At 35.5% G+C, this 72089-nt stretch overlaps 2 protein-coding genes across 4 annotated transcripts in view; one reads left to right on the forward strand and one right to left on the reverse strand.

Moving 5' to 3' along the window:
* The first annotated feature begins 5902 nt into the window (after positions 1-5902).
* On the forward strand, positions 5903-40594 carry LOC136039852 (uncharacterized). Of its 2 annotated transcripts, XM_065723786.1 has the most exons (5): positions 6017-6035; positions 13149-13187; positions 22292-22432; positions 22949-24473; positions 40167-40594. In XM_065723786.1, the coding sequence occupies exon 4, from the start codon at positions 22991-22993 to the stop codon at positions 24209-24211; it is 1221 nt and encodes a 406-aa protein (XP_065579858.1). In that variant the 5' UTR covers positions 6017-6035; positions 13149-13187; positions 22292-22432; positions 22949-22990; the 3' UTR covers positions 24212-24473; positions 40167-40594. The 2 variants fall into 2 exon arrangements, with proteins under 2 accessions (XP_065579857.1, XP_065579858.1); XM_065723785.1 differs by lacking the exon at positions 13149-13187 and having other exon boundaries at positions 5903-6035.
* A 5639-nt stretch (positions 40595-46233) lies between these two features.
* LOC136039853 (pentatricopeptide repeat-containing protein 1, mitochondrial-like) overlaps positions 46234-72089 on the reverse strand; it is a 63782-nt gene continuing 37926 nt past the window's right edge. Inside the window, exons 8-11 of one of the 2 annotated variants that reach the window (XR_010620568.1) lie at positions 63291-63465; positions 55836-56070; positions 51881-51965; positions 46234-46371 (exon numbers count right to left, since the gene is read on the reverse strand). Coding sequence is in view for 1 of the 2 variants with exons in the window: in XM_065723787.1 (XP_065579859.1) it covers positions 55894-56070; positions 63291-63465 (352 nt within the window). In the remaining variant the exon portion in view is untranslated. Of the gene's footprint in view, positions 46372-51880; positions 51966-55708; positions 56071-63290; positions 63466-72089 lie in introns of those variants that run through there. The other variant, XM_065723787.1, reaches the window with a different exon arrangement.

The following is a 72089-nucleotide window of genomic DNA, read 5'->3' on the forward strand; positions in this document are numbered from 1 at the left end:
AATTTATTAGATGGTCAATCCATACACATCTTTCTTTCTTCTTGTTTTATTTTAAAGTATTTTCCTGGACCCCTCCCTAACTTCTTCAAACAATGATATCTTTTAAACTCTGAACTATGAAATGAATCTTGTGTTTCTTATTCTCTCAAAAATGACATGGCTGTTTTCATTCATAAAATTAAAACTATAACCAGATATCAGATCCCCGCAGAAAATCCACCTAGTGAAAATACCCCTGAAGATAACACCCCCCAAAAATATCCTCGCGCACAAAATAAGGTTTACCAAATCAAGGAAATTTTATTTGAGCTCAGTTTTTTTTTCTGCAGGGGGGGGGGAGGAATATTGGCTCTTGTGTATTATGCGCCACTCACTCAAGTTTACGCTGTGTAAAACTCGAGAACAAACCAATGTCTTCGTTAGTTTTTCAAACAGTTCGTGGTAACGAACTGCAGTAAGGAGCGACCCGGCTCAATAGTAGCCAAAACCCTAAAAAATTGAATTTTGATACCAATAGCTAAATCAGAAGAATTGCATTTTAATGCTGATTTTAAATATATAAGTTTCATCAAGTTCAGTCTTACCCATCAAAAGTTACGAGCCTGAGAAAATTTGCCTTATTTTACAAAATAGGGGGAAATACCCCCTAAAAGTCATAGAATCTTTATAAAAATCACACAATCAGATTCAGAATATCAGAGAACCCTATTGTAGAAGTTTCAAGCTCCTATTTACAAAAATATGGAATTTTGTATTTTTTGCGTGTTTATTTGTTTGTTTGTTTTTGTTTGTTTTTTTTTCCCAGGGGTGATCGAATCGATCCAGTGGTCATAGAATGTTGCAAGAGGGCTCATTCTAACGGAAATGAAAAGTTCTAGTTCCCTTTTCAAGTGACCAAAAAATTTGGAGGGCACCTAGGCCCCCTCCCACGCTAATTATTTTCCCAAAAGTCAACGGATCAAAATTCTAAGATAGCAATTTTATTCAGCGTAGTCGTAAAACCTTATAAATATGTCTTTGGGGACGACTTACTCCCCCATAGTCCCCGTGGAAGGGGCTACAAGTTACAAACTTTGACCAGTGCTTACCTATAGTAATGGTTATTTAGAAGTGTACAGACGTTTTCAGGGGGATATTTTGGTTGGGGGAGGAGTTGAGAACAGGGAGATATGTTGGGGGAGCTTCCCATCGAGGAATTTGTCGTGGGGGAAGAAAATTTCCATGAAGGCAGCGCAGGATTTACTAGCATTATTAAAAAAAAAAAACAATGAAAAAATAAGTATGAAAAAGTTTTTTTCAACTGGAAGTAAGGAGCAGCATTAAAACTTAAAACGAACAGAAATTATTACGCATATGAGGGGCTCACCTCTTCCTAATACCTCGCTCTTTGGGCTAAAGTATTTTTAGTAATTTCAACTATTTATTCTACGGCTTCTGTGATGCAGGGGTCATTTTTAATGAACTGGGACAAAATTTAAGCTTTAGTGTAAAGAGCGAGGTACTGACGAGGGGGTGAACTCCCTCATATATGTAATAAAAACATGAGAATACAAAAGTTCGTTATGTAAGCTAATTTATAAGTTACGTATATCTTTTACTAATAAAAATATTCGTAAAAAATTAAAATTTCTAGTTGCCTTTTTAAGTAACCAAAAATTCAGAGGGCAACTAGGCTTCCTCCCTCGTTCCTTTTTTTCTCAAAATCATTCGATCAAAACTATGAGAAAGCCATTTAGCCAAAAAAAATAAACATATATGCAAATTTTGCTTTAACTATTCATGTGCGGAGAGCCAAAATCAAAACATGCATTGATTCAAAAATGTTTAGAAATTAAATAAAAAAACAAGTTTTTTTAATTGAAAGTAAGGAGGGACATTAAAACTTAAAACGAACAGAAATTACTTCGTATATGAAAGGGGCTGCTTCCTCATCAACGCACCGCTCTTTACGCTAAGGTTTTTTAATGTTTTAAAAAATAGAGTTGAGAGAAAGAGTCAAACTTTAGCGTAAATAAAAGAAAGCTTTCTTTATAAAACTTGTTACGTATGATTCCCACTAATAAATACTATCTATAAGTAATAAAAAAAAACTTCAAGTTTTTCAGCTGAAAGTAAGGAACAACACCAAACCTTAAAACGAACTAAAATTATTGCGTACATGAAAGGGATTGCCTCCTCCTTAAGACCTTACTGTTTACGCCAAAGTTTTTATTTTATAGAATTTCAGAACAAAGCTTATTGTTCTAATTTAACGGTCATTGTGTTTCAGGAATCATTCTTAAAGAATTAGGACAATAAGTCAAAACTTTAGCGTAAAGAGCATAGTCTTGTGGAAAGGGCAACTCCTTTCATTGACGTGATAATTTCTGTTTGTTTTAAGTTTTGATGTTGCTCCTTAGTTCCAGTTGAAAAACTTATTTTCTTTTATTCAATTTATGATCGTTTTTAAATAATACCGGGAAATTCGGTTCTCTCTTCATGGAAAATTCCGTTACTTGTGCATTATACATCACTCATTAAAGTTTACGATGTCTAAAACTCGAGAACAAGCCGGTTTCTTCGTTAGTTTCTTCGTTACTTTAGAAACAAGTTTAGGCTATATATTTGCACATTCCGGGGAGGGGGGGGGGGGTAAAGTATAGGGGTCTGCATGCAAAATGTGTTAGGTACAATTATTATGCATATTATGAAGTAAGAATTGTTTTCTAACTTCAAACTGTCCAAATACTTTATCCCCCCCCCTTATGCACAAATATATAGCCCAAATTATATATTTCCCTCCCATTCTGTCACTTGTCCTTGTCTTGTCTTGCGCTAAGCAGAAAGAGATTAACAAAAAAAAACCTGTTTGTTATCGAGTTTTACACAGCGTACACTCAAGTGAGTGTCGTTTAATACGCAAGTAACAAAATTCCTTCCCCCTATGGAAAATGGAAAAACAAACTCAAATAAAATTCACAATTCCGGAAAGCCTTATTTTCCACAGGGGAAGGGTATTTACCAGTAGAAAGGGGAGTTTTAGGTGGGGTATTTTCCAGGGGAGGGTATTTTCTGGGGGAGCGGGTAACAACCAGGGGGGGGGGGTTGTTAAACGCCGACCATCTCTCTTCATATAATTAATAATTTCTGTGTGTTTAAGTTTTAATATTGATCCTTACTTTCAGTTAAAAAGGCCTACTTTTTTTTGTTTAATCACTAAAAGGCACAAACAAATCTCAGGAGAAAACACTGATATGCTGCAGATTTTTAATAGCCAAAAATAGCCAGCAGTTGACTTTTCTTTGTCTGGAGGCTGAGCCTCCAGACAAATGTAATTTCAAATTTATATTTTTGTGGTAAGCATTTATCAAACAGTTCGTGGTAACGAACTGTAGTAAGGAGCGACCCGGCTCAATAGTAAACGAAACTCTAAATAACGGAATTTTGATGCTAAAATATACATAAAAAGAATCGAATTTTCATGCTGATTTTAAATATATAAGTTTCATCAAATTTGGTCTTTGTCATCAAAAGTTACGAGCCTGAGAAAATTTGTATTATTTTAGAAAATAGGGGAAAACACCCCCTAAAAGTCACAGAATCTGAACGAAAATCACACCATCGCATTCAGCGTATCAGAGAACCCTATAGCAAAATTTTCAACCTCCTATCTACAAAATGTGGAATTTCGTATTTTTTGCCAGAAGACAAATCACGGGTGCGTGTTTATTTGTTTTTTTGTTTGTTTTTTTTTTCCCAGGCGTCATCGTATAAACCAAGTGGTCCTAGAATGTTGCAAGAGGGCTCATTCTAACGGAAATGAAAAGTTCTAGTGCCCTTTTTAAGTGACCAAAAAATTGGAGGGCACCTACGCTCCCTCCCACGCTCATTTTTTCTCCAAAGTCAACAGATCAAAATTTTGAGATAGCCATTTTGTTCCGCATAGTCAAAAACCATAATAACTATGTCTTTGGGAATGACTTACTCCCCCACAGTCCCTGGGGGAGGGGCTGCAAGTTACAAACTTCGACCAGTGTTCACATATAATAATGGTTATTGGGATGTGTACAGTCGTTTTCAGGGGATTTATTTTTGGTTTTGGGGGCGGGGTTGAGGGGAAAGGGCTATGTGGGAGGATCTTTCCTTGGAGAAATATGTCATGGGGAAGAGAAATTCAATGAAAAGGGCGCAGGATTTTCTAAAATTACTATAAAAAAACAATGAAAAAATAAACATGGAAAAATTCTTTCAATTGAAAGTAAGGAGTACCATTGAAACTTAAAACGAACAGAGATTATTACGCATATGAGGGGTTCTAAAAATACTTTAGCATAAAGAGCGAGGTATTTAGGAGGAGATAAATACCTCGCTCTTTATGCTATAGTATTTTTAATAATTTCAACTATTTATTCTACGGCCTTTCTGATTCATGGGTCATTCTTAAAGAATTGGCACAAAACTTACGATTTAGTGTAAAGAGCGAGGTATTAACGAGGGTACAAACCCCCTCATATACATAATAAAAATTTAAGAATATAAAAGTTTGTTACGTAAGTTATTTCTTAAGTTACGTATATTTTTTACTAATAAAAAAATTCGTTAAAAATTAAAATTTATAGTTGCCTTTTTGTGTAACCGAAAAATTGCATGGCAACTAGGCCTCCTTCCCCATCCCATATTTCTCAAAATCGTCTGATCAGAACTAAGAGAAAGCCATTTAGCCAAAAAAGGAATTAAAATGTAATATTGATTTTAATAATTTATGTGTGGAGAGTCAAAATCAAACATGCATTCATTAAAAAACATTCAGAAATTACATAAAAAAACTAGTTTTTCTAACTGAAAGTAAGGAGCGACATTAAAACTTAAAAAGAACAGAAATTACTCCGTATATGAAATGGGTTGTCCCCTCCGCAATCCTTCGCTCTTTACGCTAAAGTTTGACTCTTTACCACAATTCTGCTTTTTAAAACAATTAAAAACTTTAGCATAAAGAGCGAGGGATTGCAGAGGGGACAACCCATTTCATATACGGAGTAATTTCTGTTCTTTTTAAGTTTTAATGTCGCTCCTTACTTTCAGTTAGAAAAACTAGTTTTTTTATGTAATGTCATAGAAGCTTGTCTTACATTGTTCAATGTTCTGAAAAAATTGTAATTCTTTAATTACAATTTCTGTTATTGAACTTTGGCATAACGAAGAGTAATTAATTTGAGCAAAAAAATGACCGGAAATATCAAAATCGATACCACAAACATAGAAAGTTAAAACGTCGATATTTTGTTTGCTCAAATTATCATCCAACACTTCAAACTTGAAGCGAAACTCATCGTAAAACTCCTCTGATAAGACACTTGGAATAAAACAGTGGTACGCTTTGGCTTCGGTTACGTCAGATAATTGCCTATAGGTAAATAGATTGCCTCTGCATACACCTTGTCAACTTGGTAATTGTGAATGGTCAATAGTAGAATGTGATGTAAATTATGCAAATAAGATGCATAATTTTCCTTGGGTTCTGAGTACAAGTGATTTCTTGTTGGTGGTCTTTCCCCCTTTTTTGAAAATCAGACAGATTTTCTCAGGCTCCTATGTTTGGTCGGTGAAACTAAACTTACATATTTGGAATTAGCATAATAAGCCAAATCCTTTGCTTTATCTCTTAGTATCAAAATTCTTGTTCTTAGAACTTCGTTTACTATTGAGCTGGGAACCTCCTTACTTATAGTTTGTTACCACGAACTGTCTGATTGCATTCAAAACTAAACCCCAAAAAGTCAAGATTTCTCATTTCTTAAAATCTCTAGTTTCATTATCTGATATATACGTATTGGTTATTTTGAATATAATCATGTAATTATCATATTTTTTGATGGCAAACATCTAAAATATAAACTTCAAGCATCATTGTATCCTAATAAAAATATGCTAGTCTTAGAATATTTGGTACACATCTGTTTTACTGGCTGTATTTTATGTAAAAAAATAAAATAAAAATGATTTAGGAACAAACGCGTCACAGACTATGCAACATGGACATTATAACACTTTTATATGTAAGTGTGAATTTGTCTTTCTAATTTGTTTCATGGTTTATCTTTATTTTACCTTTCTGTCTTTCGCTTCAGTAAAAGGGAGGTCTGAGTTGTGCTGGACAAATCTTACTAAATTGGAAAACATTTTTTGGTGGGTAAGGGGTCGTTCAAGAATGAATGCCATCTTTTTAAAAACCCTAATTTTAAAGCTGATTGGAAAGACGGAATATAAGATCCTGTTTTTGTGCATCCAAAGTGATTTAACCATCTGTAGTGGAACGATAAACAATTTAACATTAAGAAAATGGGCCAAAAAGCATTGCGAGGCTTAAGTGATAGTTTTGGGCCTATTCTAGGGGGAAACAGATTTTTTACGTTTTATTTTCCGTGTAAAGGTATATTGGCCCCAAACATTACCGAAATGAGTTTTAATTATTTAATGAAAATTGTTTTTCTTTTTTCTGGACGAATCGATAATAACAAAAGATGATTTTGCCCCCTCATGAACATTAACAAAAACTAACTGAACTATTCCGTTTCAAAAGATAACTTTCTATAGAAAGGCTTTCTAGAGCATAATTTTCCAAAACGAGAGTACAGCATTTTGACATTGTTTCACCATTTCTTATTACTTCTTAAAGGCCCATTTCAATTGAAACCACACCAGGAATCAGGTATGCCCTTATAAATTTTAGTGAATAAAAGTGAAAACTCATTCGTTTATGAAAGTAAAAATCGACATTGAAATTTAAAACGAAAAGAAATTGCTTTGTAAATGAAAACAGCTACCACCCCCTCAACCTCCATCCTTGACTTCATAATATGCCCAATACCTAGCTCAATAAGATTATTCTGCATATGACAGGGGATGCCCATTTCTTCTAACATCTACTTTTTCCACTAAAGTTTTATTTCTACTTTAATCCTTTCAGAATGACTGCTCTAACAAAGGCAATTGGAATGAAATACAAAGTATGTTTCATAACGCCCCAAGAATGTAAAACCTTAATAAAGGGAATTTTTTTCAACACACAGCTTATCATTCAAATATTTAGAAAGCTAATTCGTAGGCCTACATGAAACAGTCACAATTACCCATTAACTACTTTGTTGAAATAATGAGTATTTTTAGTAGAGCACGGTTAAACACTATCGTAAGAGTGTCGGCAAAAGGAGAGAGGGCAGTTCCTTCCGCGTACAGAATATGGTCCGGGAAGTGTGTAAAAAACGGCCCTAACCGGAAAAAATTGCAAGAGAAACCCGACTCAGATTACCCGATTACCCGACTCAGAAAAATGTACTGATTCCAAATATGCAAAGTTTGCTCATCTAGCTTTTTCATAAATGCTTTTTTTCTAGGTTGAGGCTGATTTTGAGGCAGTGAATTTCGTGTTTCCAAATATACAAAAAAATTGACGTCTAGAATAGGGTAATAGATCGCAGTGATTATGAAAATACCTTTTATTTGAGCTTAGAATTAAAACTTATATTTTTTTGAGGTTGAGACTGATTTTAAGGAGTTGAAATTCGTGCTTCCATGTAAAGACCTACAGCAACAAAATTGATGTCCTGAATAGGGTATTAGAACACGGCTATTATAAAAATTACCTTTATTTGATCAAAAACTAAAAATTAGGTTTTTTTGAGACTGAAGTTGATCTTGAGGAAGCAAAATTCGTTTTTCCTTTTAAAGGTGTACAACAACAAATTGATGTATACAATAGGGTACTAGAAGTATATGTACAGTGTTCGTGTCTTATAATCCCGACGTGTTCGACAATTTTCAGAACAAGAGACATGTTATCTGCAGATCCAAAAAATGTTGGGTCATTGAGCAGGTCCTCGTCCTCTCATTGAAAACTAACAGCCGTCTTACAAAGGGAAAAGGCATGAATGAGATGCGGAGGCTGACTTGGTTACTTTCAGCATCAAATTGTAGCACAATTAATTCGTCGATTCAAAATTTCGCTAAGGTCGAATACAAGACAAGCGAACAGCGCAAATAAGTTACAGAGTAGAGGATTCAAAGCAGCGACTATGACACTAGTAGGCTCCTTTGCTTTCGTGTTGAAAATACTCCTTTTGCAGAAGATCCAAGCATACAAAACATTATTGTTATGACTGATGAAAAGGTCAAAATCAACACAACTAGATCTTTCGGACAAGAAATTATGAATAGCATGACAGGGGAAAACCCCAAAACGTACAAATTCAAGAAAAGTTGGTGGCCGTAACGCTTGCTAATTCAACTGCACCAGTTATTAATTGAGAGTCAGTTGCAGCTTACCCAGCATTGACGTTTCAGCGGTTGCTAACAATTGCTGGATAAAGCAACGATAATTTGGAGTCATACTTTAAACATAAATTATGTTTACCACCTCCGTCACTCTTTGAAGCAAACAGACTTACACAGTTAGCTGATAAACCTACCCTCACCGATGCGATATGTCGTCTAGTTGCAGAGCAGTAGCCAAAAACTGAAGACTTAGTCAAAGATTCCAGTGACAAGCATATATTTCTCGATGGTAAGGCACTGATTCATGGAATCTGTTTGGAAAAGCTCTAACTATCATAAAATCTGTCAAAAGTATGTTGACTTCGTTGCACGGAAGTACAGAATACAAAGGACGTCGGTGATTTTCGACGGATAAAACCAGGCACCTTCAATCAAAGTCACATTCAATCAAAGATACATTCGAAATAAAAACAAGTCCTTGGAAATCAAATTTGGTCTCATTCTTATACCTTTTCAAAATGTTAACACGGGTTCTAGACCTCAACTAGATTTCCCCACCAATTTACTCCCTTTTCAATTGAATTCACACGATTTCAATTTAAAATAAAAAAAAAAGAAGTTTTTTTAACTGAAAGTAAGGAGCGACATTAAAACTTAAAACGAACAGAAATTACTACGTATATGAAATGGGCTGTCCCCTCCTCAACGCCTCGCTCTTTACGCTAAAGTTTTTAATTGTTTTAAAAAGTAGAATTATGGCAAGGAGTCAAACTTTAGCATAAAGAGCGAGGGATTGCGGAGGGGACAACCCATTTCATATACGAAGTAATTTCTGTTCGTTTTAAGTTTTAATGTCGCTCCTTACTTTCAGTTAAAAAAGCTAGTTTTTTTTGTTTAATTTTTGAATATTTTTGAATTAATGCATTTTTGATTTTGGCTCTACGCACATAAATTATTAAAATGAAATTTGCATATTAACTTTTTTCTTGGTTAAATGGCTTTCTCTTAGTTTTGATCAGACGATTTTGAGAAATAAAGGATGGGGAAGGAGGCCTAGTTGCCTTCCAATTTTTCGGTTACTTAAAAAGGCAACTAGAACTTTTAATTTTTAACGAACATTTTTATTAGTAAAAAATATACGTAACTTAAGAATTAACTTACGTAACAAACTTTTATATTCTTATAGTTTTATTATGGATATGAGGGGGTTTGTCACCTCGTTAATACCTCGCTCTTTACACAAAATCTTAAGTTTTGTCCCAATTCTTTAAGAATGATCCCTGAACCAGAAAGGCCGTAGAATAAATAGTTAAAATTACTAAAAATACTTTAGCATAAAGAGAAAGGTATTTATCTCCTCCTAAATACCTCGCTCTTTATGCTAAAGTATTTTTAGAACCCCTCATATGCGTAATAGTCTCTGTTCGTTTTAAGTTTTAATGCTACTTCTTACTTTCAATTGAAAAAACTTTTTCATGTTTATTTTTTCATTATTTTTTTTTATAGCTAGAAAACCCCGCGCCCTTTTCATTGAATTTCTCTTCCCCATGACTTATTCCTCCAAGGAAAGATCCTCCCACATAGTCCCCTCCCCTCAACGCCACCCCCAAACCAAAAAATACCCCCTGAAAACGTCTGTACACTTCCCAATAACCATTACTGAATGTAAATGGATGAATATGAAAGTCGTAGAGTAAATTTTAATGAAATTTTGAATAACCCGATAGGAAGAACACCGAATATGAATTTTGATGAAAATTTAGATAATATGATTGATAGTAATTTTGTGGAGGAGTTTGGGCTATGGGATGTTGGGGCTCGGTGGGAGGATGTCCTCCGGGTTGTGCATTTGAATGCTCAAGGGCTGAATTCTTCCCTGGATGATATACAGCTTATATGTAAGAATTCTCGCCCTGGAATTATTGGATTATGTGAAACTTTTTTAAATGAAAAGAACCAGCTGTATATGGATATACCCGGATATAATTCAATATTTCTAAATAGAAAGATAGCAAAAAAGGGGGGGCTAGGATTTTATGTATTGAGTAATCTGGCAGTTGTAAGAAGAGATGATCTGTCTATAAACATTGAACGGGTATTTGAATCTCTGTTCATAGAATTGGCTACTAGCTCCAATGAAAAGATAATAATTGGCGAAATATACAGATCTCCAAGCGGATCAATGAAACAATTTATGGAAATATTAGAGATTGTTCTTGGGAAAGTATTGTCTGAAAAGGCAGAAATAATTTTAATGGGTGATTTTAACGCTGACATGATGGATATGTCATCGAGTCAGGCTTGTGATATACTGGCACTAGTAATCTCGTCTGGGTTAACTCCCTGTATAAATATCCCTACACGAATTTCAAACCAATCTGCAACCTTAATTGACAATGTGTTCTCATCTATACATTCTGTAAAAAATGAAGTGCTACTATCAGATACATCAGATCATTTTCCAGTAGGAGTTTTACTTCCACTCCCCCGGTCTGCCCGCCGAATGGTCCCTGATAATAAACCAAGATTCCGATATACACCAGCAAACATCGAAAAGCTCAAAGATGATTTATTCACCACGTCATGGGAGTTTACAATACCTGAGAGGGTGAGCTTAGAAAATTATAATAAGGCTTTTGATTTTTTTTATGAAACAGTAAAGAAGAAATTTATCCACCATTGCCGAACACCCCAACCAAGTCTTTCTAAGAGATCAACACCCATAGCCCCATGGACTACAGCTGGAATACTAAAGTCAATAAAGAGAAAACAGAACCTTTGGAAAGAGTATAGGAACAGACCAAGTGATGCTAAATTAGAGACTTTTAAACTATACCGGAAAATGCTTAAAACTCTGATTCGAAAAGCTAAAATTACATATTTTTCCCGAAGGTTTGCGGATTGCGGCAAAAATATTAAGAAAACTTGGGATGTAATTAAGGAAGTTACGCAACCATCGGCAAGACCTAGAAAGCTCCCTAAATCACTTAGTGTTCAGAATCAGCTTTTCTTGGATGAAGACCAAGTACGACATCAGATGACTAAATTTTTTGCTGAGGTTGGGAAAACAACGGCGTTAGGTGTGGTTCCTTCTTCAAGTTCTAGAACTTGGAAGCAGTTCCTCGGTCCTTCCTGTGTAAAGTCAATGGTTCTTGAGTCAGTTACGGAGCAGGAACTGATAACAATAATTTCGTCATTGAAAAATTCTTCATCTGGATTCGACCAAATTCCGGCAAAATTAATCAAACAGATTCTTCCCTCAATTATTACACCACTGTGCCACTTAGTTAACCAGTCATTCAAGCTCGGAATATTCCCTCAGCGTCTCAAGTTGGCACGAGTGATAGCACTATTTAAAGGAGGTGACCAGGAGGACCCGGAGAACTATAGGCCTATATCTCTTCTGTCCGTCTTTTCTAAAATATTTGAAAAGGCTATGCTAAAGCGTTTGCTGAGTTTCCTAGACGCGAAGAAGTTTTTTCATCGGCACCAATTTGGTTTTCGGGAGAAGTGCTCAACAGAACACGCATGTAATATGCTTCTTCATTTTGTACGACAGTCTTTAGACTTCGGCCTTATCCCTGCGGCAATATTCCTTGATGTGAAGAAAGCTTTTGACAGCCTCACACACGATATACTTATTGGTAAGTTGTCGCATCAAGGCGTTCGTGGAGAAGCTCTGTCCTGGTTTTCTTCATTCCTAACTGGACGATCCATTGCAGTTGAAGCTTCTGACGAGCATATTCCAGTCGAATATGGAGTGCCACAAGGCTCAGTTCTTGGGCCATCCCTTTTCCTCATATATGTCAACGACCTCTATCGACTATTTAGCAACCCACGATCTGATTTCTGTTGTCATTTGTGCCAGAAAGGAGATGCTGTGGTTGAAGCCTTGGATACGCCTGGTCAACATGAAGAACTCTTTGCATTTGCCGACGACACCACCCTGGGGGCTGCAGCACCTGATGAATCATCTCTTATCCTCAAGCTACAATTGATGGCAGAAAATATATATCGTTGGTTTGATGCAAATTTGTTAGCTTTGAATGTAAAAAAATCGTTTCTTCTTATATTCTCCCGCATAGGCAAAAGCTGCCCTACAGTGACAGAGCTTAAAACATCTAAGGGATCCATATCCCGCCCAGCTGACCGGTTTATTCGATTCCTTGGGATACTTCTGGATGAAAATCTATCTTTCAAACGGCATACTGAGTCAATGAGATTAAAGGTTTCTCGAGGCCTTGGAATTATTCGAAAGCTGAAGCGAGTCTTTCCTTTCTCTATCCTTCGTCTATTATATTTCTCTCTTATTTACCCTTATTTATGCTACTGCTCGTCAGTGTGGATGTCAACATTTCCATCTGTACTTACACCTTTACATAATCTCCAACTGAAAGCAGCAAAAGTTCTTCAGTCTACCACCCATATTTCTGTTGAACTTATGAAGATTAAAGATATTCATACATTACACCTCTCTTTCATTGCGTTTCAGTATTTCCGTGGAGACCTTCCATCAAGTTTTTCCGGGCTTTTTGAAATTGTTCGAAATGTCAGTCCTTATGAAACTAGAAATAAGGATGATGTGCTAGTGCCATCCACCCCTGCAGTGCGCTCGGACTTTGGTCTGATAGTTGCTGTCGGACGTGCCTGGAATTCCATTCCTGTTGGGATTCGACGGTCCTGTACCATAGGATCCTTCAAGAAACGGTTGAAGAATTTTTTAATCAAAAAAAAATAAATTAAATTATAATATTGATCAGTTATTTATATTGTTTAGTTATCAAGATTTAATTTATTTATTTAATTATTTAGATTGAATTTATTTATTTAGATTTGGGTGGTGTGAGTGTTGGATCCTCGATGTATATATTTTTTTATTTTTATTTATTTTTTGTAAGTAGGTGGTGCGGAGACCGGTTGTACTCGGGTGAGGATTGGTGAGTAGACTCTAAATCTATTTTAAGTGTGAATGTAATTAATAGTTATTTATGTTTTGTTTTGTTGTTTTTTTTCCCAAATAACGGGCCATTGAGCCCTTTGGGATATTTTTTGTTTATAAATGGATGGATATTGGTAATAAAAGGAACTTGAACTTGAAACACTGGACAAAGATTGTAACTTGAAGCACCTCCCCTAGGGACTGTGGGGGAGTAAGTCATCCTCAAAGAAATAGTTATTATGGTTTTTCTATGCGGAACAAAATGGCTATCTCAAAATTTTGATCCGTTGACTTTGGGAAAAAATGAGCATGGGAGGGGCCTAGGTGCCCTGCAATTTTTTGGTCATTTAAAAAGGGCACTAGAACTTTTCATTTCAGTTAGAATGAGCCCTCTTGCGACATTCTAGGACCACTTGGTCGACACGATGACCCTTGGAAAAAAAGCAACAAAAAAACAAATAAACACGCACCCGTGATCTGTCTTCTGGCAAAAAATACGAAATTCCACATTTTTGTAGATAGGAACATAGGTTCTCTGATACGCTGAATACGATGGTGTGATTTTCGTTAAGATTCTATGACTTTTAGGAGGTGTTTCCCCCTATTTTCCAAAATGAGGCAAATTTTCTTAGGGTCGTAACTTTTGAAGACAAAGATTAAATTTGATGAAACTTATATATTTAAAATCAGCATGAAAATTCGATTCTTTTGATGTATCTTTTAACATCAAGATTCCATTTTTTAGAGTTTCGTTTACTATTGAGCCGGGTCGCTTCTTACTACAGTTCGTTACCACGAACTGTTTGATTTCCGAAATTTTTACAATTTCGTATCCTGAGCTTCAAGATCGAAACAGGTTTTGGGAAATAATAATTTTATATGTAACTAAAAAATATAGTTTAATTATATTCTATTCTTCCTATACTACCGATAAAATGCAATAATTTAATACTCAGTGGATAGTTCAATATCAATATCTAAATAATTTATATTATCTCTATTTTTTCTTTCAATAGCCTTTAGAATCACACCTTTATCTAATTAATTTTTTTTTTTTTCAAAGTCGACTGCTTTAGAATCAAAACGCTTAGGTGCAAAAAGATCAACCATTTCGCGTTTAAAATCAATAATAATAACTATTTTTTCCATATTTAGTTGTAACACCTTTCATTCCTGTAATCGCGCATTTCATTCCAATGTCTAAATCTTCTTTCCTAATATTTAGATTATATTTATTTCTATTTTGCTTAAAAGTGTTTCCATTTATTAGTTACTAATTTCATTAAACACATTTTTAAATCGAAAATAAATTTTCTTTTAGTTCCTTCTGGCTTTCTTCCCAATAATCCTTCATTTGGAATTCTGGGAAGAAATCCAAAAACGGGTCAGAAGCTTGTCAAATGAAACACAAAAAGATTATATAAATCTCCCTGCAGGCCAGCGTGGCCGAGTTGGTAAAGCGATTGTCTGATGATCAGTTACGATTCAACAGTTCAACTTTCACTGTTACCTTGTGTAGCAGTTGGTGATGTCAATACAATCCGACCCGAGGGCCCAGATCAATGAGTAAGAAATAGAGGAGCTCCTCTCCAAACAATAAAGCCGTGGGGGGGGGGTTTGGCTCAGAGCCCAGGCTGTTGTGAGATCACCAACTCCAAAAAATGTAAAAATAAAATGGATAACAGCCTGGGGGAGGGTTTTGCAGAAATTTAAAATTTTATGGTTATTTAATTTATAGTTTATGTAATTCTATTAATTTTTCTATTGAAAAACGTAGAGAATTAATTGAAATAGAAAAAAAATAATAAAAATGGAGAATAGCCTGGGGGCTGTTATCTATTTTTTAATTCTATTATAGATAAACTATTTATAATATTTCCTTTATCTACGTTTTGGGTTTTATCAATTAGACTAATTCATAAATTAACGATGAAATAATAAGCAAATAGCATAAATATTTAAATCATTCTTTTGCTTTAGTTAAATTCTCCAAATTAAATACATACTGAATCTTCGAGAAACTGGCGAGAAATTGCTGTCATTTTTTGCTGAGAAGCAAGTTACATAAACCGCAATATTAGTGGGCGGAAAGTAAGAAGAGTTTTATTTATTTCTTGAGCTTTACAAACTTTACGCAATATTTATAACCACTTAATTTCACTTGTTCCATATTTTTTCACGAGGAAAAAACTGTAATGTTTTGCATAATTCATAGTCTCGTTTAATTATTTCTTCATTAATCAATTCACCTGCTTTATACATAGCAAGCAATTCTAAATAGAATGAATAAGGAGTTTTATATTCAGCCTTTATTTCTGCTATTCTTAGATATTTTTCAAGCATTTCAATCAAAACTACCCCAAGAATGGAAGAAGCAAGGAGTAACATAGCACAAGCAGATAAGCTTGAAGCACAAAATATAAATTTGGATACTAAGAAAGCATTACTAACATTTCCATAATATTTAAAACCCCTACGACAAACAAATAATCTCTTTTCTAGTTCTTCTTCCATTTATATTTGAAAATAAACCTTAAATAAAATTATAAGGATCCCTTCCCTTAAATCTTATTCTTATATAATTAACAAACAACTGACCACAATTCACATCGTTTTTATTATTCTAATAGATTTTAGAGTAATAGATTTAGAATAAATTTTATTTATTCTATTTATATTCTCACTTAAATACTGATTCGTAAGAATCTGTTAGTTAACAACTTCACCCTTGAAATCATTTAAAATAATTTTCACATTTTCTAGAGTAATACCATCAATGTCTGATTTTGAAAGACCTAAATTAATTAAGTACTTACCCTGTAAGTCTAGATTACCATTATCATCGAGTAGTCTAATTTTGTTACTTGTATACTTCGATATTTGCTTCCTAAGCTTCCAAACTTGTTCCTTTAGTATACCCAAATTTTATAAAGTCAATTCAAGTTCTTTCTGTATTTAAGAGATTCATCCTTTGTTCTTAAATCAATTAGTACAAATCCATATATGGAGATGCAATTTATTATATAGACATCTTTATTCTTTATGTTTGCTTGCTCAATTTGTTGAGAGATGCAGTTTTGTACAAAAAAACAAACTACAAAAAAATAGCCACCATTTGCCTGAATACACCGACGAAGTCTGTTAGGCCATTCATCGATCGCAAAACGGACGACTTCTTGAGAAAAACTGTCCACAGCTTCTACCAGTGCCTGCTTCAATGAATCCAGAATATGATAATGTCTTGTGCAGCCCATGCTCTCTGAAACTGACAATAGTTTGTAGTCAAGTGGATTAAGGTCTGGGCTGGCTAATGGTCAATGGTCACTACTACTAAATGGGGAATGTCCTATGATGGCGTCGCTTCTTTACATTTCTTTGAAAAGGGTGTTAAAACGGTGGTGAGAAATTGTCACCAGGACATTCAAACCAAGCCATGTTTCAAAATAGACCATGGATAATCCAACAGGACTCTGAACCTGTGCACAAGGCCAAAACCACTCAACAGTGGCTTAAAAATTGCAGTTTTGTTGCAGCTATGGTTACTGTTAGTGAAGTTTTGAGTCTGTCATAAAATTTGCCGACATCTTTGCAATCATAACTATAGATCTCTTATACTTTTTCAAACGCGCTGACAATCCTAAGAGCGAAGTTGGAGACATGAAAGAAAGGAGTGAAGCTACATTTCATCCACTTTTTTACTAAAGTAACTGATCTGTATCAAGATGCTGTAATCAGAGTCAGAGTGCCCAGATGAGTTCTAAATTAAACGTAGAGGGATAATTACTGAAGAAAGCAGGATTATCCTGAAAATTACCACCGACTTTCAGTGTTTATCCCATTTATGGACCACTTTCTGCAGCAGCTGCATCAGATATTCCTTAGTCACAGAAAGTAGCAGGAGTCACTACAATACTTATTTCCTCAACACTGTATTTCCCTCGACGAAGAAAAAATAAATGATATATTGGATATTCTAACTAACTTTTTATAATTAACAGCTATAGGGGAAGCCTGCAAGATGACTTAGCCTTGTGGAGGAGAATGTGGATATAGTCGCGAAATGTAGCACCAAAATATTTCATAACGTGCCTAAAAGAATATGATAAGAATATTTTCCCCACTCTACATCGATTTTTGAAGATTAATGGAAGCCTCCCGTTACTACAACTACATGCGAGCGTTCTTTGTCTACCATTAGAAGCGTGAAATCTTATGTCAGGAATGCCTCAGGTCAGGAACGGCTTAATGGATTAACCTTATTATCCATACGCAGAGATATTCCTGTCGATACAGTAGACGTTTTACATAAACTATCCCACAACAATAAAGGTGGCTCGACTTTATTTTATAATTATACATTTACAGTGTTGTCTCGATAAAGAATGTACCTTACATTCTAAAAATTTTATTTATTCTTTTTAATCTGTACCACCATTCTTCAGCAAATTTATCCATCTCCACCCGAAATTTATCGCTGGGTTCACCCCAGAGTTTGCTCCTTCGTGAATCCCTCGCTCTTTACGCTAAAGTTTGATATTTTTGTGTTAATTCATTAAGAACGAATGCTGAGACGCGAGGGCCGTTGATTTGGAATATCAAGCTTTTTTTAAAACATTAAAATAGTTCAGCGTAGAAAGCAGCCTCTCATTACCTCCTCATTATGCGGAACGGATAGAGCCCATTTCAATCCTTATTTTGGCAGCGGTTTGGTAGACCCTATGACTTGTATACAATTAAACAAAAAAAGGTTTTTTTTTTAATGAAAGTAAGGAGCAACATTAAAACTTAAAACAAACAGAAATTACTCCGTATATGAAAGGGGCTTTTCCTCCTCAACGCCTCGCTCTTTACGCTAAAGTTTGACTCTTTCTCTTAACTCTATATTTAAAACAGTAAGAAACTTTAGCTTAAAGAGCGGGCCGTTGAGGAGGAAAAGCCCCTTTCATATACGGAGTAATTTCTGTTCGTTTTAAGTTTTAATGTTGCTCCTTACTTTAATTTAAAAAAACTTGTTTTTTTATTTAATTTCTGGACGTTTTTGAATTAATGCATGTTTTGATCTTGGCTCTCCGCACGTAAATCATTAAAACGAAATTTGTATATTAATTAATTGCAATTAATCGGTAGATTTTGATAAAAAAGGGGCGAGGGAGGAGGCCTAGTTGCCCTCCAAGTTTTTGACTACTTAAAAAAGAAACTAGACCTTTAAATTTCTTACAAACGTTTTCATTGGTAGAAAATATACGTAACGTACGAATTAACTTCGTATGTTTTTATCAAACAGTTCGTGGTAACGAACTGTAGTAAGGAGCGACCCGGCTCAATAGAAACCAAAACTCTAAAAAATGGAATTTTGATACCAATAGCTACATCAAAAGAATCGCATTTTAATGCTGATTTTAAATATATAAGTTTCATCAAGTTTAGTCTTACGCACCAAAAGTTACGAGCCTAAGAAAATTTGTGTTATTTTAGAAAATAGGGGGAAACACCCCCTAAAATTAATAGAATCTTAACGAAAATTACACCATCAGATTCAGCGTATCAGAAAACCCTACTATAGAAGTTTCAAGCTCCTATCTACAAAAATGTGGAATTTTGTATTTTTTGCTAGAAGGCAGATCACGGATGCGTGTTTATTTGTTTGTTTTTTTTTTTTTTTGTTTTTTTTCCCAGGGGTGATCGTATCGACCCAGTTGTCCTAGAACGTTGCGAGAGGGTTCATTCTAACGGAAATGAAAAGTTCTAGTGCCCTTTTTAAGTGACCGAAAAAATTGGAGGGCACCTAGGCCCCCCCCCACGCTAATTATTTTCCCAAAGTCAACGGATCAAAATTCTGAGATAGCCATTTTATTCAACATATTTGAAAAACCTTATAACTATGTCTTTGGAAACGACTTACTCCTCCACAGTCCCCGCGGGAGGGGCAACAATTTACAAACTTTGACCAGTGCTTACATATAGTAATGGTTATTGGGAAGTGTACAGGTGTTTTCAGGAGGATTTTTTGGTTGGAGGGAGGGGTTGAGAAGAGGAGGATATACTGGGGGAACTTTCCATCGAGGAATTTGTCATGGGGGAAGAAAATTTCCATGATGGGAGCGCAGGATTTACTAGCATTATTAAAAAAAAAAAAACAATGAAAAAATAAATATGAAAAAGCTTATTTTAGCTGGAAGTAAGGAGCAGCATTAAAACTTAAAACGAACATAAATTATTACCCATATGAGGGGCTCACCTCCTCCTAATACCTCGCTCTTTACGCTAAAGTGTTTTTAGCAATGTCAACTATTTATTCTACGGCTTTTCTGATTCAGGGGTCATTCTTAATGAATTGGGACAAAATTTAAGATTTAGTGTAAAGAGAGAGGTACTGACGAGGGGGCGAACCCTCTCATATGTGTAATAAAAACATGAGAATAAAACATTCTTTTCGTAAGCTAGTTTATGAGTTACGTATATCTTTTACTAATAAAAAGATTCGTAAAAAATTAAAAGTTCTAGTTGCCTTTTTAATTAACCAAAAATTGGAGGGCAACTAGGCTTCCTCCCTCGCTCTTTTTTTCTCAAAATCATTCGATCAAAATTATGAGAAAGCCATTTAGCCAAAAAAAAAAAAAAATGCAAATTTCGTTTTAATTATTTCTCTGCAGTGAGCCAAAATCAAAACATGCATTGATTCAAAAACGTTCAGAAATTAAATAAAAAAAACAAGTTTTTTCAACTGAAAGTAAGGAGCGACATTAAAACTTAAAACGAACAGAAATCACTTCGTATATGAAAGGGGCTGCTTCCTCATCAACGCCCCGCTCTTTACGCTAAAGTTTTTTACTGTTTTAAAAAGAAGAGTTGAGAGAAAGAGTCAAACTTTAGCGTAAAGAGCAGGGCGTTGATGAGGAAGCAGCCTCTTTCATATACGAAGTAATTTCTGTTCGTTTTAAGTTTTAATGTCGCTCCTTACTTTCAGTTGAAAAAACTTGTTTTTTTTTTTTTAATTGCGTATATGAGAGGGTTCAACCTTCGTCGCTCTTTAACACTAAAGCTTAGATTTTGTCCCAGTTCCTTAAGAATGACCTCTGAATCACAAAGGCCTTAGAATAAATAGTTGAAATTATTAAAAATACTTTAGCGTAAAGAGTGAGGTATAACGAGGAGGTAAACCCCTCGTATGTGTAATATTTTTTGTTCGTTTTAAGTTTTAATGCTGCTCCTTACTTTCAGTACAAAACACTTTTCATATTTATTTTTTCATTGTTTTTTCAAATAATGCTAGAAAATCCTGCGCCCCTTCATTGAAATTCTCTTCCCCCATGAGAAGTTTCTCCATGGAAATATCCTCCCACGTAACCCCCCTCAACTCTCCCCCCTAAACCAAAAACAATCCCCCTGAAACCGTCTGTATACTTCATAGTAACCATTACTATACATAAACACAGGTTAAAGTTTGCCACTTGCAGCCCCTCCCACGGGGACCTTGGGGGAGTAAGTCATCCCCAAATACATAGTTATTAGGTTTTTTCGACTATGTTGAATTAAATACTATCTCAGAATTTTGATCCGCTGACTTTTGGGAAAAAAGACCGTGGGAGAGGGCCTACGTGCCCCCCATTTTTTTGGTCACCTAAAATGGGCACTAGGACTTTTAATTTCCGTTAGAAAGAGCCCTCTCGCGACATACTAGGAATACTCAGTCGATAAGATCAACCCTGGGAAAAAAACAAAAACAAAAAAATGAACAAAAAAAACAAAAAAACAAATAAACACGCATCCGTGATCTGTCTTCTGGCAAAAAACGCGAAATTCCACATTTTTGTAGATACGAGCTTGAAACTTCTATAATAAGGTTCTCTGATACGCTGAATCTGATGGTGTGATTTTCGTTAAGATTGTATGACTTTTAGAGGGTGTTTCCCCCTATTTTCTAAAATGAGGCAAATTTTCTCAGGCTCGTAACTTTTGATGGGTATAACTGATCTTGATGGAACTTATATATGTAAAATCAGTATTAAAATGCAATTATGTTGATGTAACTATTGGTGTCAAAATTCCATTTTTTAGAGTTTCGGTTACTATTGAGCCGGGTCGCTCTTTATGAACTGTTTGATCATTTGTATACAAATTTACTAACTCATAACATTTTAACATGATGCTGGCACAAGAAGCTTGAGGCCAAAGTTGCGCCTCCAATCATACATTTTGAAATCTTCGCATGACTTTGATTCTATTAGGGTGCAACTTATCGAAGTCCAACAAATGATAAAAAGAAAACACCTTCTCAATGTTTTTTTCTTGATTTGATTGTTTATTCTACGTCTGTTTTAGCATGTTGTCTGCTTATTTGTAACAAAAAATCAGAAATCCTGGTGCACTATTTTTTCTATAACCAATTTGAGAAGTATAGACTTATTGTGCCAAGATTTAATGCAGTTATACTCCTAGGTCTAGCACTTTCAATGATCAATAATCACAAATAGTCCTTTCATAATAATATCTGAATGATCATGAGTCAGAAGAGGTATTGTTTTATCTATTCATTACTTACCTTAAATTGCAGCTTGGAGCAATCTCATTATTTCTTCCTTGTAGGCTCCGTGAAGAATTAAAGACGAGTTGAAGACTCATTGGCTTCCCAATCATATATCTGTGATTCCCAGGAAAAAGGAAATTGACCGCTTAGTTTATGCATAGTAGCCTCATATTTTAATCAAAATCATCATATTTGCAATTAACAAGGCAAAAGAGGGGTAACAAGTCACCAAATGTGACGGGGGGTGGGTGGGTGGGTTGGTGTATAAATAGCAAGACTTAGGCTCTTTCAATCTAATAGAAACAAAGTCCTTGGATGACTCTGATTTTAACAACATGTGACATATAGACTATTTGTGAGATCTGGACTTAACATGTTTTGCTTGTGGATACCAAAGTAACGCAATGAACCTTTAAATTTAACAGAAACTGTTTAGAAACCTTTAAATACCGTTTCAGGTGTTTAAGAGTATTTAACCAGGTCCATATTATTGTGTTGACTGTGACGAGATTATACTCGCAAATATCTGTGGATATACTCTGGTGTTTTTTAGCCTGTTTGTTTCCTATTTTTAGACTTGCATAGTGGTTATCCCAAGACATTGTTTATCTCTACCATTTAGTTATGAGTTGGTGAGGCCCTTATCAGAAAAAGACCATTTCCCATCGCCAATTTCTCTTGAAACATCACATGGAGACAAAAATCCTGTCATAGAGGTAAATTTTGGATTTGTTTTTCTCTTCAAATTTTTCTTGAAGCTATAGTTTTATAAAGAACTTAATACATTCTATTTACGCGAAGAATTCGAAAAAATTGAACTTGTGGAACCTTTTTTGGTGCCCTCTTATCCTTTTTTTTACTCTTTTTTTAGAATAAACTTGTGAATTTGGTCAATTATTGGAACGAATGTCACATTATCCCCCCCAATATTTTTATCATTGGCGCCCTTGTCACATTGAGCCTCCCCCAACATTTTGCTCTAGATCCACCCCTGCTCTCCATTGATCTCAAAACACAATTCTGAACTTGTAATACATCTTGATTTCGACAGTGCTCTTTAGGTCTAAAGTTAAATCCTCTTTTGGGGGAAGGGGAGGTTCTCCCCTCAGATTAGAAAGTCTATACAATTGTAATAGCTCAATGCTGTTCCAAAATTGAACAGCACTGTATTTTAAGTTGTTCTTGTTAACCCCTAAAAAGATTATCCTAGTTTTATTCTTTGCATCTTACAGGGAAGGTATGTTGTGAGAAGACTAACATTGCAGAGACCTAATATGATAGTTGAAAGAATGAAGAAAAGAAAAATGAGGAAATTAATAAAGGATGAGTCTATGAAATTAGAAGGCAAGAAAAATGTTTTTCAGGGGAAAGTAAAGTGTTGGAAAATATTAGGCGAAAATTCACAAAAGAAGCAAAATCTTGTGGCAGTTAGACGAAAGGAACCTTTGTCGAATTCTCCTAACAGGCGCAAAATCCCTAAAGAGTGTACTGACAGTTCCATTACTAGAACACAAGAAATCTCCCCTCTCATATTAAGCAGTGTCGTACATTTACCAATGCCATCTACTGAAATACTTGAAGAAAACGATATCAACTTAAGAGGGTATGATCTTATTTTGGGTGCAAGTTCAGACAATCCATTGATGATATTGAATGAGCAAAATACCAGTAAAACATTTTCCCCAGAAAAAAAGGAAGACCCAACAACAAGTGCTGAAACTAACTTATCAATGGAACGCCACGTTGTTGAAATTTTGGCGGGTACAGAAATTCCATCATTAATTTATAAGGTACCTTTGACCCTACAAGAAGAAGAGGTGCTGTCAGATGGAGTAAATAAAGTGGATAAAAATGAACTAGCTAAAGAAACAGAGGCAAAACAACTTTCCAAAGACCTCGATCCTGTCTCTGATCAAAACTTGACTAGCAAAATGAAAAATTTGAAGGAAAATAATGTTCCTGCCGAGTCTAAAAAAGGCAATCAACAAAATAAGACTCAAGAAAACTCCGATACAAACCAATCATTTGAGGTTTTTTTGAGAATAACGGATTCAGATAGTTTTCGAACTGGTGATAAGGATAAGGACAATGACAAAAAGCTTGAAAAGCCAAGGCAGGAAAATGGTATTGTCAGTGACTCAAAGAAAGATGAAGCAAATTATGCCAGTCAGGTTGAAAATGGAGAAACTAATATGCCTTTCTTAAAAGCACACAACAAGTATGACAAAAGAAAACGTACTAATAAGGCAAATGATCATACTAAAAATGGTATCAAACTTTCACATGACAAGATTACTCAGAACGAAACAAAAATAGAAATTTCCAGAAAAAAATCCAATAATAAAAGTCAAGAACAACCGAAGAAAAAGGTCAAGAGCCAAAGAGACCCTGGCAATACCCCGAACGTATTTGACAATCCACTAGCAGCAATGATGTTTGGTATGGCTCACTTAGCGACTGGTGCGAATAGTAACATGGAGTTTTTTAAGATGTAAAAAGAAAGCTTAGTTGTCATATTGCATGATTAAATTATAAATTTCATAGTGTTAAAAAAAACATACAATTATTTTGAATTAAAAGTAACAGTTTTTTTCTGATTTAAAGTAAATGTTACAGATCTAAGGAGTCTTTGCATTGCTAAAGAAAAAAAAATGCTGGTGAATATTTTAACCCACAATGTGGTCTGAATGTGGATGATAAAATACGAGGAATAATGGATATCATCAGAAGCCAATAAAGATAAAAAAAAAATCAAAGGTAGGTTTACTTTACATAGTAATAGGTGAAAATCCGCTTTATCTATGGTCAGGTCATGTTGGCCACATATTTCTTCTTCAATTGTAAATTAGCTACTGTGTTAGTATAATTTATGTTTCCTTTTCGATATTGTGGGTGGATACCCTGCTTTTCTATTAATTTTAACTGGTAAGCCCATTAGATCCCGTTTCTGGCGAAATCCCCCCCCACCACGAAAAATACCCCTGAAAATACCACCCTGGATATAACCTCCCGCGTAAAAATACACCCTGCGAAAAATACCACCAGAAAATACACCCTCCCCCCCAAAAAAAAAAGCTCGCGGAAAATACCCCCCCCACCTGCGGAAAATACCACCCAGTGGGAAATAAGGCTATCCAAATTTGGGATTTTTTTTATTTTCCATAGGGGAAGAAATTTTGGTAGTTGTGTATTATGCGCCAGTCACTCAAGTTTACACTGTGTAAGACTCGAGAACGAAGGGGTTTCTTCGTTAGTTTCTTTCAGCTTAGCGCGAGACAAGACAAAGACAAGTGACAGAATAGAAGAGAAATATATAATTTGGGCTATATATTTGCACAAAAAGGGGGGGGGGTAAACTGTAGCGGGTCTACCCTAGGTTCACGGCAGACAATTTTCTAGGGGGGCAAACACCAAAATATCAGTGGTGGTTGGATGATAGGGAATATACTTCAGGAAATTTTTTGGTAAGGATAAGTTTATTTTTAAATACTTTAAGAAAATAACATCAAATGAAATGTGCAATTAAATTGCATGCAAAATGAAACAAAATAAAGTAAACTTTAAACGACAGGGATTCCTGGTAAAAGGATCAATTTATTTCATCAGTATTTAATGATTATACACTTAATCTTAAAAAGAATCAAACTCAAACCAAAATTACAGAAAGATTTTCTGCCGTCAACCTAGGGTCACGGCAAAAATTTTCTAGGCGGGGGGCAAACGCCAAAATGACAGGGAATATATTTCAGGAAATTTTTTGGTAGGGATAAGTTTTATTTTTAAATACCTTTAGAAAAAAACCTCAAATGAAAAGTGTTATTAAATTGTACGCAAAATGAGACAAAATACTGTAAACTTTAAACGACAAGGATTCATAGTAAAGGGATCAATTTATGTCATCAATATTTAATTATTATGCATTTAATCTTAAAAAGAATCAAGCTCAAACCAAAATTACAGACAGATTTATTGCTTACGTAGGTATCAGCAGATGTAGACTTGTCTTTATACAATTTTCTATGCCTTAGAATAGTTTACAGAAGGAGTAGAGATACTCAATAATCATCCTGCCTGTACAGAAACCACATTTTGATTTTATGACGGCCATGTAAAACGTACCTATACATAAAAGGACAATTCCCCCCCCCTCTCAAAATTTAATCCCCAATATATTCAGACATTAAAAAAAATAGAATAGCGAAAGAAAAACAAAATTTAAACTTACTACCCAGCTGTCTAAATAACCCTCTTTGTTTTTATTGTCCTATTCAACTAAATAAAATGATCAGGTCGAAAAAAAATTTCGTCATAAGAGAATCTTATCAAATAGTTTGTGATAAAAAGATGGAAGAAAAGGTGAATTGCACCAAAATTCACCAAAACTAAAAATGGAATTCTCATGACAATGGGTAAACTGGCAGTATTGGATTTTTATGCTGATTCTAGATATATAAAATTCTTTCAGTTTATTGTTACCCATTCAAAAGCAAGCGATCTTATTGAAAATTCCTTTATTAGATACATCATATCAGAGAACCCTACCATAGAGGTTTCAAGCTCCAATCTTCAAAGTGTGGAATTTCGCTTTTCATCAGAAAAAACATCGTCAATACAGGTTTATTGTTGTTTTTTTTCAGGGGTGATTGTATCAAACCGAGGGTCCAAAATAATTGAGAGGCAGCTCATTCAAACGTAAATTTAAAGCTCTTTTTTTAAGTGACCATAAAGATAAGGTCAGAAGAAAGTCTTGTTTTCTGCCATTTTAGGGCACCAAAACTACGACTTTATCTCAAAGAGGACAAATTTGCAATCCATTTAAAATTCTGAGGAACTCATTTATTTAAAAGTATAAATAGCTATAATTTAGGCTTCCCAGTTGCAAAAAAGTAATGCCACATGGTGGTAGTACTGGATTCAATTGAGTTGATTCGCTTTATCTGTAATGAAAATATGCTAAGTTTGGTGATTGTAATTGCGTATCAGCTATAATGAGAGGGGGTGAGTAAATGTTTAGCTTAAGGATAGGGTAGATTCCTAAAACGAACATTTTAATGGACAAACTGCTTACTCTTCATGAGGTTTCAGTTGAATGTTGAAAGAGGTAGGACGGGAGTAGGAATGAATTAAATTGTTTCTCGATACAGGTAAAATGTTACATTCCCATATCAAACAGTTTGTGGCAACGAACTGCAGTAAGGAGTGACCCGGCTCAATAGTGACCAAAACTCTAAAAAATGGAATTTTGATACCAATAGTTACATAAAAAGAATTGTATTTTAATGTTGATTTTAAATATATAAGTTTCATTAAGTTTAATCTTTCCCCTCAAAAGTTACGAGCCTGAGAAAATTTGCCTTACTTTAGAAAATAGGGAAACACCCCCTAAAAGTTATTGAATCTTTACGAAAATCACACCATCAGATTCAGCGTATCAGGAAACCCTACTATAGGAGCTTCAAGCTCGTATTTACAAAAATGTGGAATTGGTATTTTTTGCCAGAAGACATATCACGGATGCCTGTTCATTTGCTTTTTTTGTTTTGTTTTTTTTCCCAAGGGTGATCGCATCGATGCAGTGGTCCTAAATTATCATGAGAGGGCTCACTCTAACGGAACTTGAACGTTCTAGTGCCCTTTTTGATTGACCTTAAAAAATGGAGGGCACCAAGGCCCCCTCCCACACACATTTTGTTTAAGTGGAAGGATCTTTCGATGGAGGAATTTATCATGAGGGAAGAGAATTTCCATGAAGGGTCTTCCTTTCCAGGCGCAGGATTTTCTAGCATTATTTTAAAAAAAGAGAAAATAATATTTTTTTTCAACTGAAAGTAATGAGCTGCATTAAAACCAAAAACGAACATAAAATATTGCGTATATAAGGGGGTTCGTCTTCTCCACAATACCTTGCTCTTTACGCTAAAGTGTTTTCGTAACTTCAACTATTTATTCTACGGCCTTTGTGATTCGGAAGTCATTCTTATAGATTTGGGACCAAATTCAAGCTTTAGTGTAAAGAGCGAGGTATTGAAGAGAGGATAAACCACCCTCAAATACGTAAAAAAATACACAAATACAGAAGTTCGTTACGTAGGTTAATTCGTAAGGTACGTATGTTTATTACTAAAAAAAATATTCGTAAAAAAAATCTAGTTGCATTTTTAAGCAACCAAAAATTGGAGGTCAACTAGGCCTCCTCCCACTCCCCCTTTTTTCTTATCTTTTATATCTTATCTTATTTCTTATCTTGTCTTATCATAACTCTACTTTTTAAAACAATTAAAAAATTTAGCGTAAAGACCGAGGTGTTGAGGAGGGGACAGCCCCTTTCATATATGTAGCAATTTCTGTTCGTTTTAATTTTTAATGTTGGTCCTTACATTCAGTTAAAAAAACTTGTTTTTTCTTTATGAAGCTTAGAGACAAACATTTTTCTAATGGCAGTGGAAAAAGTGCGTCAATTGAAGTAAAAATATATAAAAATAAAAAAGTAATTAATTAAAAAAACACACAAAATAATAACCTACTTACAAAAACTAAGATATAAACTTCCAGCATTCAGATTTGTTGAGCAATGCCGAAGCGTTGGACGGATATTTTTTAACAATATCGACAGTTTTGAACTTGGTTATCAAACACAAAAATATTTAATACATTTAGACTCAATATTTTACAAAAAGTAGCGCATTGTCAAAGTAGTTTGTTAAAAGTGAAATATTAAAACAAAAATTAAGAAAATCAATTTTTTTTATTCAATGTTTTTAGTCTAATTTTGAATGCCAAAAACCAATATATTGGACGCCTTTATAATTCATTACTGTATAAAATTAATTGTTTTTCAAAGTGACAACTTGATAAATACAATCACTTCTGAAAAAAAACGTAATAAAAAGAAACAAAAAACAAACATATCCGTTCAGAGGGAAAATACAAAGATTCCCCGCATTACGTTCAGGAGAAATATTTCTGATTAAAATGGCTTCATATATCAGCTTATGGGTACTCTTGCAATGTAAGCAAAAGTTGACGGCATATTTTTACCGAAATTACCCCTTATTAAGTTGTTTTCCTTGTGTTTTCTGTAATTATACGAACTTTCTTCTGTCCTAATAACTGTACTAATTACTAACAAACAAATACATATTTAGGATCACCATAAAAAGCTGATTCTTTGATTTAATGCTATCAATAGTTAGGCTCTTATACTTAACGTTCATTACTATGAAAAATTTATTTTTTTGCTTCGACAAATCAAATAGAAAAAAAGTTTGTGGAAAACTGGAAAGAGGTCAATCAGTCACAAATTAGAACTTATATTTTCCTTATTAAGGGTGAAAATCTAATCATATTTATTAACTACTACTTTATAGTCCTAAATTTCCAGGGGGGCATGCTCCTCCCTGCTGGTGCCCATGGGTCTGCATGCAAAATGTGTTAGGTATAATTATTCTGCTTATTATGAAGTAAGAATTATTTTCTGACTTCAAACTGTCCAAATACCTTACCCCCCCCTTATTTGCAAATATATAGCCCAAATTATACATTTCCCATGTCACTTGTCTTTGGCTTGTCTCGTGGTTAGCCGAAAGAAACTAACAAAGAAATCCGTTTGTTCTCGAGTTTTACATAGCGTAAACTTGAGTGAGCGGCACATAGTACATAAGTACTAAAATTCCTTCCCCCTAAGGAAATAAAAAACAACAAAACTTAAATAAAATTCTGAAATCTGGAAAGCCTTATTTTCTAACGGAGGGGTGTTTTCCTTTGGGGGTATTTTCTGCAGGGGGTATTTTCCACGGGAGGATACTTTCCAGAGGGTAAACGTCGGCCACCAAGGCAAGTAGACAGGAAGGGCAGGTACGAACGAGGAGCTTTATTTTGAGGAAATAATTTTTCTTTTAAATCCCCCTCCTTCTCAATATATTCGTGCCCTTATTCCCATGTCACCTGGATACATTACATTTTATTTGAGTGACATTGCTTTTAAAGATGTCCCATAAGGATTTCATTGGCCTATGAGCACCAATGATAAATATTTATCCTCATTATTTATGTTTCAAAAAATTTCAGATCCGCTAGGCAGTTTTTTTTTAACACAACACAATTACATCATGACGCTAATAGTTGCAAATTAAGGCTGTATCCAGGAAGAGTTACCTGGTTTGACCCTTCACCCCTGAATTTTTTTTCTGACTCGTAAAAACGTATCAAAAATGTGCGTAAGCAAATTTTTGGCACGTTTTTAAAGTTGTTTTGTATACATTCCCCGAAAAAAAACTTGGAAAGGTGCTTGTTACAAATACATATATTATGAGCAATGTTCGCGCGTATGATAGTTTCAATACCCTTCTAGATTTAAGTTTCACTTAAATTTTATGGAAAATACAAATTCAACCTCTATTTTGAGCCAGAAATCACCCTCGAAGGTTTTTTTCTTTTTTTTGACAAGTTAAACCTGGATATTGAAAGATTCTCACTGTAATGATTTTCAGACTTTCTACAATAAAACTGAATGGAAAGTAAAGTTTCCTGGCAGCGTGTTTCTAAGCTACCCTTCAAAAGGAAAATTTTTAATTTTCATGGAAAAAAGGGCTTCACCAAGCTTTCTTTTCAGGAGAGGCAAGATTCATTCTATAGACGTTGAACTGGAGAACCCGTTGTTGATATAATTTTTCTGTTTTAAGCATAGTTTATGCCTTTCTTCAAATTTAAGAATGCCTCTCCTCGAAATAATTCTCAGGCTTGTAAAAAACAAAACAAAAAAAAAAGATAAAGAGAAGAGGAAAAAAAAATCAAGCTGGCATCAAACTAATTATTATTTTTTTCTTACAAAACTACCATCAAAGTAAATGAAAAAAATTGACATTTAAATTTGCAAATCCAGTCGACCTTTAAATTTACACATCACTCTTGTGATTAAATCAGAATGGCTTAATAAGCATTTTTTTGAATTAATAATGAAAGCTTTATTATTTTACATGTTTCTCAATGAACACATGTGACTTTATAATGAGAGCTGATAAGCCAGATATTATACCAATAGTTGACTGGTGTTCAATTAATTAATGTAAAAGGAAATTAACCTCATATTAGTAGATCTAAGGATCAAGATACAGTTATTATTTGTTTTTCTTCAGTGGACGATAAAAGGACTACAGTATTTACAAATAAAAGCTCAGCTGGTAAAAAAAGAAAAGGTAATGCTTCATATACGCTTTAAAGGGATGTTACCAACGTAACCCACCAAATCATTTTGTCCTTAGAACTGTTTTTATAGTATACTAAATGTGTATATTTTCACATTGATTCAATATCCTAGTTAACAAGTGATGATCTTAACAAGTTAACAGTTAACAAGTGAAAAAATACATTTTTTGGTACTTACGCATTATCCTGACCACACTGTGATTCTTGATCTGTTTAAAACCGGTTTCTCTGTATGCACTTGGAGATAATCGGCTTAGTCTGAGTGAGATAAACTACTATGCAGGTATGTTCATCAAATGCTTAATTTATAGAGTTGGTTAGATTAGGTTAGGTATTTAATACAATGCGTTCTACGTGGCCTACTTTCCATAATTCTCTGTTGCAGTTTTCATATTTTTTTTTTTAAAGTGTTATATTTTCATCATATTTTGGTATATTTCATTGTGGTTAACCTATCTTCCCTTCTTGGGAGTCGGGTCGGGATAATTTTTGAGTGTCGGTCGTAATAATACGTAATCGTAATAATACCCATTCTTTATTAGACACTTAAGTTTTACAATATTTCCTCCATCGTCGTGGTTTTTTTTGTAAAGCCCCACGAACATTCTTAGTGAGGCTTGAGATACAGTTTTTGAAGAAAATTTTCAAAAATCACCACTATTCTTGACAGTGTCTAACAGTCAAATTTGTTGTTACATGGTTGGCGCACTCCTGTTTTATTACATCATTTCCATGGACGACACGCTCTATAATGCGTTGATATGCACTTGAAGGCTCATCCCTAAAAAAATCGAGATCCATGCACGGACAAACTAGGTAAAAACCCCCTTACGATCATGTCCTGCCCCATTTCCAAAGAAGAGCCATTCCAGTTCAGGTATCAGGTATCATCTTGAGGTGGAGCCAGGTGTTCATAGTGTGACATGGATACCCATAAGCTGAATTTTAGGGGGGGGATTACCTGGTCTAATTCACACTTCCAATGCTGGATATCGACTCCGATGCATGCATCATACGCCTCCGACGAGAGGACCAGTCGGCTGCAAACCAAGTGTCATACCGCCACCGCCAGCCGTGGTGGCGGCGTTCCGATGACTCTGAATTAATATGAGCCAATTCTTTATTGCGTCAACTGCAATGTTGGAGCTTTTCTCTTTTCGTGTGTTTTAAGATTTCGATTTTCCTGCTTGGAGAAAAAGTGCGGTTTCCAAAACTATACAAACAAGTGCGCGAACAAACAGTTTGCAAGAATGCCTTGTGCTTCTAGGGTGAGTTTTATTCAGCACTTGTTCTTGTAACACATCCATTGTATAGACAATTGTATTTTGAACAGACACCAGATTTAATTTCAGGTAGGAACTTGAGATTTAGGGACCTCTCCATTTCAAGACATCTTGGTATAGGAAAGAATCAATATTTCTTGAGTCCGTGCAATAGGGAAGGGTTTATAAATGCTGAGCTTTTGATTCCATGACATAGCAGCATTGCTTGAAACGGTAAATTCTAATAATTCTCAGGTTCCTAACTGTTAAATTCTGAGTTTAATATCGAAGACAATTAATGTGTTTCCGTATTTATCATAAAACCACTCAGGGTGTAATAACTAGCAGTAGACTAGGAGGTATCTATTTACAGAACCGGGACCTATTTCAGACATCTACAGAAATAAATGGGAAGGAAACTACAAATGCAAGTCTCTCTAATTGCCATCTCAATAGTTATATCTGTTAAACCACCTGAAAAATTAATTTCTCTCTACTAAATATGTCTGAATCTTCTTAATAAGTATTCCATTAGTTTAAACATTTCACCCCTATACAATGGTAACTATTCTAAATCCACAAATAGTTAATAGTAGAGACCTAATTGTAATTGAAAATTTTTAGCTTGATACTAATCCTGGAAAATAGTCTACTGCCCAGTCATGAACAAAGGATCTTAAATTGACGTATCTCAATCATGGACAGATTCAAACACTGACAAGTGTTGTGAAAAAGGGTAACCATATTTAAAAAGGCTTGGCTGCAAGATTGTAGTCAGCCAATACCAACTATCTGAATCAGATCCAAGATTAATAACCAGCTGTCCTTGTTTAGTAAAGACATATTTTAATCAAAACATTTGTCCAACATGACACGCTGTCTTAGTACTGTTTTTTTTTTAACTCAAAATCCTCTTTCATGTAGTAGATAGGATCTGGTTGTTCCAGCCACTTTCATATATTACCTCTCCCACCACTCATGGTCGTCACACTGACCTCAGAGTGGGTTCTACCTCCTCCCGAATGACTCATAGATGACTACTACCAAGTTGCCAACTGCAACCCAAATCGAAACCAAGTTCACATTCCTTTTCACTATTTTACCCAAGAGAACTGTCTAAGTTGTCATCAACGGTCACTGTCTGAACCTTGTCAGTTTTATTCTCGCCCTCATTCCTGTCTTGTCACCAAATCTCTTCACAGACTCCTTTTTTGTTTTTCTTGCTTTTGTTGCTTCAATTTTTCTTTTCCACCTCTTCTTTGCCTTCCTTGTAGCAAAGGCAGCTTCAGTTTTGGCTTTCACTGATGTATCAGTGAGCACTTTTGTTCTGCCCTCCTTTCTTCATTGAAGCATTTTGCTTTCTTGGTGGTGCTGGGATGTGGGTGTACTTGTTCACCCACATTTTGATGGTATAAAAGCTAAGGGGAAAGATTTTCCTACCAACCCAGCTGTGATCTAAATGGTGACAGTTCTTTTCGATGGTGACAGTTACTTGATGAAAAATATTACTAATTTTTATAATTAATTCTGGTAAGAATGCATGGCTGATAGATATTTTAACTATTATGCAAGGGTTCTGAAATCTCACAGCCATTTTGCTTCCAAGAGATTTCTACCTCTCTTGATGGATAACGCAGAACACCAGCATCCACCCAGCGACTCTCGAAGTTTCTAACTCGTGAATAGGCCAAATTCTGATGCACATTAAAGCTGGGATTTGAGAAAGACTCATCAAAGCAAAAATGTGTGGGGTCAACAATGATCACGCCAGCAGCGTGCCGCTGCTGCTATTTTTGCCCCCCCCCAGAAGACCTTTCCTTATCGGCATGTCACCAGGATCTAGCTGTACAATAGAAATCTCAAAGCAGAAATATAAAAAATAAGGCAGCGTCAATTAGCCAGGGGGGCTGGCACCTCCTGCCCCCCAACAGGTGCCCATGTAGTGTGGCAAATGAATTTCTTAAACATGGTGGATCTGAGGTTAGGTATAAGTTACTGAAAATTATGAATACGATTTTTGAAAAAGGGGAAGTACCTAGTGATTTTAGGAAAACCCTAATTAAACCACTGCATAAGAAAGGTGATAAGAGTGAGTATGGTAACTATAGAAGCATTATTGCCTACGGATTGAAATTGCCTATGGATTGTTCTGGGAATCAACTGACTGACCGAGTTTAAACAGTAGGCTGTACGAAAAGCGAGGTTCGATCCCGCTTTCTAGGGCTATAATGAGAGAAAGGTTGAGATGACAACGATACGTTCTGCGGATGATGGAGGACAGTTTGCCAAAGAGTGTGCGTTTTGGCCAACCGTCTGGAGCTAAACGGAAAGCAGGACGTCCACGGTGGGAGTGGGAGGATATCGTAAAGAAAGATTTAAAGGAAACGAGAACTCTTGAGGGGTGCAAAGAGGGATATTCTGAATAGATTAGGATAGAGGAGGAGCATGCGTAGCTGTGTTGGCCTCAGGCAGTGCGTTGCTACTAGTAATGGTAGTAGTAATAGAGCAAACATAGCAGTTTCATCTGACTTTGATTTGGCTTTTTTGCTTATATTTGAGTCGGGAGGGGGCGCTGCAATTAATTTTTCCCTGGGCACCACCGATCCTAAGAACGGCTCTGTTATGGGGAGAGGGAGTTGTGATAAATGCTTTCGATTACATCTCAAGGGATCATCCTAACAAAATAACAGTAGTACTATCAAATTTGTTTTTCCTAAAACCTCGGTCGCTTTTTTAACAATACATTCTCCCTCAGATGGTTGCCAGTGTAATTCTGGGATTTATAAAAACTAAAACAAAGAAACTGTTGCTTCATAATTGTAGTGGGTTTCTTTTAATCAGAGTATCATGTTTCCTTCCATTGTTACCTATATTTTCGAGTATCTTCAAATAATATTTTAATTTGGTAATTATATTGAAACTTCAGCGGAAATTTTTCATGAGGCTAAGAATGTAACACTAAATTTATTGATTTCACTTTTGATGGTTTGACATTACAAACAAAACTTCCATTGATTCTTTGATCAGAAATAAGTAGAAAAAAAAACAATATCTAATAAGTTAGCTTTTCAAATGGGCGTAAATGCAAAATCTATGAGTATATCTATTTTCTCGTAAGCTAACTTTCAAAAGTTTACCCGCATTTGGTAAAAATTCAAAATGAAAGAATATGAAGAAGGTTTTATCGTTTCAATGCTATATTTTCATTACTTTGTGTGGATTGAAAACACATGTTCATAAATAAATTAATGAGATGCATATTAACAGACTGTATTCGGATTTATTAAACAACTTTCAACAAAAAAATCTCAAAATAAATAATTCCTTTTGTTCTATAACTAAAATACATTGAATTGGACATCCAAGATTAAATACTTCTGAATTGTCCTGAGTTTCATTTTATCTTCTTTCCTCTGTTTTCATTTCCCATAATCAAACAGTTCGTGGTAACGAACTGTGGTAAGGAGCGACCCGGCTCAATAGTAACCGAAACTCTAAAAATAGAATTTTGATACCAACAGCTATATCAAAAGAATCAAATTTTAATGCTGATTTTAAATATATAAGTTTCATCAAGATTAGTCTTACCCATCAAAAGTTACGGGCCTGAGAAAATTTGCCTCATTTTAGAAAATAGGGGGAAACACCCCTAAAATTCATACAATCTTAACGAAAATCGCACCATCAGATCCAGCGTACCAGAGAACCCTATTGTAGAAGTTTCAGGCTCCTATCTACAAAAATGTTCGGATTTTTTTTTTGTCAGAATACAGGTCACGGATGCGTGTTTATTCGTTTTTCTGTTTTTTGTTTTTGTTTTTTTTTGTCTTTTGTCTTTTTTTTCCCAGGGGTGATCGTATCGAATCAGTGTTCCTACGGAATGTCGCAAGAGGGCTCATTCTAACGGACATTTAAAGTTCTAGTGCCCTTTTTAAGTGACCAAAAAATTGGAAGGCACCTAGGCCCCCTCCCACGATCGTTTTCCCCCAAAGTCACCAGATGAAAATTCTGAGATAGCCATTTCATTCACCATAGTTGAAAAACTTAATAACTATGTCCTTAGGGACGACTTACTCCTCCACAGTCACCGTGGGAGGGGCTGCAAGTTACAAACTTTGACCTGTGTTTACATATAGTAATGGCTATTGGGAAGTGTACACACGTTTTCAGGGGGATTTTTTTGGTTGGGGGGGGAGAAGTTGATGAGGGGGTTACGTGGGATGATCTTTCCATGGAGGAAAAACAATGAAAAAATAATTATGAAAAGTTTTTCAAATGAAATTAAGGAGCATCATTAAAACTTAAAACGAACAAAAAATAATTACGCATATGAGGGGTTTAACTCCTCGTAATACCTCACTCTTTACGCTAAGGTATTTTTAGTAATTTCACCTATTTATTCTACGGCCTTTCTGATCCAGAGGTCATTCTTAAGGAATTGGGACAAAATTTAAGCTTTAGTGTTAAGAGCGAGGTATTGACGAGGGGTGAAACCCCTCATATACGCAATAAAAACATACGAATATGGAAGTTCGTTACGTAAGTTAATTAGTAAGTTACGTGTATTTTTTGCTAATGAAAACGTTCTTAAGAAATTAAAAGTTTTAGTTTTCTTTTTAAGCAATCAAAAATTGGAGGGCAACTAGGCTTACTCCCTCGCTCCTTTTTTTTCTCAAAATCTTCCGATTAAAACTATGAGAAAGCCATTTAGCCAAAAAAAAAAAAAAATAATATGCAAATTTCGTTTTAATTATTTATGTGCTGAGAGCCAAGATCAAAACTGCATTAATTCGAAAACGTCCAGAAATTAAATAAAAAACAAGTTTTTTTGACTAAAAGTAAGGAGCGACATTAAAACTTAAAACGAACAGAAATTACTTGGTATATGAAAAAGGCTTTTCCTCCTCAACGCCCCGCTCTTTACGCTAAAGTTTTTTACTATTTTAAAAGTAGAGATAAGAGAAAGAGTCAAACTTTAGTGTAGAGAGCGGGGCGTTGAGGAGGAAAAGCGCTTTTCATATACGGAGTAATTTCTGTTCGTTTTAAGTTTTAATGTCGCTCCTTACTTTTAGTAAAAAAATTTTTTTTTTTTTTTATTTAATGAAGTTATAACTTGAAGAGTCCAGTAAATCACAGAGAGGAATACTCCAAACCAGTGTAGTCAAGAACTTTTTGCCTTGTCAGACTGTAAGATAAAACCGTGTAATGTTTCCACCCAAAACCGCCTACTTTAGAGGCATTGCATTCACTTCATACGAGATCCGCCCTTATTTCTTTGAATGAGAAATAACGAATCACAGCCCATCTATCGGTAACAATTTCACATTATTTCCTACAGAATATAAAAAAAAAAAATATGACACGGTGATTAAATAGATCAGAAGATAATGAACAATATAATACAAATATCTTGTCTATTTGGCAGAAATACTAGCTAAGGCTTAGTCGTAAAATTCCATGTTTAAAAGAACATTTTTCTTTCTAAAAAAAAAAAAAAAAAACTGAAGCAAATTTTAAAAATGTAAATTTTCAAAACGTTGAAACTTGAAGACGGTAAGCGGTCTATCTAAAAACGATTAAAAACATGCACGGTAAACGTGAATCTTAACACTTGCCCAAACTAAAAAATGGTCACTGCTTAAGTTGGTCAGTAGGTCCAATAATGATACCTTTGGGAATGTAGTGGCCTACCCATTTTTTACATATTTGATTTATCATTGGAAAAGAGGGGGACGTTTGATCCTGTGACAGAAAAGGCTAAGGGCATTAGGGTAAAACTTCAAGGAATGCTAAGGGGGAGACTACACTAGATCAAAACACATTATGTGCATTGAGTTTATCAAAATGGAATATCTGTAATATTATACGAATGGCTAAGGGTAATAACTTTACACTTTCTGCATCACTATTGCTCCTACTACTCTGGCTACAACTGCAACTACTCGCGCAACCGACTATGATTACTTAGACTACTTGCAAACAGGGGTGTAATTTACTATGGGAAATGAGGGCACCTATCCTCCCAGACCCCGGTTTGACCACCCCCCATCCCCTAGATCATAGTTTGTCTCCTCGCTCCCACCCCAGCTGAAATTTAGTTTCTTCAAACAATCTTGTCAAAACTAACGTAAGTCTGCATAGTTCAAGCATCAAGTGAAACGGGTCAGTTTTCTTTAGTATACATTTACTTTTATAGTAATATAAAGTATCTTTATAGCACTTTTTGTGGCATTCACAATCTAGATTATGAAGTTGAGATCCCGATTGTAAGTGGTACAGATTTTTCACAATCCGTATTATTAGTGGTATGGCAAATTTATAGTCGAAATTGCGATTTTACTTTTTTTTCACGATGACTTGTTTTTGAGTTCGACTCTGTAAAACTCAATATTTTAAATTCTGGTTTTGTGTTCATCCACTCTCGCTTTTTTATGATTCTTTTGTGCCCATGGTCTTTCTAAAGGTGATACCATTGACCCCACTGTAGCTTTACATCCATTTCCCCAGGGTATGTGGGGGGTCATGTTATTCCCAAAGGTATAGTTATGGGACCTTTCAACTACCAAAAGGGCTATCTCAAAATTTTGATCGGACAACTTTGGAAAAAGAAGAAGAATGGAAGCGAGGCTAGCAACCTTTTTGGTAACTTTTTGGAGCACTAGAACTTTTGATTCCCAATCAAATAACCCCTATCCCAATCTTCTAAAATTACTAGCTCGATACGATGACCCCAGGTAAAATTATGTATTTGCACATATAATTTCCATATTATATAATTTTGTATATATCAACTCCATTTTAATTTTTATAACACGATATAAGTTTACCAGGCCTATTGATAACTGGAAACACAGCGACAATCAAATTTATTTCTTCATATTCTTTAGCATTTCGTGGTAAAAATGAAACGTCTCATTGTGAAAATAGTGTTAATAATATGGGTTAGAGATCATTCTCAGTGACGACCAAAATACAAAAAAAAAAAAAATATAAGATCCACATTAAGCCAACAAAACTGTTGGCCTATTTTCGCTAAAAATAATTACTTGTTAAGAGATAAAGAATTAATACAAAATTAAAAGTATGAAAAAAAGCAATAGAACCAATCAATTTGGGTGTATTTATGTATTTATTGGGTAAATTTTGTTTATGTTGAGACTGTTTTCCTATTTTTTTCTTTGAATCAGATAATTAAATAGCACTACAAATTATATGCCTTAAAACCAAATACTCAGACGCAAGGTATGAGCTATCACGGAAAAATAGACCCCAAGCCCGCTTCAGCCTTAAAGAGTAAACGTGGTCATTTCTTGGAAGACCTGGTATATATGTTTTATTGAAAGCCTATGAAATGAATTTAGCAACGTAGCCGTAAATATAAGCGGTACCTTTAAATATTTGATTTAAGTAATACTTGATCTTCTTATCTGAAACATCTTTAAGATACCGGTAATAAAATGCCCCTGGGGCTTTTTACCTAAGAGACAAAGTTGGACATAGTTCAAGGGATAAACGAAGAGATGTAGGAAATAAATTAAAGCTCATGCTGACTTCTTTAGTTTCCTCGCCCAAGTCAAACAAAGATGTTTTTGTAAAGTTTTATCCAGTACACTTACAAAACAAACAAAAATTAACTGGAATGAAATTGAAACCTATACCGAAAAAAAAAAAAAAATACTGTTCCGCAGTTTATACAACATAAAACTAGTTAAAATAAACTGACCCGTAATATTTCCCTACTATTGTAGTTTTCTTAAAAACCGGTACTTTATTGAAAAATAAGCTTGCATTTTAATACAAAAAGATGCAAACAAATTTCAAAAATTTGTATCGCACGTTGAAACATTAAACCTTTAAACCAGACAAAAAATCTGAGCTGAGAATACAAACTTCAATGAAATTTTTTACTTGATAAGTGCTTGGTAAGATATTACTTTTCAAATTTAATGTATTTAAATGATATAAAATTGCTTATATTATTTAGGCTAAAGAACAACTGGATCGATGGACGTCACTGGAGATCCAATAACACCAAAATTGGGGATTTTACCAGAAGCCTTTGAGAAGCCATTGAAAGAAATCAGCGTAATACTAGCCATTATTTTGACATTCTCGTCCATGGCCGTTCTGTCGGGTTACATTATAGCAGCTATAACGAGTCACTTAGCTACTGGAAAAGAGAGAATCCCTAAATTATCTTCTAAAATAATCGAAACGACTGACAAAGTGACAGAGATGCTTGGGAAAGGATACGAAAAGTTTGATCAAGTCTCAGATAGGAAGTGACTATTTATATTTATCCTTGTAATTGTTGCAATCTAACGAATAACGTATTTCTAATGTATTTTTCAGTGATTCTATTGGTTTGGAAGATTTATCAATAAGTACAAGAATAAATACAGAGTAAATAGATCTATATTTGTTTTAAACTTCGTAGTAGTTTCTTCTCGTTTTAGGTTTATTCTTTACTTTTAATGACTAGGGACGGCGCTTTAGTGCTGCCTAAGTAAAGAACCATATCCCTTACTGGATCCTTCATTCCTTTTCCCCATTAATTTGCACGAAGGGGTAGTATTTGTTTTAACCTTCGTAGTAGTTTCTTCTCGTTTTGAGTTTATTATTTACTTTTACTAACATTCATTTCTTACTTCCCAATTACTTTTGTACAAAAGGGATGATATTTCTTTTAAGCTTCGTAGCAATAGTTTCTTCTCGTTTAAGATCTATTCTTTTCTTTTAATGACTAGGGACGACACTTTAGTTCTGCCTAAATAAAGAAAAATGTCCCTTAATGAATCACTCATTTCCTTTTTCCCATTAATTTTTTCCGAAAGGGGTGATATTTGTTTTAAGCTTCGTAGTAGTTTCTTCTCATTTTAGGTTTATTCTTTACTATTAATTAAATAAAAAAAACGAGTTTTTTTAGCTGAAAGTAAGGAGCGACATTAAAACTTAAAACGCACAGAAATTACTTCGTATATGAAAGAGGCTGCTTCCTCATCAACGCCCCGCTCTTTACGCTAAAGTTTGACTCTTTCTCTCAATTCTTCTTTTTAAAACAGTAAAAAACTTTAGCGTAAAGAGCGGGGCGTTGATGAGGAAGCAGCCTCTTTCATATACGAAGTAATTTCTGTGCGTTTTAAGTTTTAATGTCGCTCCTTACTTTCAGCTAAAAAAACTCGTTTTTTTTATTTAATTTCTGAACGTTTTTGAATCAATGCATGTTTTGATTTTGGCTCTTCGCAGAGGAATAATCAAAACGAAATTCTGCATATTTTTTTGGGGGGGGCTAAATGGCTTTCTCATAATTTTGATCGAATGATTTTGAGAAAAAAAGAGCGGGGGCGACGCCTAGTTGCCATCCGATTTTTTGGTTAATTAAAAAGGCAACTAGAACTTTTAATTTTTTACGAATCTTTTTATTGGTAAAAGATTTACGTAACTTATAAATTAGCTTACGTAAAGAACTTTTGTATTCTCATGTTTTTATTACATATATGAGGGGATTCGCCCCATCGTCAGTACCTCGCTCTTTACACTAAAGCTTAAATTTTATCCCAATTCATTAAGAATGACCCCTGAATCACAAAAGCCGTAGAATAAATAGTTGAAATTACTAAAAATACTTTAGCATAAAGAGCTAGGTATCATAAGGAGGTGAGCCCCTTATATGGGTAATAATTTCTGTTTGTTTTAAGTTTTATTGCTGTTCCTTACTTCCAGGTGAAAAAGCTTTTTCACATTTATTTTTTAATTTTTTTTTAAATAATGCTAGTAAATCCTGCTCTCCCTTCATGGAAGTTTTCTTCTCCCATGACAAATTCTCGATACAAAGTTCCCCCAGCATATCCCCCTCTTCTCAACCCCTCCCCCCAACCCAAAAAATCCTCCTGAAAACGCCTGTATACTTCCCAATAACCATTACTATATGTAAGCACAGGTCAAAGTTTGTAACTTGTTGCCCCTCCCACGGGGACTGTGGGGGAGTAAGTCGTCCCCAAAGACATAGTTATAAGGTTTTTCGACTACGCTGAATAAAATGGCTATCTCAGAATTTTGATCCGTTGACTTTGGGAAAATAATTAGCGTGGGAGGGGACCTAGATGCCCTCCAATTTTTTTGGTCACTTAAAAAGGGCACTAGAACTTTTTATTTCCGTTAGAATGAGCCCTCTTGCAACATTCTAGGACAACTGGGTCGATACGATCACCCCTGGGGGAAAAAAAACAAAAAAACAAATAACAAATAAACACGCATCCGTGATCTGCCTTCTGGCAAAAAATGCAAAATTCCACATTTTTGTTGATAGGAGCTCGAAACTTCTACAATAGGGTTCTCTGATACGCTGAATCTGATGGTGTGATTTTCGTTAAGATTCTATGACTTTTAGGGGGTGTTTCCCCCTATTTTCTAAAATAACGCAAATTTTCTCAGGCTCGTAACTTTTGATGGGTAAGACTAAACTTGATGAAACTTATATATTTAAAACCAGCATTAAAATGCAATTCTTTTGATATAGCTATTGGTATCAAAATTCCATTTTTTAGAGTTTTGGTTACTATTGAGCCGGGTCGCTCCTTACTACAGTTCGTTACCACGAACTGTTTGATGACCAAGGAAGTCGCTTTAGTTCTGCCTAAGTAAAGAATCATATCCCTTAATGTATCATTCATTTCTTATTTCCCCGTTCATTTTGTACGAAAGGGGTAGTTATGAAAACTCTGGAGAGGATTCGTTCGGTTCAAAATTTCTAGCGAACTTTTTCAAACAGTTCGTGGTAACGAACTGTAGTAATGAGCGACCCGGCTCAATAGTAACCAAAACTCTAAAAAATTGAATTTTGATATCAATAGCTACTTCAAAAGAATCGCATTTTAATGCTGATTTTAAATATATAAATTTCATCAAGTTTAGTCTTACCCATTAAAACTTACGAGCCTGAGAAAATTTGCCTTATTTAGGAAAATAGGGGGAACACCCCCTAAAAGTCATAGGATGTTAACGAAAATGACACCATCAGATTCAGCGTATCAGAGAACCCTACTGTAGAAGTTTCAAGCTCCTATCTACAAAAATGTGGAATTTTGTATTTTTTCCAGAAGACAAATCACGGGAGCGTGTTTATTTGTTTTTTTTTTTTTTTTTCCCAGGGGTCATCGTATCGACCAAGTGGTCCGTAATGCTAAAGTAAAAATACTTTAGCATAAAGAGCGATGTATTTAGGAGGAGATAAATACCTTGCTCTTTATGCTAAAGTATTTTTTAGTAATTTCAACTATTTATTCTACGGCCTTTCTGATTCAGGGGTCATTCTTAAAGAATTGGGACAAAACTTACGATTTAGGGTAAAGAGCGAGGTATTAACGAGGGTACAAACCCCCTTGTATACATAATAAAAATATAAGGTTATGAAAGTTTGTTACGTAAGTTAATTCTTAAGTTACGTATATTTTTTACTAATAAAAACGTTCGTTAAAAATTAAAAGTTCTAGTTGTCTTTTTAAGTAACCGAAAAATTGAAGGGCAACTAGGCCTCCTTCTCCACCTCTTATTTCTCAAAATCGTCTGATCAAAACTATGAGAAAGCCATTTAGCCAAAAAAAGAATTAATATACAAATTTCATTTTAATAATTTATGTGCGTAGAGCCAAAACCAAGCATGCATTAATTCAAAAACGTTCAGAAATTAAATAAAAAAAAAACTGATTTTTTTTAGCTGAAAGTAAAGAGCGACATTAAAACTTAAAACGAACAGAAATTACTCTGTATATGAAATGGGTTGTCCCCTCCGCAATCCCTCGCTCTTTACGCTAAAGTTTGACTTTTTGCCACAATTCTACTTTTTAAAACAATTAAAAGCTTTAGCGTAAAGAGCGATGGATTGCGGAGGGAACAACCCATTTCATATTCAGAGTAATTTCTGTTCGTTTTAAGTTTTAATGTCGCTCCTTACTTTCAGCTAAAAAAATTAGTTTTTTTTTTATTTAATTAAACGTCAAAAGCGATTGCAAGGGCAAGTAATATCTCACTATTATTATACAATTACCACTACAATCACACTATATTACTTACTATTATACACTGCTATTATAAAACTATTAGATAGTTCACTCAATAACAAAAGTTTGTTGCAAAAAGAAACTTCTTGGGATTTGGAAAAGAAGAATCAAACCCCTAAAATTACAATGAATCGAAATGAAAAGCGTCCGTCGGAATCGCTATTGCCGATAGCCGAGAACTGGACACTTACACGCTCACCTTGACAAACAAGGAATAGCTCTCTTTTTACATGTGTACCACTGATGCTTCTCTCTCTCCCACCCCACTAGCGATGTTTGTAACGAGCGAGAGGTCCCACTATGCTGGGAGAGGGCTCATTTGAACAGAAATCGCAATACTTAATGCCCTCTTTTCAATAAGAGAGATTGTACCAAAGGAAAGTGCCATTTCCTGCTATGCTGTGCCAAAACATCAATTCTGACCAAAAGAGGGCCAGAAGCCAGGGAATGCAAATTCAAAGTTAATCAATCAGTTTGTATTGGTCTAAAATGTTTTGAATTCCCTGTCTTGAAAAACACAGAAAATAGCTTTTTTTGTATGGGTAATAGCAGAGATTCTCTTTTTTTTCAACGAGGCTAGCAGGCTACTGCAACACAGTAGAAAGAAATTAATGACTCATCTAAAAGCTCTTGATCATATCTACTTTCATTTTTTAATTTCTCATGAGAGTAAAGTGCCATGTGGCACTTTTACAGCCACTTCTGGTGTTAGAAGACTAAAAGCATTATATAGGTATCATTATAATCTCTACAGTAAAACACCCTTAACTGGGGCCTCAAAACCCGGTAACCCTCTTGTATGCTCTTTTTCCGAGCTCTCTTGGCAAATGAAAAATAAAAACGAGCTGCCCAGTGAGAAAAAAATCGTTTGACTTTGATTGTGGGATAAGAACTATTTTTCATGTCTAATTCAACAGCAAAAGTTAATTACAATTTTTTTTTCATGAATTTTGAAAAAAGTGCTTGAAAAATCGTATTTTTCTGTTTCTCCATCACTATTGGAAAAACAAAACATCGTAGAAAGCTGTCTAAAATCCTCTGTAATAGCTATACATACATCTACATGATTAGCATAAGTTCGTCTTGACAACATCATCGTAAGGTGGTATGTGGTGCTAAAAATGGGACTTCTTTTGTCATTTCCAGAGTGGATGGGCTTTGAAGCATAAACAGTGCAACATGCATATCCACGGTCGAAAATCCTTAGCCGCAAAATAGAGCTCTTAGATACTTCCCCTTCCAGTCCCCTTAGTGAGCAAACATTTTAGCAGTCTATTATCATTGTCATTTCCCTTCCATAGTCAGAATATCTAGAAGCTAGAATACTATCTACCACCACCATCATCATCCATCTATCTGTGCCAACCTGGGCATTAAAGTCCTCTAATAAAGTGTTATTTTTCGAACTAGGTCTTTTGAACCTAGTGATTATTTGAATTCTAGATCACCTAATGTCACATTTCTTAATCCTGAAGATGAGTTTCTGAAAACTCCGAAAATTGGACTGGAACAAGTCAATTCCACAACATCTGATTTACTTGGTCCAAATTCAACACGGTAGTTATTTTTCAACGTCGTAACGTTCCAAGTCACAACATTCATTTTAATTAAATCATTGGAATTGTTAGGGCCTCAAGAAAAGTAATCAATCCTGCCCACACATTTCATGGAAAACAAAGCAACAACTATTAGCCTTAATATACTAATTTAACCAAACCTATCGTCTATACTAGGTCTAGCGTAAATTAAATTCAACATATAAATAAAATACTGATATATCAATTTTATTTATTTCGAAAAGCAAAAAACAAATTTCGTCCGACAAGTATATGAAGAACAGTAAAAGAGTCGCATACTCCGTAAATACGATGGTCCTTTTTAAGAAGATCAAATACCTCAAAATCTCTCGATAAAGCTGTTTAGAACTATTATACCAAAGTCTTCTACACATCCTTATTCAGAAACAACTAGTTTAGCCTCTTCTTCTGTGTATTTAAATTTTCCCCATGGGTGCTCAGGTATCACAACATCTTGACTTCTTAACCAATTGCAGTAATAAGTTGAAAACTTTCTAAATGATTTGTTGAAGTCTTCCGACAAGAAATAACCCGGCACTGTCTTATCTTGGTCCTGAAAAATAAACTTGCATTAAAACCACGCATGATATTCTGGTAAACCTAGTAGTTCTTTGGGTCAAATGGGAGATACTGTCAATAAAAGAATATACTACGGCAGTCCTCCTAAAGACACCGGAAAATAAATTTCTTGAAGATGCCTCGTTATTTAAATACTTTTTGGGTAGAGCAAAAGGGCCCAATTCGGATACAGTGGTTGATAGGGTAAAAGAAAGGTTACAAGAGCAAGGAATACAGAAGTGGCAGACTCGGAAGGAGGCCTCGGGATCTCTGAGTCTGTATAGTAAGGTGAAGGACACGTGGGGGGGAAGAAAAGTTACAAAAGTTACTGGCCTGAGAAAATTTGCATCATTTTAGAAAATAGGGGGAAACACCCCCTAAAATTCATACAATCTTAACGAAAATCGCACCATCAGATCCAGCGTACCAGAGAACCCTATTGTAGAAGTTTCAGGCTCATATCTACAAAAATGTGGAATTTCGCTTTTTTTTTGCCAGAATAAAGATCCCGGATGCGTGTTTATTTGTTTTTCTGTTTTTTGTTTTTTTGTTTTTTGTCTTTTTTTCCCAGGGGTGATCGTATCAAATCAGTGTTCCTAGAATGTCGCGAGAGGGCTCATTCTAACGGACACTGAAGTTCTAGTGCCCTTTTTAAGTGACCAAAAAATTGGAAGGCACCTAGGCCCCCTCCCACGCTCATTTTTCCCCAAAGTCACCAGATGAAAATTCTGAGATAGCCATTTCATTCACCATAGTTGAAAAACTTAATAACTATGTCTTTAGGGACGACTTACTCCTCCACAGTCCCCGTGGGAGGGGCTGCAAGTTACAAACTTTGACCTGTGTTTACATATAATAATGGCTGTTGGGAAGTGTACACACGTTTTCAGGGAGATTTTTTTGGTTGGGGGGGGAGAATTTGATGGGGGGTTACGTGGGAGGATCTTTCCATGGAGGAATTTGTCATGGGGGAAGAGAATTTCCATGAAGGGGGCGCAAAACCTTCTAGCATTATTAAAAAAAAACAATGAAAAAATAATTATGAAAAGTTTTTCAACTGAAAGTTGAACATTTTCACATTAAAACTTAAAACGAACACAAAATAATTACGCATATCAGCGGTTTACCTCCTCGTAATACCTCACTCTTTACGCTAAGGTATTTTTAGTAATTTCACCTATTTATTCTACGGCCTTTCTGATCCAGAGGTCATTCTTAAGGAATTGGGACAAAATTTAAGCTTTAGTGTTAAGAGCGAGGTATTGACGAGGGGTGAAACCCCTCATATACGCAATAAAAACATACGAATATGGAAGTTCGTTACGTAAGTTAATTCGTAAGTTACGTATATTTTTTACAAATGAAAACGTTCTTAAGAAATTAAAAGTTTTAGTTGCCTTTTCAAGCAATCAAAAATTGGAGGGCAACTAGGCTTACTCCCTCGCTCCTTTCTTTTCTCAAAATCTTCCGATTAAAACTATGAGAAAGCCATTTAGCAAAAAAAAAAAAATAATATGCAAATTTCGTTTTAATTATTTATGTGCTGAGAGCCAAGATCAAAACATGCATTAATTCGAAAACGTCCAGAAATTAAATAAAAAAGCAAGTTTTTTTGACCAAAAGTAAGGAGCGACATTAAAACTTAAAACGAACAGAAATTACTTGGTATATGAAAAGGGCTTTTCCTCCTCAACGCCCCGCTCTTTACGCTACAGTTTTTTACTATTTCAAAAGTAGAGATAAGAGAAAGAGTCAAACTTTAGTGTAAAGAGCTAGGCGTTGAGGAGGAAAAGCCCTTTTCATATACGGAGTAATTTCTGTTCGTTTTAAGCTTTAATGTCGCTCCTTACTTTTAGTCAAAAAAACTTGTTTTTTATTTTTATTTAATGAAGTTATAACTTGAAGATTCCAGTAAATCACAGAGAGGAATACTCCAAACCAGTGTAGTCAAGAACCTTTTGCCTTGTCAGACTGTAAGATAAAACCGTGTAACGAGTCACTTAGCTACTGGAAAAGAGAGAATCCCAAAAGTATCTTCTAAAATAATCGAAACGACTGAAAAAGTGACAGAGATGCTTGGGAAAGCATATGAAAAGTTTGATCAAGTCTCAGATAGGAAGTGACTATTTACATCTATCCTTGTAATTGTTGCAATCTCACGAATAACGTATTTCAAATGTATTTTTCAAAGATTCTTTTGGTTTGGAAGATAAATAAAAGAATAGATACAGAGTAAATAGATCTATATTTGTTTTAAACTTTGTAGTAGTTTCTTCTCGTTTTAAGTTTATTTTTTACTTTTAATGACTAGGGACGGCGCTTTAGTGCTGCCTAAGTAAAGAACCATATCCCTTACTGGATCCTTCATTCCTTTTCCCCATTAATTTTGCACGAAAGGTGTAATATTTGTTTTAACCTTCGTAGTAGTTTCTTCTCGTTTTGAGTTTATTCTTTACCTTTCAGTTCAGTTCATTCGGGTTTATTAAAAAAAAAAAAATTATAACAGTCATAACATACATAATCTCTCTCCTCTATGCAAAAATGCATGCTGAGTCCCTTATCACCTCAAAAATAAATACACACTATGGCTCTACACCCTCCACTCCTCGATACAACCATTGCCCCTACCAACAAAACCATCCTTACAAGTCCCCACCTCTTCATCCAGGAGGAAACCACTCCAATCACCACACAAAAAACCTCAATAAAGGTTAAAATCACTTTTCTATTTAGAATCTTTATTCAAATTAAACTAATTCAAAACAAGAAAATTTTTTATTCTCTTTTTGAAAGAACCAAGGGAGCTCCTACCTCTCAATTCAAGCGGTAGGGTGTTGTAAGCCTTAGCACAGACGATGTCAGGCGAAAAATCCGACCTCACTGTTGGCGTATGTCGAATATGGATTTGTGCAGATAGTCTTGTAATTGGAAGATGCTGTTCAGATACCAAACGAAATAAATTCCTAAAAGGCGATGGAAGAAAGCTGGAGAGGAGTCTGCTTAAACAGCTATTTCAGTGAGAGATAATCTACTGTGTGTTTGATGATCTTCAAGGTATTCTTGTAAATGGAATCCAGTTTTTTCAGATGGGATTTGAACGTCGACTGCCATACCATTGCGCAATACTGTAAGTGAGGTTTAATGAGTGCATTGTAGAAAAGGGAACTGGTTTTACGTGGGAATGCGTGCTTCAGTTTCTTCATGATACCCAGATTCCTTGAAAGCTTTAATTCTACAGCATGGATGTGAGGAAGGAAAGAAAGGTTTTCATCTACTATTATTAATAAATATTTTGCACATCCATTTGCTCGTCGTTGAACCTTTCCACGAGACGTCACAATTCCTGTTATTTCTGGGTGAAGGGTTCCTACCCTAGAAAATAATAGGATGCAAGATTTTTCGACATTGATGACAAGTTTGTTGGCATCCATCCACAGATAGGTCTCTTCTATGATGTTTTCAATCTTCCGCTGGAGTGAAGACATATCGAGTCCGCAGCAGCTCATTGTAGTGTCGTCAGCGAATGCTATAAGTTCATCTTGCTCGATAGTAATGTCCTCGGATGTTTGATCAAAGCATAGGTTGCAGCATTTTGGATCGTCATGATTTGGGTTAAGGATACGAGTTAGGTCATTTACATGGACTAAAAACAAAAGAGGACCGAGGATAGATCCTTGGAGCACACCAAATTTCACAGTAGTGTCGTTCTTTGGGTCGTCACCAATGTAGATGCACCTATTTTGAAGGTAAGATTCAAACCATTGCAGGGCTATCCCTCTCACTCCTATATGTTGCAGCTTTCCCAGTAAGATTGTATGATCCATACTGTCAAATGCTTTCTTGATGTCAATCAATATAGCAGCTGGCAGAAGACCTGAGTCAAGTGCTCTGTTGATGAATAACCTTAAGGATGCCAGAGCGTCTTCTGTTGAATGACCAGGTCTGAAGCCGAACTGACGAATATTAAAAAATCCTTTTTCTCGAGGTGCAGGGTGAGCCAAAATAATGCTTGTAGGGTTTGTGGGGACTTCTCGCAGAATTAGATGTAACTCCTACTATCTTTGCGAAAAATGTACTGAGTTCTTTTGCAACCTGAGTGGGTTCCGTAACAGTATCCCCGTTGACAAAAAGTCTGGAAAGCAATTCTACTCTCTTATCATTTGGTCGCAAAATCGAATTAATGACCTTTCAGACTTTTCGTCCATCTTTCCCACTTTCCGATATTTTGTTGTTCACATAATCTCTTTTTGCTTTCCTCATAACCGAATGAAGGCATTTCTTATACGTATCATATCTCTCTAGTTTTTCTCGGTTTGGGTGGTTTCTGTAATTTGCCCATAACTTGTTTTCCTTATTTATGCACTTGAGTAAACTTTCGGTAACCCATGGACATATTGGTGTATTTTTCCTACTACGGTTTTTTGGTTTCTCTTTAAAACAGCATGTTTCATATGCAGCTACAAACGCATTGTGGAAAATTTCAAAACCTTCGTTCACATCTTCATTTGCTAGGACACTGTCCCAAGAAACTTTTTTTAACTCATCATTTAACAGTTTAAGATTATCCTCTTTAAGATTAATTACTTGTAGATCCTGGTTAGTTCTTACTAGCGGAGTTGGCATCCTCGCTGTGTTGAAGATAGTGTGTATACGAAAATGATCAGATGTGTCGCTGGTGATGACTGATACCTTCGCCGGACATAATGTAGAAAAAATCTTGTCGATCAGTGAATGTGTATTTTCTGTTACTCTGGTTGGAATAGTAATTGAGGGGTAAAGATTACACCCTGACATAATAGTGAGAAGATCCACAGAGCTGTTTGTTAGAGGAAAGGCTAGATTAATGTTAAATCACCCATGATGATCACATCTTGGTTCTGGTTTCCTATCAGCTGTAAAGTCTGAGTTAGTATATCCATAAAAGCAGAAACAGAACCAGAGGGTGAGCGATATATTTCTCCAATCAATATCTTTTTCTTAGAAGGTCCATATGGCTCAAGGAAAAGTGATTCAAAAATGCCTTCAACATTCCGGCTCAGTTCGTTATTAATATGCACAGCATATTCATTCCTTGTATAAATAGCCAATCCTCCTCTGCGAACTTCTTTTCTATGTAGAAACTTTGATGTATAGCCTAGGGTATCTAGGAGGCTATCCGTTTGTCCCGTAAGGAATGTCTCACATAATCCAATTATGTTGGGTTGCAGTTGGTGGCACATTGAAGTTAGCTCTATAAACGACAAATATAATCCTTGACAGTTAAGTTGAAGCACAGAGAACTGAGATTCAGAGCGTCCCTTCGTCAAATCCATTGAATCAACATATTTACTTCTAGGAAAATTACTTTCACTAAATAACGGCAAATAATCTTCATTACTTATTTTTTCATCAAAAATTTTCTCTAAATGAAAAAAGAATTCTCTAATTGTTTAAACCGGCTATAATTTTTTGGTAGTGAAGAAGTGATTAGCCCCCGGGATGAAGAATAGGAACTCATTACTTACCTAATAATTTCCAGGGGACAAGGCCATATCTTGGAGTGAAGCAAAAGCCATGAGAAATACACACCCGTAGGAACTTTCTTGAACTCTGAAAGACAAAAACAAAACAAAGCAAATGGAATAACATGGATAAAAATAAATAAAAATAAAGCACTGAAATACACATTTTAGACAGAATACTGTAAGCAAGCGGCAATCAACTTGTACTGACAACTACTTATGAAGGAGAAATTTTTTTAAATATCTCAACTTAATCAACATCCGACCGCTGGCAAGGATGGAGAAAAATCAACATAGAAATCTAATCAATCGGCAATCAACTTATACTGACGGAATTTATGAATGAAAAGAACACACACAACTATGACTCTGAGTCTAATTCCTCAGGTTGGATAGTTGACAGTTTAACTGGGTCAAAGCATTCATCTAGATATTTCGCCCATGGTGAATTTTTAGACTTTTTAACATCCAACCACATTCTGACGCCTCGTTGGACAAGACGGGTTTCTGTAACTTTCTCATCTGTCACTTTAGATGTTTTTAGCTTGTACCCTAATGACAAAAGTTCCTTTCTTCTTTTACCAAGCTCCGCTGGTAGGTCCGTCAATATGCTGAACCCCGTCTTCTTAAGTTTTCCACACTCCTTCATGATCATCGACCGGTCAAAGCCATCAAGGCTTACAAAAATAGGCCCTACAACTGTTTTTCGCTGTGTCCCACTTCGGAGGCTCAGAACACTCTCTGGTTCTGGTCGACTACACTTCTTTGAAATACGATAAATGGCACTCATACGCATTTGATTAGCGTTTGATATTCCAAGCTTAGCCTCAAAAACTGAGGCTACAATCTGCCGAAGATTTTCTGAGCCTTGTGACACTTCAATTCCGTGTATAATGATGTTATTTTTTCTTGTATATAGTTCTGTTCGCAAAGTAGAAGTCTTCACTTGAACGAATTCAGTCTTGAGCAATTTATTTTCTGTTCTGAGTGGTTTATTTTCAGTCTGTATCTGCGAAATTAAATGTAGCATTTCGTCCATCCTCCGGTCAAAATGCTCTTTTGTCACTGCCATTACTAATTTCTGACGATAATGCCGCTTTGCCTATCTAATATACTAAAACATCATCGAGTGAAACTTACTCGCAAGGGCCCTGTTTTGTAATAAAACCAGTTATCACTAGGGCCCACTTTCATCAAATGCAAATCTGAAATCCTATTCAATCGAGCTTGTTCTCAGTGAAAAAAAAAACTGTATCCTAGGGGCGTGGCTATAGCAAATTCACTTTGCACAGCGTAGAACCACACTGCATGAATGCTCAGTTATAACTGACATTACTAACATTTTTACTAACATTCATTTCTTACTTCCCAATTAGTTTTGTACAAAAGGGATAATATTACTTTTAAGCTTCGTAGTAGTTTCTTCTCGTTTTAGGTTTATTCTTTACTTTTAATGACTAGGGACGGCGCTTTAGTGCCGCCTAAGTAAAGAACCATATCCCTTACTGGATCATTCATTCCTTTTCCCCATTAATTTTGTACGAAAGGGGTAATATTTGTTTTAACCTTCGTAGTAGTTTCTTCTCGTTTTGAGTTTATTCTTTACTTTTAATGACTAGAGACGGCACTTTAGTGCTGCCTAAGTAAAGAACCATATCCCTTACTGGATCCTTCATTCCCTTTCCCAATAATTTTGCACGAAAGGTGTAATATTTGTTTTAACCTTCGTAGTAGTTTCTTCTCGTTTTGAGCTTTATTCTTTACCTTTACTAACATTCATTTCTTACTTCCGAATTACTTTTGTGCAAAAGGGATAATATTTCTTTTAAGCTTCGTAGTAGTTTCTTCTCGTTTTAGGTTTATTCTTTACTTTTAATGACTAGGGACGGCGCTTTAGTTCTGCCTGAGTAAAGAATCATATCCCTTAATGCATCATTCATTTCTTATTCCCCCATTAATTTTGTACGAAAGGGGTAGTTATGAAAACTCTGGAGAGTATTCATTCGGTTAAAAATTTCTAGCGAACCTTTTTAAGCGTCAAAAGTGATTGTAAGGGCGAGTAATATGTCACTATTATTATACAATTACCACTACAATCACATTATATTACTTACTATTATACACTGCTATTATAAAACTACTAGATAGTTCACTCAATAACAAAAGTTTGTTGCAAAAAGAAACTTCTTGGGATTTGGAAAAGAAGAATCAAACCCCTAAAATTACAATGAATCGAAATGAAAAGCGTCCGTCGGAATCGCTATTGCCGATAACCGAGAACTGGAGACTTACACGCCCACCTTGACAAACAAGGAATATCTTTCTTTTTACATGTGTACCACTGATGCTTCTCTCTCTCCCACCCCACTAGCGATGTTTGTAACGAGCGAGAGGTCCCACTATGCCAAGAGAGGGCTCATTTGAACAGAAATCGCAATACTTAATGCCCTCTTTTCAATAAGAGAGATTGTACCGCAGAAAAGTGCCATTTCCTGCTATTCTGTGCCAAAACATCAATTTAGACCAAAAGAGGGCCAGAAGCCAGGGAATGCAAATTCAAAGTTAATCAAAGTTTGTATTGGTCTAAAATGTTTTGAATTCCCTCTCTTGAAAAACACAGAAAATCACTTTTTTGTATGGGTAATAGCAGAGATTCTCTTTTTTTCCACCGAGGCTATCAGGCTACTGCAACACAGTAGAAAGAAATTAATGACTCATCTAAAAGCTCTTGATCATATCTACTTTCATTTTTTGATTTCTCATGAGAGTAAAGTGCCATGTGGCACTTTCACAGCCACTTCTGGAGTTAGAAGACTAAAAGCATTATATAGGTATCATTATAATCTCTACAGTAAAACACCCTTAACTGGGGCCTCAAAACCCGGTACCCCTCTTGTATGCTCTTCCTCCGAGCTCTCTTGGCAAATGAAAAATAAAAACGAGCTGCCCAGTGAGAAAAAAATCGTTTGACTTTGATTGTGGGATAAGAACTATTTTTCATGTCTAATTCAACAGCAAAAGTTAATTACAATTTTTTTTTCATGAATTTTGAAAAAAGCGCTTGAAAAATCGTATTTTTCTGTTTCTCCATCACTATTGGAAAAACAAAACATCGTAGAAAGCTGTCTAAAATCCTCTGTAATAGCTATACATACATCTACATGATTAGCATAAGTTCGTCTTGACAACATCATCGTAAGGTGGTATGTGGTGCTAAAATGGGACTTCTTTTGTCATTTCCAGAGTGGATCCACGGTCGAAAATCCTTAGCCGCAAAATAGAGCTCTTAGATACTTCCCCTTCCAGTCCCCTTAGTGAGCAAACATTTTAGCAGTCTATTATCATTGTCATTTCCCTTCCATAGTCAGAATATCTAGAAGCTAGAATACTATCTACCACCACCATCATCATCCATCTATCTGTGCCAACCTGGGCATTAAAGTCCTCTAATAAAGTGTTATTTTTCGAACTAGGTCTTTTGAACCTAGTGATTATTTGAATTCTAGATCACCTAATGTCACATTTCTTAATCCTGAAGATGAGTTTCTGAAAACTCCGAAAATTGGACTGGAACAAGTCAATTCCACAACATCTGATTTACTTGGTCCAAATTCAACACGGTAGTTATTTTTCAACGTCGTAACGTTCCAAGTCACAACTTTCATTTTAATTAAATCATTGGAATTGTTAGGGCCTCAAGAAAAGTAATCAATCCTGCCCACACATTTCATGGAAAACAAAGCAACAACTATTAGCCTTAATATACTAATTTAACCAAACCTATCGTCTATACTAGGTCTAGCGTAAATTAAATTCAACATATAAATAAAATACTGAAATATCAATTTTATTTATTTCGAAAAGCAAAAAACAGATTTCGTCCGACAAGTATATGAAGAACAGTAAAAGAGTCGCATACTCCGTAAATACGATGGTCCTTTTTAAGAAGATCAAATACCTCAAAATCTCTCGATAAAGCTGTTTAGAACTATTATACCAAAGTCTTCTACACATCCTTATTCAGAAACAACTAGTTTAGCCTCTTCTTCTGTGTATTTAAATTTGCCCCATGGGTGCTCAGGTATCACAACATCTTGACTTCTTAACCAATTGCGGTAATAAGTTGAAAACTTTCTAAATGATTTGTTGAAGTCTTCCGACAAGAAATAACCCGGCACTGTCTTATCTTGGTCCTGAAAAATAAACTTGCATTAAAACCACGCATGATGTTCTGGTAAACCTAGTAGTTCTTTGGGTCAAATGGGAGATACTGTCAATAAAAGAATATACTACGGCAGTCCTCCTAAAGACACCGGAAAATAAATTTCTTGAAGATGCCTCGTTATTTAAATACTTTTTGGGTAGAGCAAAAGGGCCCAATTCGGATACAGTGGTTGATAGGGTAAAAGAAAGGTTACAAGAGCAAGGAATACAGAAGTGGCAGACTCGGAAGGAGGCCTCGGGATCTCTGAGTCTGTATAGTAAGGTGAAGGACACGTGGGGAGGAAGAAGCTCATTTTAAGTGGGGTTGAAAGGAGAAGAAATAAAACGGATTTTGAACTTAAGGGGAGGGTTGATTGATATTGGCGAAAGAGAGAAAATTTAGCGGTTATAGTGTTAACCCAGTCCCTTGTCCGATGTGTGGGGAATACGATGAAGATATTTTTTGTCTCTTGGGGAATTGTAAGGATTTGGCAGATCCAAGAAACGAAAGTTTTTCTTTAGTGTTGACAGATAGAAGGTGGGTGGAAGGGATTGTAGGATCGCGAGTTAAAATGACATTAAGGAATCTAATGACAAGCTAATTAGGGAATCGAATTAGAAACGAAGTAACTATGCTCGACTAAAAACTTCGTTTCTTGTATTCAAAAATTGTTGGTTAAAACTAAATTACCTCCACTGTCGTCAGCAAATCCACTACACAGCTCTTTTATCCTATTGGACAAAATTATCAATCAAATTATCAGATTACAGGCAAGGGAGGTCTGTTTTTCAGAAATTCACATGGGCATTACCGACGAATTGCCGAAAATCAATATTTCACGAAAGAGGGGCAAATATTGATGCGTGGCAAAACTACCTCCGTCTTCACTCAGTATAACGATAAACTAAGTCCAGACTAAAGACTGACCCAATAGAAAAACAAGTAAAGTTCAAATTGTGGATTTTTGCACAATGCAAAAAAAGCCAAGTTCTGACTCGATAAATAAACAATAATAATAATAATAAAAAAATCCAAATCCTTTCTCAATTCAAAAACGAACTAAGTCGACTCAGTGTAACAGCCAAGTCTAATTTGTCAAATTTTGCTGAGGTGTTGCAAAAATAGAGCCCAAGTCCAGGGTCAATTTCAAAATGCTAAGTCGCAGCTCAAGACTGTCTCAGTACAAAATGAACTAAATCCTGACTAGACCCAAGAACGAGCGATGACCTGATTTGGTGCAATAAATAAAATGCACGGAACGTCTGGGCTGGTGCAAAATCGAGCCAAGTCATGATCTGGTGCATAAACAAGGCAAGTCCTAACTCGATGCAAAAACACGCTTAGTCCAAAATTGGCTCTACAGCCATCATCTCCTGCTTTTCAGCAAAAAGAAAGGCACTTTGCACCTAATTTTTAGCGAAACTAGGAAAAGACTTCCGATGTCTACTATTTGGGATATAAAGTCCAAACCCCGTGACTTTGAAGCCAAAAAAAGGCATCTTGCACATTGTCAGAACCAAAATATTACGCAGATTTTCAATCCGTATGGGTCGAGAGCAGCAAATTTGGCCAGAAGCCCCTTTAACGATACTCCGTCAAAATATTAACTTTCTTACAGATATGTAGACACACACCCTGTTTCAAATTGAAACATGCAAAATCATTCAATCTGTTTAATTGGAGGCACGAAGTCTAGATGCACGATTGGAGGTCCACGGTTTTTCTCTACTATACCAGCTGTTAATTAGAAAGTTGGGTAGGTTTTCTTTTTCTTCGATCAGCTCGGAGCTTATGGGGAATCTAAATTGGGCGAACAGGGCGTGATAACGATAATTGGAAGGACAAATGGGCCTGTGAACCCCCAGCACTACGAACGACAAACAAATTTTCAGCAGAAAGGTGGGAATGGTTCTTACACCGATCCATTGGGAATTATGAGGCGAGTATTCTGGAACAAGCAGACAAAGATGGAGATTTTCAGAATCGTACGCCTCTTCTTAGCCTCACCTACCGTTTATATGAAAACATCCAATTTATTTCAATATTTCAAATTTAGTAAATACATTTTTGCAGTCCAGGAGACTTTCCCTCGACATTTTAAGCCCCTGACTTTAAAGTTTCATGAGCGAGGATTCCCCAAAGTGTGAAATTTTGAAGCCTGTTGCTCGTTGAACCGTAAGGGCCAGCACTCCAATTTATGGAGGAAGGAATGTCTAAGGAATGCTCTTTCAGATACTTGGCCACCAAATTTCAGGTAAAGCCAAGATCTGGCTTGATAAAAAAAACCATATTACTTTTTACTCTGTGCAAAAACAAGTTTTAGAGTTTTAGAATAGACGGATTGGTCCTGATTGGAAATTTCAATTATATATTGCAATTTCAGTGAAATTTATATTTGAACTCAATATTCTAATCGTAGATAATTCTAACCAAAAAAGGAACAAAACAAAAGAAACATTACAAGTACTACTGCATAAACTATTCTAATCGTGGGTAAAACTTCATCAATTAAAAATCGAACCAAAATTAACTGCATAAACAAGAGCTACGAGCTCATATGGCACTTGTGACGAGGTCGAAAGAGTCGGAAATTTGGAAATTGCAGAAGCTTAATGCCGGTTGAGATTTAAAATAAGAGCTCTGAGACACGAGGTCCTTCTAAATATCAAAATTCATTAAGATCCAATCACCCACTCGTTAGTTAAAAATACCTCATTTTTTCTAATTTTTCCTCTCCTTTCAGTCCCCAGATGGCCAAATCGGGGAAAACGACTTTATCAAGTCAATTTGTGCAGGTCCCTGACGCGACTACCAATTTTCATCGTCTTAGCACGTCTAGAAGCACCGATATCACCAAAGCACTGGACCCCCTAGCTCCCCCAAAGAGAGCGGATCTAGTCCGCTTACATCATCATGTATCTACGACATTTACTTATTCTATCGACCAAGTTTCATCCCGACCTCTCCACTCTAAGCGTTTTCCAAGATTTCCAGTTTTCCCCTCCAACTCCCATCCGGTTGGGATTTACAATAAGAGCTCTGAGACATGAGTTCCTTCTAAATATCAAATTTTATTTAGATCCGGTCACCCGTTCTTAAGTTAAAAATACCTCAGTTTTTCTATTTTTCCGAATTACCCCCCCTCCCAACTCCCTCAAAGAGAACAGATTTAGTCCGGTTATGTCAATCACGTATTTAGGACTTGTGCTTATTCTTCCCACCAAGTTTCATCTCGATGTCTCCACTCTAAGCGTTTTCCAAGATTTCTGTTTACCCCCTCCAGCCCCCTATGTCTCCGGATCCGATAAGATCTTTCTATATATCAAGTTTCATAAAGATCCGATCAAACCTTTTGCAAGATAAAGATACCTCATTTTTCACGTTTTCCGAGATTTCCAGTTTCCCCCTCTAACTCCCCCCAATGTCACTCGACCTGGTCAGGATCTAAAATGAGAGCTCCGAAGCACAAGATTCTTCTAAATGTTAAATTCCATTAAGATCTGATCACCCGTTCGTAAGTAACAAATACCTAATTTTTTCTAATTTTTCCGAATTACCCCCCCTCCCCAACTCCCCCAAAGAGAGCGGATATGGTCTGGTTATGTCAGTCACCTATCTTGGACTTGCGCTGATTCTTCCCATCAAGTTTCATCCTGATCTCTTCACTCTAAGCGTTTTCCAAGATTTCCGGTCCCCCCAACTCCCCCCAATGACACTAGATCCGGTTGCAATTAAATAAGAAATCTAAATCATGTGGTCCTTCTAAATATGAAATTTTATTAAGATCCAATCAATCCTTCCTAAGTTAAAAATAGGTAAGTAAAAAATACCTCATTTTTTCTAATTTTTCAGAACTAGCCCCCCAAACTCCCCCAAAGAGAGCGCATCCCTTCAGATTATGTCAATGACGTATCTAGGACTAGTGCTTATTTTTCCCACCTAGTTTCATCCCGACCCCTCCACTCTAAGTGTTTTCCAAGATTTTAGGTTTCCCCCGCTAATCCCCCCCCCCCAATATCACCCGATCCGGCCAGGATTTAAGATAAGAGTTCTGAGACACGACATCCTTCGAAATATCAAATTTCATTAAGATGTAATCACTCGTTCCTAAGCTGAAAATACCTCATTTTTTCTAATTTTTGCGAATTAACTGTCCCCCCACTCTCCCAATGGTCAAATCGGAGGAATGACTATTTCTAATTTGATCAGGTCTGGTCCCTGATACGCCTACCAAATCTCATCGTCCTAGCTTATCTGGAAGTGCCTGAACTAGCAAAACCAGGACCGACAGACAGACCGACAGAATTTGCGATCGCTTTATGTCACTTGGTAAATACCAAGTGCCATAAAAAGTTTATCAAGACGAAGTTTTCCGAGGAGAGTAAAGAGCGATATTAAAATATGAAAAGAACAGAAATAGATATACGTAGTAGGACAAACTTAAACAAGTAGAAACTACTATTAATGAGTTAATGAAATATAGACGGAAAAGGAATTACCATAAAGACAGATTTAGCCGCCACTACCACAAAGACAGATTTGGCCGCCACTCTCTAGTGGGATGTGGGATGATTGAGCTAAGCTGTAAAGCGGTGCACAGGAGGTTCTCACCCGATCAAGGTAGGTTTTCCAAGAGAGATTAGTGGACAAGTGGATCCAAGGAGATGAAGCTCGTCGACTTTCTTTATAGCTTCGTCCATAAAGATGAAGTTGGGGTGTATGGGCGGCTTGATTGGAACATCATCAGCTCTTTCGTTTTCGATGCATTGAAACTGACCATCCAGGCATCAAACCACTTTTCAAATTTCAAAAGATCTATCTGTTGGAGCAGGAAGGTTTGGATTGAGTCTTCATGTTTATGAATCACTATATATGCTGTGCTGTCATCGCTAAAGTGATGCAAAGAACTTGCAAGTTACCTCCCATTTCATTTGTGTAACAAATTAAAATCACAGGTCCTACCCTGGAGTACGCCTAGCCTACCTTTATGGAATATTCGAGGGAAGTGACCCCGTCAAGAACAACTCGCAGTGAAGGATCTGAAAAAAAGCTCTCAAACACCTTTAAGTGACATCCTCTGACAGCATACATATCAAGTTTTTCCCGTAAATTCAGTGTCATACTCTTTCAAAGACTTTAACAATGTCGAATGGCAGTAACTTGGTGTCGTATTCTTTTGCCAGAATTTTAATCCACTACAGCATTGGGCCATTAAGCAGTCCAGCGCTGAACGCTTTCGGTGGAATCCATATTGGCGGTCGCCTGAAAGTTCATTTGACTCCAGGAACTAATAAAGTGAATGATTAGAAATCTCTTCATACTTCCCCAGTGCAAGAGAGGAGGCTGATATGGGTTTGAGAGCCCATATTACTGGATCGCCAGCCGGCTTAGGTATAAGAATGACATTGACAGATTTTCATAAATGTCGAAAGGTTTCAGAGGAAAAACACAACCGTATAAACTAATGACAAAGGACCAGCCAATTCAGTACTGCATGTCTTCAAGACAACATTAAGTATATTGTCAGGACCCGTGGATTCGGTCACATCTAGACTTTACAAAATGCAAAAGACCTTAGGAGTGAAATAATTCACACGATAGCATAAGTTCGAGCAGGGATATCGGAGACCACCTTGCCGTAGTCTTCAGATTTAAGAATTAAGAAAACGCCTTGACAAAAGCTTCTGTCTTAGCCTCGGGGGTTTTGAACGATAACCCCGTCATTAATTTTTAGGAAAGGAATTGAGGATCCTTTAAATGACAGCAAAGCATTTTTAGCAGTTCTCCACCAGTCGAACATTTTGAAGCTTGATAGGAAAATTTTCTTTGTTTTGAACCCGTGATTCGCAAATTGTGTTAACAATGTCTTTACAGGCTGTCATGACATCAATTCTGTCTTTTTTGCTCTTGAGAGTAGCCATCAATTGTGTGGCCTGCGTTTGGCTCGGATAGCCTTTTTGAAGTGGATTTTGAACCAAGTTTTGTCCTTGCTGGATACCTGGAACCGCTTCAGAGGGATGTAGTCTTCAATACATTAGACTGTGGCCTGCTGGTAATTTTTTGCAGCTTTCTCAGGCCCTTTAAGAAGGAAGGAGCAAAAGCAAGTGCGTTTCTTAAGAAATCTCAATCTCCTGTTTTGTATTGCCATATTTGTCGCTCGTACTTTATGGGGGATGGAATACGAAGACTTTATACGCAATGACGGCAACGTGGTCACTTGTGAAGGCTTGAGAGTGAACCTTTAAGGGATCTGGGTGACCCGTAAGGAATTGACCAAGACAAGATGTCCCGTGTGGGCCATGGTAGGTATCGAATTAAAACCAGTTTTTCAAGCCCATACGAACGAGAAAGATGATGCAAATCTGACCCTTCATAATCAGTGTTTTTGGGAGCCATAAGGAGCCATATAATGTGATGGACGTTGAAATTTCCATGGAGGATAATGGCAAACTTAACATATTTACGCTGAATGTAATCAAGGGGGTTTTCAAGGTAGCTAGTGATTTGACAGGCTGGGATGTTATATAGAATCTCAATGATAAAAGCCTTATTATAAGCGTTACCCTAACCCACGAAACTTCTTCGCCTGCTGAGTTTGTAAGAATCAGACATGAATTTTGTACATGGCTCAGTATATAAATGGAAAAACCTCCTCCATATTTCGCACTTAGAGTGCGTACTTGGTCTCACCTGAGAAGCGCATACCCCTGTATTAATTGACATAATAGATGAATTGACAGAGTTCACAAAAACGTAGGAAATGGCCAAATTTAGTTCTAAGACCTTTTACCCTTCCTCACCATTGGAGGTGATGCCCGACATAGGTTGAACCTATAACAGGGAATTGAGCACGAGATTTACATGATATCTTCCACCATTCAGTTTGTGGATTAAGATTCGCAGAAGCTGGGACATCGAAAGCAGTTTGTCCAACACCACCCCCCCAAAAAAACAATGAATTAACATAATAAAATAAATTAAATAAAACCAACTAATTAATTTCCAGTTTTATTTTTTTTAATTAATGTCTTATATTTATTCAGTAAATAAATCTATTTATTTAAAATTATATTTAAGGGGGATGTCTTTGTGAGCCAACAAAGTTAAGAGTCAACTGAGCACTTCGACTGTCAAACTTAAAAATATTTCTGAAGCGACCAAATCAGTTTGGTTTGTGAATGATTCAAATATACCAAATAAAAAACTTACCCTTAATTTGTAAATATTTAATATTTTATGTCGGAAATCTTCCAGTTTCTTCAATATATATGTATCAGGCTTCAATTTTTGACGACTGCATTCATCCAAAACATAAGTTAGGAAGTTACAATCATTCTTGAATGTTGCATTATTAATTAAGGAGCCGGCAATAACTTGATTTAACCTAAAATAAGATATATCTTTATTGAGAATGATAAAAAAAAATAATAAAGATGGAAATGGCCTTCATAACGGGAAAAAAGTTAAAAATTAAAGATCGCCCTCAAGACGGATAGAATTCCTCACAAAAAAGGGATAGGACTAATAGCCCAATAAAAAAAAGGAAGATATATAAAATAAATTCAAAGAATTTTTTACTGCTATTGACCTTACTTTTTATAATATGATAGTCTCGGAATGTCATAATTCAACAAAAAGATGTTTCCAGTACAAATTGAAAATTATATGAACAAACCTAAATATTTATTAACTAAATCATTAGCCAAGAAGAACAAAATTGTATAGTGGATTCTACAGCGCATTACGAGTTATCAAAAGAAAAAAAGAATTGAAAAAAAATGGAGTTTTTCCATTCTCCTTTTAAACTAAACCTCATTAATTTAGATAATTGCTGTTTTTATCGCAAAGTCTGTGCTTGCACTTTTCTGGCAGCGTTTTGTGACAAATTGAGGGATTTTTTCGTGTTTCGCTAGCTTTTTTTTCAAAGTTTCCAGAAGATGGCAACCCTTTCTAAAATTAAACGAGATGAAAAACGTGACTAGACTGATAAAAAAAAAAAAAAAAAAAAAAAAAAAAAAAAAAAAAAAAAAAAAAAAAAAAAAAAAAAAAAAAAAATCAAGCAAGCAACAAGAACTAAAAGTTTTGGCAATCCTAAGCGGAAAAAAGGCCGGGTACAGTCATTAAAAAAAGTTATAATTATTTTTAAACTTTCCTTCGACCTTTCAAGGTTAAAAGTCCAATGAGTGATGACTACTCTCATTCCCTTTTAAACTATATCTAGTTGCATAAAAAGGTCTCAATTAAGCATTAACACTGTTTCTATTTTAATTTCTGTTTTTGTCTAGACAGTTGCTGTTTTTCTAAAAAACAAAAAGGAGAAACAGGTCGCTGGTTTTTGCCGGACCTGTTTCTGTTCTGCTTTTTTTCACCTGTTTTTTTTTCGTTTCTGTTCTTCTGTAAAATAGAATTTTTTGTAACCAGAGACGATGAACAAGTCTGTTCAGGAATAAGGGGGAGTTTAGACCCAGCATAAAAACGAAAGATCAGCAGAGATTTGAGCATGGGCGGCGACAAGGGGGCCATGACCGCTCTCCCCCGGAAATGTGAGACTATAAGTAATTATAAGGAAACCAAAGGAGGAAAGAGCTGAACAGGGGAAAACCATAGAAAAAAAGTGTGCTGCCCCATTGTTGGCTTCTTGCCAATAGATTTTAGCCAATTAGATTTTTACAATAGAATTATTTAAAAAATAAAGGTAAGTAAATAACGATCCTTGTCAATAAAGAAAATATAAAAGTCTAACTATTGATAGCATTCAATCAAAGAATCAGCTTTTTATGGTGATCCTAAAATGTATTTGTTTATTAGTAATTAGTGCAGTTATTAGTACACAAGAAAGTTCGTATAATTATAGAAAACACAAGGAAAACAACTTAATAAGGGGTAATTTCGGTAAAAATATGCCGTCAACTTTTGCTTGCATTGCAAGAGTACCCATGAGCTAATTTATGAAGTCACTATAATCAAAAATTCTTCTCCTGAACGGAATACAGGGAACTTTTGTATTTTCCCTCTGAACGGATACATTTTTTTTTTGTTTTTTATTATTTTTTTTTCCAGGAGTGATTGTATTTATCAAGTTGTCACTTCGAAAAATTTAAATTTTTTTTTACAGTTTTAAGTATAAACGCGTCGAATATATTGGTTTTTGGTATTCAAAATTAGATTAGGAATATTTGAATTAAAAAATGTTGTTTTATTTTCTTAATTTTAGTTTTAATATTTTACTTTTAACAAACTACTTTGATAATACGTTGGTTTTTCTAAACAATTGAGTCTAAAGGCATTAAATATTTTGGTGTTTGATAACCAAGTTCAAAACTGTCGATATTCTTAATAAAATATCTTAGCTTTTGTAATTAGGCTATTGTTTTGTGTATTTTTTGTGATTAATTTTTTTCATTTTTATATACTTTTACTTTAAATGATATACTTTTCCATTGTCATTAGATATATGTTTGTCTCTAAGCTTCATTAAATAGAAAAAGCAAGTTTTTTCAACTGAAAGTAAGGACCAACATTAAAACTTAAAAACGAACAGAAATTATCAAACAGTTCGTGGTAACGAACTGTAGTAAGGAGCGACTAAATGGGGGAGCTCTAAAAAATGGAATTTTGATACCAATAGCTACATCAAAAGAATCGCATTTTAATGCTGGTTTTAAATATATAAGTTTCATCAAGGTTTAGTCTTACCCATCAAAAGTTACGAGCCTGAGAAAATTTGCGTTATTTTAGAAAATAGGGGGAAACGCCCCCTAAAAGTCATAGAATCTTAACGAAAATCACACCATCAGATTCAGCGTATCAGAGAACCCTACTGTAGAAGTTTCGAGGTCCTATCTACAAAAATGTGGAATTTTGCATTTTTTGCCAGAAGGCAGATCACGGATGCGTGTTTATTTTTTTTTTTTTTTATTTTTTTTTTTCCCAGGGGTGATCGTATCGACCCAGTTGTCCTAGAATGTTGCAAGAGGGCTCATTCTAACGGAAATGAAAAGTTCTAGTGCCCTTTTTAAGTGACCGAAAAAAATTCGAGGGCACCTTCCCGCGCTAATTATTTTCCCAAAGCCACCGGATCAAAATTCTGAGATAGCCATTTTATTCAGCGTAGTCGAAAAACCTTATAACTATGTTTTTGGGGACTACTTACTTCCCCACAGTCCCCGTGGGAGGGGCAACAAGTTACAAACTTTGACCTGTGCTTACATATAGTAATGGTTATTGGGAAGTATACAGGCGTTTTCAGGAGGATTTTTTTGGTTTGGGGGAGGGGTTGAGAAGAGGGGGATATGCTGGGGGAACTTTCCTTCGAGAATTTGTAATGGGAGAAGAAAATGTCCATGAAGGGAGAGCAGGATTTACAAGCATTATTTAAAAAAAAACAATTAAAAAATAAAAGTGAAAAAGCTTTTTCAGCTGGAAGTAAGGAACAGCAATAAAACTTAAAACAAACAGAAATTATTACCCATATGAGGGGCTCACCTCCTTCTAATACCTCGCTCTTTACGCTAAAGTATTTTCGGTAATTTCAACTACTTATTCTACGGCTTTTGTGATTCAGGGGGTCATTCTTAATGAATTGGGATAAAATTTAAGCTTTAGTGTAAAGAGCGAGGTACTGACGATGGGGCGAATCCCCTCATATATGTAATAAACACATGAGAATACAAAAGTTCTTTACGTAAGCTAATTTATAAGTTACGTAAATGTTTTACCAATAAAAAGAATCGAAAAAAATTAGAAGTTCTAGTTGCATTTTTAATTAACCAAAAAATCGGGGGGCAACTAGGCTTCGTCCCCCGCTCTTTTTTTCTCAAAATCATTCGATCAAAATTATGAGAAAGCCATTGAGCCAAAAAAAAAATATGCAAATTTCGTTTTGATTATTCCTCTGCGGAGAGCCAAAATCAAAACATGCATTGATTCAAAAACGTTCAGAAATTAAATAAAAAAAACAAGTTTTTTCAACTGAAAGTAAGGACTGACATCAAAACTTAAAACGCACAGAAATTACTTCGTATATGAAAGAGGCTGCTTCCTCATCAACGCCCCGCTCTTTACGCTAAAGTTTTTTACTGTTTTAGAAAGAAGAATTGAGAGAAAGAGTCAAACTTTAGCGTAAAGAGAGGGGCGTTGATGAGGAAGCAGCCTCTTTCATATACGAAGTAATTTCTGTGCGTTTTAAGTTTGGATGTCACTCCTTACTTTCAGTTGAAAAAACTTGTTTTTTTTATTTAATTACGTATATGAAGCGACTGCCTCCTTCTTCAACACCTCACTCTTCGCACTACAGTTTTTCAGCACTTAAAAAAAGTGTCATATTGTTGTAATTAAACGACCCTTGTGTTTCTGGAGTCGTTTGTAAAAAATTGGGACAAAATGTAAACTTCAGCGTAAAGAGCGAGGTGTTGAGGAGGGAACAACCCACCTCATATACGTAATAATTTTGTTCGTTTTAAGTTTTAATGTTGCTCCTTACTTTCAGTTGAAAAAATTTTTTTTTAAGATTTAATTTCTGATCGTTATCTAAATAACGCCAGGATACCTGGCTCCACCTCCACGGAAAAGTCCCCCTCCCCAAAGAAATATCCTCTGGGCAATCCAATCCAGGTGAAAATTTACCCGGGCAATTACTTTTAAAATCTCCACGCCTAAAATCGAATCGGTAGAGAGAAAGCAAGACATACAAAGAAATTCCGCATAGGGATTCTGGCAAATTCACCCAGTGTAAAACCTCCCTTGAAAAGTTCACCTCCTGTAAATTTTCCTCTCCATGGAAAATTCTCCCTGTTCAAAATTCACACAGCAGAAAATTCGTCCTCCCCTCCCGACCCAAAAAATGGATGCATACTACCCAATAACAAATAAAACAATGGATAAATTTTATAACTTAAAAACTTTTCCCCAGTGGCTGTAGCAGGTCATTTCAACTCAAAAAGACATAGTTATTCGGCTTTTCAACTATGCTGAAGAAAAAAACTATCCCAAATCTTGATCAGACGACTTTGGGAAAAAAGTGGAGTGGGAGGGGGCTAAGTTGCCCTCTAATTTTTTGGTCATTTGATAAGAGCACTAGTACTTTTCATTTTCGTAAGAATGAGCCCTCTCTCGACGTTTAAGGCCTACTGGGTCGATAAGATCACCCCTAAAAAAAAGAGTAAAGAAACAAGTAAACATGCATCCATGATCTTTCTTCTGGCAAAAATTACAAAATTCCACCTTTTTGCAGATATGAGCTTAAAACCTCTACATTAGGGTTATTTGATACGCTGAATCAGAGGGTGTGATTTTCACTAAAATTCTATGGCCTCGAGGGGGTCTTTCCCTCTTTTTTTCAAAAATCAGACAAATATTCTCAGGATTGTAGCTTCTGGTGAGTAAGACTAAACTTAAGGAAAATTATATATTTGGAATCTGCATATTAAGCCAATTCTTCTGATATATCTATTGATATCAAAATTCCGTTTTTTAGAGTTTCGGTTACTACTGAGCCAGGTCACTCCTATCAGGTCGTTATCAAGAACTGTTTGATTACCCATCAAAATCTAAACAGAGATCATTGAAATATTGATTGTTTTTTTTCTATGTTACCAAAAGTATTGTATTCATAAAGAGTTTCATGATATGTAATTGAACAAATAGAAAACGTTTTTCAAATAAAGTAAGGAGCAAGTTTAGAACTAAAACAAATATAAATTATTCTGCTATAAGGGGGACTGACCCCTTCTCAATACCTCGCTCAATAAACAGAAGTTTTTTAATGCTTTGAACAAACTTATCTTTCCAACTGTAAGTTTTCTTAAAAAGTTTGAAAGAGGCGAAACTTCACAGCAAAGAGTTAGGGGCTAAGAAGGAGACAGGCCTCTTCATATAAAGAAAAACCTGTTCAAATTGTTTCAAATCTGTTCCTTGCTTTCATTTGAAAACCTCTTTTTTAATTTAATTTCTGATTGTTTTCCAAATCATACCCAGAACTAACCAAGATATAATTTGAGGTCATGGTCCTTTAAATCCCCGATTAATTGCTTTCAAAGTGTAAATCAGTTATTGTACGTTGATTAGAACCGTCCTACGTTTAAATTTGCAATATAAATTTTGCATAAGATTTGAGTATACTTAAAAAATTGGTTGTGAATAGTAATTTTGGGTCAAAATTCCCCGCTAATATTACTACTAAAGAATTTTGGTTGAATGAAAATGAGTGTCATTGTTAGTATGGATGGAAATTCTGTGAGACTTTTAATCTTCTACATAACTGAAGCCAGGACAACCTCTACAAGAGGATTTTCTTATCTATAAATACTTTACATACATTTCTTTAAATACATTAAAGTACTTCATACAAATAGAAAAAGAAAATAACAGCATTTAAAATTACTGAAAACTAAGTTACTAGCAGCATTTGCCATTCAAAAGAAGTTTCCTGGCGGAGCTGAGGATGACTTGCCTTGCCTTTTCCACCTCTCTGTTGGTAGATATGGGAATGTAACATTTTAGGCGTATGGAGAAACATTTTAATTCATTCCTACTCCCACCCTACGTCTTTCAACATTTAACTGAAACCTCATGAAGAGTTAGCAGTTTGTCCATGAAAATGTTCTTTTAGGGATCTACCCAACCGTTAACCTTCACAGTTACTCACCCCCTCTCATTATAGCTGATACGCAATTACAGTCACGAAGCATAGCTTAATTTCATTACAAATAAAGCGAATCAACTTGGTTGAATCCAGTACTGCAAGCATGTGGCATTACTTCTTTTGTAACTGGAAAACGTAAAGTAAAGTTATAGATACTTTTAAATAAATTAGCTTCTCAGAATTTTAAATTGATTGCAAATTCATGCTCTTTGGGATAAACTCGTAGTTTGGTGCTGTAAAATGACAGAAAATAAGACTTTCCCCTGACCTAATCTATATGGTCACTTAAAAAAGAGCTTTTAAATCTACGTTTGAATAAGCTCCCTCCAAAATTATCTTGTACCTTTGGTTTGATACAATCATCCTTGGAAAAATAAACCCAACAAAACATATAAACTATCTACGGCGTAGAAAATTGCATAAATACAAGTCTACATCTGTTATAATCTACGGAAGTAATAAATATTTCTGTAATTTTGGTTTGAGTTTGATTTTCTTTTAAGATTAAATACATAATTTCTAAATATATTAATGATGAAATAAATTGACCTCTTGAACAGGAATTTTGTCATTTAAAATTTACCGCATTTTGTTTCATTTTGCATTCAATTTAACTGTTCTTTTTATTTGAGAGTTTTTTCCAAAAGTATTTAAAAATAAACTTATTCCTACCACAAACATTTCCTGAAATATATTCCCTGTCATCCAGCTACCACTGATATTTGGAGTTTGCCCCCCCACTCCGAAAAGTTTTCTGCTGGCACCCATAGGTTTGAGTCGCAATGGCACAGCACACATTTATACACTAGAAGATTTCTATTTCCATTTGAGTTATACAGAATCAAATAATAGCTTTGAACTAAAAGACAACTTCTAAAAAGACTTTCCTATGCATTATGTTATTTTACATATTACCACGTATTTTGCATAAAACAATCCTGGAAGAGAAAGGTATAAATCTTCTGTATCATTTCAGTCGAATACTATATTGTGGTTGCAGCCGTAGATGCAAAGGGGGCAATTGCTACCTTCTCTAAATTTTGATAAATACTCTTTTCCAGTGCTCTAATTAAAAATTAAAACAAAATGAAATTGCCACCCATCCCCTTAAAATTTTACTGAATAATTTGTTTTGTATCCTCACTAAAAAAGAAGAAAAATCTTTGCACAACTCCCTCAGTAATAATAACTATTAGCGCCCCCCACTCACCTCATTATCATTGGAAGGTCTAAATTAAAACTATTATCAAAATTTAATGATTAAAATTACTGCAAATCAAATTTTTGATTTTCAATCAAAATTTTGACTGACAGTAATTTTGATAATTAAATTTTGATAATAGTTTTAATTTAGACCTTCCAATTCAAAGTTTAAATCAAAATTGGAAATTTTAATTATTAAGCAGAAAAAATCGGGAAAACTCCAAAATTATTTCTAATATTAACCAATAGCAAAATCATGTTAAAAACGATGCAACAAACAAAGTTAACAAGAAACGAAAATCAGTTTAAGACAGTACAAATCGTAGAAAAAACAAGAGCTAAGAGCTCAAATGGCACATGTGACGAAGTCGGAAGAGCCAAGAGCCAAGAGCTCATATGGTATGAGCTCTAGCAAAATTCTAAGAATCAATAGATTACTTTAAAAGGAAAATCAGAGGCTTAATGCCGGTCGGAATTTAAAATAAGTGCTCTGAGTCACGAGTTCCTTCTAAATATAAATTTCATTAAGATCCTATCCCCCACTCGCAATTTAAAAATACCTCAGTTTTTCTAATTTTTCCTCTCCCTTCAGCCCCCAAGATGTTCGAATCGGGGAAAACGACTTTATCAAGTCAATTTGTACAGCTCCCTGACACGCCTACCAATTTTCATCGTCCTAGAACGTGAAGAAGCACCAAACTCACAAACGCACTGAACCCCACCATCTAACTCCCCCAAAGAGAGCGGATCCAGTCCGGTTACGTCAGTCACGTATCTATGACATTTATAAGCGTTTTCCAAGATTTCTGGTTTCCCTCTCCAGCTCCCCCCAATGTCAACAGATTTGGTTGGGATTTGAAACAAGAGCTCTGAGACATGAGTTCCTTCTAAATATCAAATCTCATTAAGATCCGGTCACCCGTTCCTTAAGTTAAAAATACCTCAATTTTTCTCACTTTTCCAAAAAACAACCCCCAGCTCCCCCAAAGAGAACGGATCCGTACCAATTATGTCAATCTCGTATCTATAACTTGTGCTTATTCTTCCAATCAAGTTTCATCCCGATATCTCCACTCTAAGCGTTTTCCAAGATTTCCGGTTTTCAAGATTTCTGTTTCCCCCCTCCAACCCTCTATGTCCCCGGATCCAATTCCAATTGAAAA

This window comes from Artemia franciscana, chromosome 20, assembly GCF_032884065.1.
Source record: "Artemia franciscana chromosome 20, ASM3288406v1, whole genome shotgun sequence".
NCBI classification, from domain to species: domain Eukaryota; kingdom Metazoa; phylum Arthropoda; class Branchiopoda; order Anostraca; family Artemiidae; genus Artemia; species Artemia franciscana.

Bases quoted from the DNA above. Each gene is read 5' to 3' on its own strand.
- LOC136039852 (XM_065723785.1), top strand. From the start codon at position 6,012: ATGGACATTATAACACTTTTATAT. The intron at 6,036-22,291 runs GTAAGTGTGAAT...TCCTATTTTTAG, and splicing joins ACATTATAACACTTTTATAT to ACTTGCATAGTGGTTATCCC. The intron at 22,433-22,948 runs GTAAATTTTGGA...TGCATCTTACAG, and splicing joins ACAAAAATCCTGTCATAGAG to GGAAGGTATGTTGTGAGAAG.